Here is a 72089-nt window from a genome sequence, read left to right on the forward strand (position 1 = left end):
TATCATGCTTACACACATAAATCTGGGACTGAGTGTCCTTTTTAAACTTCTATCAAATTGGCCATTGTGAAAAAGAATTAGGAGCTCAGACCTGTACTCTTCAATGGCAGCTACTAATGACAAATCAGTCTCTGCTCCTCTCAAAACTGAGCCAGAAATCTTTGTTTTTAATTCTCACAATTCCTGAGCTTCAAATACATGAGTAAGCTCCACGTGAGCAGCTGCGACAGAGTGCATCCTGAGAGAGACACAGCCAGACTAAGTGCATGTTTCTGGGGATGTTTCTGAAGCGTGGTGCCAATTCAGTGTAGAAGGAGAAAAGAGATTTTCATTTTTTGCTTTTTTTTGTGGTTTCCAGTTTGTAAGGAATATAGTTGATTGTAGCAAGAATCAGGATATAAAAACCCTTGAGTAACTGATATTATTTGATATTAAGCATCTTCTGAAACATTTAACTGAAAAGGGTTAACTCATATTAGGAGAGTTCAAAGCTGTGTGGTGTGTTCTCCCTGCTCTATGTGGGAAGCTGAGAATATTTCCAGTGCCAGAGGCTAACACCTGTGCAGGATGTGTCTCCAGCCACAGCTACTGGAAGCCTGGGGTTTCAGAGTGGATCAGTGGGTTGGGGACACTGTGGACTATCTGTGAGGTGGATAAAAAGTCTAGAGAGATGAGCATGCTATAGACTAAGACCCCACGGGCAGTAAGGGAATGTGTAGCTACCAGGCAGAGCAAGAAGTCCAGTCAAGTAGTGCAGGAGTCTCCTTGGCTATTCCCTCACAAAACAGTTATTCCACTTTGGCTACTGTTGAGGGGAATGGCCTCTCAGAGAAAAGCAGCTACGGCCAAATTCATTCCACAATGGTTGGCTCTGCTGTATAGGGGTGGAGTAGAAAGTGCAAGAATGCAATAGTTGTTGGGGATTCAATTATAAGGGAAATAGGCAAATGTACTTTAGCAGTGAGAATAGAGGTGTAAACTATTTTCTAAACCAGAAACCTGAAGCTCGATGGGACTTGGGAGTCTTAATTCAGAATCTCTTAAGGTTAACATGCAGGTTCAGTTGACGGTTAGGAAGTCAAATGCAGTGTTAGCATTCATTACAAGAGGGCTAGAATACAAGAGCAGAGATTTACTGCTAAAGGCTATATGTGGCTCTGATCTCATTTAGAATATTGTGAGCAGTTTTGGGCCCTGTATCTAAGGAAGGATGTATTGGCATTGGAGGGGTTCCAGAAGAGGTTAATAAGAATGATCCTAGAAATGAAGGGCTTGTCATATGAGGAGCATTTGAGAACTCTGGGTCTGTACTCAATTGAGTTTAGAAAGATGAGGAGGAAGTGATTGAAACTTAAACAGTACCATGAGGCCTGGATGCAGTGGAAATGGAAAAGATATTTCCAATAGTAGGAGAGACTAGGACCTGAGGGCACAGCCTCAGAGTGAAGGGATGTCCTTTAGAATGGAGATGAGGAGAGATTGTTTCAGTCAGATTGTGTCTAATCTGTAGAACTCATTGCCACCGACAGCTTTGGAGGCCAAGTTATGAGCTGTCTAAGAAAGAAATAGATAGTTTCTTGATTAGTAACAGGATCAAAGTTTACAAGGAGAATGCAAGAGAAGGAGGCTGAGAAATAAATCAGGCATGATATGGCAGAGCAGACTCAATGGGTTGAGTGACCTACTTCTGGTCCTATGTTATATACTCTTATTGTTTCTGTGACCACAAATGAGATGGTATGTTGCCTTCCTAGTGTGAGGGAGTAAGATATCCTTCTGCAGAAGGAGAAAGGTGGTCATGATCATGTTATACAAACTGTAGGGGTGATATTGAGAATAGCATTAAACAGGAAGTTAGCAACAAAGAATCATCTGTTATTGTGAGTGATTTTAATCTGCATATAGATTGTGCAAATGAAATTTGTAACAATACCATAGAGGAGGAATTCCTGGACCATAAAAGGGATGGTTTTCTGGGCCAAGATAATGAGGAACCAATGAGAGGATAGGCCATCCCAGACTGGTATTGTATAATGAAAAAAGAATAATTGTCAATATAGTTGTGTGAGATCCTTTGGGGATGAATGACCATAATATGATTGATGAGGAACTGCATATGGAGAGAGATGCAGTTGTTTCTCAGCTAGGGAGAAATTTATTCATTAAAAGAGTGGCTAAAATGATCAAATGATCTGGGGGAAAGCAAGAACAGGCGATTGAGTTGAATGATTAGCCAGGACTATAATAAATGGCAGACCATGTTTGAAAGGCCACATGCCCTACTCCTGTTCTTGTTGTGCCTATTTCTATCGTTTAAGCTGGCAATATTGAAAGTGCCACATTTTGGGTGAGAGATAAAACCAACCTCTTGTCAACACTCTGAAGTGGAAATAATAGGCTACATCACACTCTTTCCAAGAAGTAGAGGATAGTTATTCTATGTATCCTTTCCAACATGAATATCTCAAACAATACCATTAAAATAAATTATCTGGTCATGATCACATTTCAATTTGTGAAACCTTGTGGTACGCAATTTGGCTGTTGTACTTCTTCCATTCCAACAGTGACCATACTACAGAAAAAGTACTAAATTGGTTGTAAAGTGTATTGAGAGATTGTAAAAGCCACTATGTAAATGCAATTTCATAATTTCAAAGCATTGGGAATTTTCCACCTCAATGCCAATTGGGACGCCACTCCACTGAGGTATTATCTTGGTCTTCTAGAAATAAGAGAAAATCAAACAGATTTTAACCATTGGTCTCACTTAACTGCTGTAAGCTCACTTCTCACACAGAAAAAAATCAGAGAAATATAATCTATTCCCCTTTTGGCATCCAGTAGCATTATTAATCAGTCCAATATCAGGTGAGGGAGGGAATTTTCTGTTCTCTTGAACGATGTGGGCAATGTGAGAAATCTGGAAAAATAAGGTGAAAATGAAGAAAATCCCTGAGCCATGACATGGAAAAAAGATGTTCAATTATCTTCCCAAGGTTTAAATGATGAGTTCTTTATTTCCACACATGTGCATCTAAATGTTAACCCAACAAATCTCATTTCTATGCAGCTTCCAATTCACCTCTCCTTCCTTGAGAAACTAGACAGAACCAACTCTGGACATGAAAGTCAGATTTGTTAACTGGCAACAACAGCTCACCACTCGAATTTCTGGGCCTCCAGAGAAGTCTACCTCAACCATAACATCAGATGGGCACCGTGACCCTTCACCCTTCATCCAAAAAACTTGGCATTGCCAAACTGCCAGTCTCACCATAGCAACATGCCTGCTCCCAACTCAACTCACATATCAGTTTACTCATTCAGGACTTCACCTTTGGGTTCAGGGACACCTCGGAGTTTCATAATGCTGCTAGGCTTTTTTTTGAGCACAGGGACACACAGGTGTGTCATGAATCTTCACAAGACACATCTTATTATTACGTATGCTTATTTCTTCACTTAATTTTTACTTGCTTCGAGATTGCCAGCCTCTGTGACCTGTATTGTGCTTTGGTACTTAGGGAAAGGCAGCAGCTTGTTATGGTTCAGGGCACTGGGACAAAGTGAGAACTGCAGATGCTGGAGAGTCAGAGTCAAAAAGACTGGCACTGGAAAAAGCACACCAGGTCAGGCAGCATTCGAGGAGCAGGAGAATCAACATTTTGGGCATAAGCCCTTTACCAGGAATGTCTGAAATATATGTCCCTGTTGAGTTGGTTGCCAGAGACAGAAATGGAGAGGTCCAGGAAGGGGAGGGAGGTATCAGAGATAGTCCATGCGAACTTGTGGTCAGGGTGGAAGAAGTTGATGAACTGTTCAACCTCCTCATGGGAGCACAAGGTGGCACTGATACAGTCATCAATGTAGAGGAGGAAAAGATGCGGTATAGTGTCAATGTAGCTGCGGAAGATGGACTGTTCCAAGTATCTTACAAAGAGGTAGGCATAGCTAGGGTCCATAGCTATCCCCCTTGTCTGTAGAAAGTGGAAGGATTCAAAGGAGAAGTTGTTAAGGGTGAGGACCAATTCCCCCAATAAAGTAAGAGTGTCTTTGGAGAGGGGCTGGTTGTGTCGGCAGAAGAGGGAGAAACAGAGGTCTTTATGGCCTTCGTCATGGGGGATGAAGGTGTATAGCAACTGGATGTTCATGGTGAAGATGAGGAGTCGGGGGACGGTGGGCAGAAAGTTGTGGAGAAGGTGGAGGGCGTGGGTGATGTCGCAGATGTGTGTGGGGATTTCATCGATCAAAGGGGACAGGATGAACTCAAGAAATGAGTAGTTGAGTTTGGTGGGGCAAGTGCATGCAGAGACAATTGGATGCTGCCTGACCTGCTGTGCATTTTCCAGCACATCATTTTTCAACTGCGGTTCAGAGTACTGAAAAATCAGGGGAGTGGAAATGTTACTGTTCAGTGCCATTCTATCTCAAGGTCACACCTACAGCATATCCTTCAATCAAATGGTACCAATCCTTCATTAAGTCAATGGGGATGACAGTGAATTAGGGGTACCACTCTAGTCAGTCTAAAAGCTAGTTCATTTCAGACCAGAGCTTACAAGGGCATCAGTCAGGGTACCATGTAAATGTTAGTCCAGCTGATGGTGTGGGCAGGGGTGGGAGAGGTAAGGAGGTGAAGACGTTAAGTCAGTTATTCCTGTAACACGGTAAAGTTAGCAAGTATGCTGACAATGAATGGAAAGGCATTTAGTGGTGACGAAAGAGCAGGAGAGATGGTGAAGTGTTCCCAATGAGCAATAGTAAATTTAGGAACAGGACTGGTTAGTACATGGGAAGATGAGGTGGGTGACAGGCCTTGATTGGCCATGTTGTATACAATAGTGAGACTTGTAACCCCTGAACTTTGAAGAGGTGCTTGTACATTGGCAGAGTGAGAGCATGCAGTAACTTTGTGAGGCAGCGAAAGAAGATGACGGCACGAATCACATTGGAATGCAAAGGACTATTAACCTTCTGACTGCACAACGGTGCACTGGAGTTTGCATGAGATGCTGCACCAACCCAGGCCACTATCTCAATCCAGGCTGACTGAGGCAGGTGAAAGCACTGTCCTCCTTTTCCTACCCCATTCACCAGCAGTTCCAGGTCTGTCTTGGCGATCCAAGGAACCAGTTTCCCATTCTAGGCCATTTCCTCCAAAATATTGGTACTGAATTGCAGTGTGAAGGGCCATTTCTGGTGTGCAGGATCTCAGTATGGGAGCTAAATTGAGCATCCGTGACATGATAGTCACAAAGTCCGAGAAATGGCAAGCATTTCCCCTCTCTTGTTGTATGATTCTGCAAGACCAGTGTCCAAAAGGCCAGTTGTACAATTCATGAAAACTCAACCCCATTTGTCTGTTAAAGTTGCCTCTACTTTGCCTCAAACATCTACTTTCAGTTCAGAGGAATCCACCCCCACTGCACGAGTGTGAATATTTCAATTACTCACACTTGTTGTTCGAATTGTTTTTCTCTGTGAGATCGCTTTGACAAGTGTTTGTGTTCTGGTCTCATGTTAGCTGGAAACAGCGTCGAGAATTTTTTAACTAATTGCACATAAGGGCCCTTCTAGCCAAAGGAGAGAGGAGACATTCAATATAATTATCTGAGTCACACTCAAACCAAGTGTGCAACAAAATATATTCAAAAAATATACGAACTTATTACACCACCCAATCCTCTGTCCACGTACATCGGAATAAACTTACGTACGGTAACTTTGTTTCACAGAAAAATGATGGGTGAGACCAAAATAGGTCACTCAGCTGTGTACAGACATAGTAAAGGTACCCTGTACATTCGAATAAATTATATATTCCTATTCTAATAATAAAATAATTGATCAACATAAAAGTCACAGCTTCTTTCTGGACAGAATCCTTATCAGTGCTCAGCTGTTTTAAATTGGAGTATCCCATTGAAACCAAATGGTATGCCAATTGAAAACAGCTGAGTACCAAATGGAATGAAGCTCCGTAACATTATTAATCCAGCAGTCAGAATAATCTGACACTTCCACAACCGTTCTGCCATTCATCATGTAAAATTAACTTGTTGGCTCAAAGTCCTAGCGAATCCAATGGGATTAACGTGCCATTTAGTGGACTCTTTGCATGAATCTTCTTTCAGATATCATCAGTGAGAAATAAAAAAGACATCAGAAACCTCTGCTCACATCCTGCAGAATGCCATACAATTATGAAATCCAAATGACAGGTGTCATTTTTAATCTTCTATTTAAAAAAAAAGCAAAAAAGCAATTTGTAAGAAGCATTATTCATTTGTCTGCCATTTCAGTAGAGGTTTAAAGCGTGGGAAAGTCAAGCGAGGTCATGAAAAGATATTGGCAAGTAAAATCAAAGAAAACACAACGATGTTTTATCGATACGTAAGGTTATTCAAGTTGAAAAATTAAATTGTGTGCAGAGGCAAGATATGAGCATGGTTCTTAATGAAGTGTTCACACATTTTTGAAATGAACACAGGCAAAGTCGTATAGTTAAGGCAGAGGAGTGTGAAGTATTGAATGGGATGAGAGAGAAAGTATTAAGGTGTTTAGCATCCTCGAAAGTGTAGAAATCACTAGGTTCAGATGAAATGTACATCTAAATCTGTTATGAGGAGCAAGGGAAGAAATACCAGGACTCTAAATATAATTTTCCTACATCAGTGGTGACACTATGGGATTCATGTTGTAAAATCATTTAAAATATGGATTATGAGGGATATCATGAGTTATTATGGGAGTCTCAAAATAAACTCAGCAGCAACTTAGCTATTATAAAGAAAAGTTATAAGTTTAAATCAGATCCCTCGTCATCCTTCTAATCTCCATTAAGTTCAGACCCAGATTCCTCAAACACTCCTCATATAACAAACCCTTAACTCCTGTGATCATTCTTCTTAACCTCCTCTGGATCCTCTCCAATGCCAACACATCCTTCCTGAGATAGAGGGCCCAAAACTACTCACATTATTCCAAATGCTGCTGACCAGAGCTTATGGAGCCTCAGCTGTATAATGCTGGCCTTGTATCCTAGCCCTCTTGTAATGAATGCAAGCATTGCATTTGCCAACTGAACCTGGATATCTGCCTTAAGAGAATCCTGAACTAGTTCCTTTGTGCTTCAGATTTCTGAAGTTTTTCCCCTACTTACAAAGTTGTCTACACCTCTATTCTTCCTACAAATTTGCATGTCCTCACACTTTCACAATTGTTATCTACCTGCCACTTCTTTGCCCACCCTCATAGCTTGTACATGTCCCTCTGCGGTCTCCCTACCTCCTCAACACGAGCTGACCTTCCACCTATCTTTGTGTCATCTGTAAACTTAGCAACACTATCCTCAGTTCCTTTGCTCAGATTGTTAATATATAATTGTAAATATTTGTGGCTCCAACATAGACCCCATTAATCACTGGCGGCCATCCTGAAAAAGACGCTTTTATCTCCACAATCTGCTTTCTGCCAGTCAGCCAATCCTTCATCCATGCCTGGCCCCTGACACCATGAGCTCTTATCTTAGTTAACACCCTCCTGTGCAGCACCTTGTCAAAGGCCTTCTGGTAGTGGCTCCCACCTGCATTACAGATTTTTCTATTCTTCTTGGCTCCAAAATTAAGGTAAGCCAACATTAGACTTGAATGATTGACATCTGAGGTGTTGAGGGAGGCTTTTACTATAATTTTTCTAAATTCCCTTGAAAGGAAAATTATGCAAGGTTGTAAACCTGACACTGATCATATAAGAAACCAGGACGAGTTCAGAAATTATAGATCAGTTCATTTAATGTTGAATTAATCATCTTGAGTTTTCTGATAAATATTATTTAAAGTATTTTGTTTTTAATTAACCTGTTTGGATATGTTCAGGCCTGTCACATTATGTCTGTGTCAGATGGGAATCAAACCTGGAACTTCTGGCCCAGAGGTAAGGATATTACCATTGTGTAACAAGAGCCCTCAGAATATTATTTTTAATCAACTTCTTCCGATGTGTTATGATACACTTCTGGATGGATAGAACTCGATAATGGACCTATTGGCCCAGGGGAAGGGAAAAACCTGCTGTACCACTGACCCACAAGCATTATTTTTATTTTAATATTAACTCAGTTTAAATTAATTGCTTAACACCAACATTAATATGCAGGCCTTACCCATTTATTTTGACACTTGTGAGCCCATGTAAACCTTGTCAACATTATAGCTTATCAACATTAACGATCCAAGATACGAAGGGATTATGTGGTGTAATACATGAGTAAAGCATCAGTGATAATATGCTGCAATGTCAATTTTTCTTCATCAATAATCAAATTATAAAAAATCAAAAACAAAAATGAGAATCACAAAATCATAAAACTTGCTTTTATTTGTACAACAGCCATAATCAACAACCCCAATTTTAACTATCTCACTTCCACCTCCATCAAGAGCGCACAAGGTAGCATTTTAAAACAAAATAGAAGCAATAGAATACACAGCCTAAAATTGGTAAACATAGGTAATCATCATTTAGCTTTGGACATAGCTTTCAATGATAGCTATGTTAATTCTTGACAAATGTTCTTTTTGTAGAAAGTTACAAACCTAGTCCAGTAACCTAATGCAGTTTTAGAGTTCCTTGAAATTAGAGTTCCAGGTAGACAGGGGTGAAGAAGGCATTTGCCACACTTGTCTTCATTGGTCAAAACATTTGAGTCGAGGAGTTTGGACGTCATGTTGCAGCTGCACAGAATTAAAATTCACACAACATCAGGTTGTAGTCCAACAGGTTTATTTAGAAGTACAAGCTTTCAAAGCGCTGCTTCTTCATCAGTTAATTACTCACACATTGTGGCTGTACAGGACATTGGTGAGTCGAGGTTAGAGTGGTGCTGGAAAAGCACAGCAGGTCAGGCAGCATCCGAGGAGCAGGAAAATCGACATTTCGGGCAAAGGTCCTTCATCAGGAATAGAGGCAGGGAGCCTGCAGAGTGGAAAGATAAATGAGACGGGAGTGGGGGTGGAGAGAAAGTAGCATAGAGTACAATAGGTGAATGGGGGTGGGGATGGAGGTGATAGGTCAGAGAGGAGGGTGGGGGAAGGTAGCAAAGAGTACAATGGGTGAATGGGGATAGGGATGAAGGTGATAGGTCAGAGAGGAGGGTGGAGCAGATAGGTGGGAAGGGAGATTGGCAGGTAGGACAGGTCATGGGGAAGGTGTTGAGCTGGAAAGTTGGAACTGGGGTAAGGTGGGGGAGGGGAAATGAGGAACCTGGTGAAGTCCACATTGATGCCCTGAGGTTGAAGTGTTCCGAGGCAGAAGATGAGGCGTTCTTCCTCTAGGTGTCGGGTGGTTAGGGAGCAGCAGTGGAGGAGGCCCAGTACCTGCATGTCCTCGGTGGAGTGTGAGGGGAGTTGAAATGTTGGGCTACAGGGCTGTGTGGTTGATTGATGTGGGTGTCCCGGAGATGTTCTCTAAAGTGCTCTGCGAGAAGGTGTCCAGTCTCCCCAATGTAGAGCAGACTGCATAGGAAACAACGGATGCAATAAATGATATTGGTGGATGTGCAGGTGAAACTTTGATGGATGTGGAAGGCTCTTTTGGGGCCTTGGATGGAGGTGAGTGAGGAAGTGTGGTCGCAGGTTTTGCAATTCCTTCGGTGGCAGGGGAGGGTGCCAGGAGGGGTGGGTGGGTGGTGGGGTGCGTGGACATGACCAGGTAGTCACGGAGGGAACGGTCTTTGCAGAAAGTGGAAATGGATGGGGAGGGAAATATATCCCTGGTGGTGCGGTCCGTTTGGAGGTAGCGGAAATGTCTTTGGGTGATGTGGTTTATGCGAAGGTTAGTAGGATGGAAGGTGAGCACCAGGGGGGTTCTGTCCTTGTTACGGTTGGAGGGGTGGGGTTTGAGGGCAGAGGTGCGGGATGTGGATGAGATGCGTCGAGGCCATTTTTAGAATATTGTGTACAATTCTGGTCACCCTTCTATTTGAAGGATGTTGTTAAACTTGCAGGGATGCAGAAAAGATTTACAAGGATGTTGCCAGGACTGGAGTGTTTAAATTATAGGGAGAGGCTGAATAGGCTGAAATACTTTCAGTGGAGCATCAGAGGCTGAGCGGTGACCTTGTAGAGGTTTATAAAGTCATGAGGTGCATGGATAGGGTTAATAGCCAAGTTCTTTTTGAGTTTGGGGAGTCCAAAACGCAAGACCATAGGTGTAGGCTGGGAAGGGAAAGATTTAAAACGGACTGGAGGGGTAGTTTTTTCACGTAGAGGGTGTGGCATGGATGGCACAAACTGCCAGAGGAAGTGTTGAAGGTAGGTACAGCATTTAAAAAACATTTGGATGGGTATGTGGATAGGAAAGGATTAGAGGGATATGGGCCAAGTGCTGGCAAATGGGACTAGGTCAGATTGGGATGCCTAGTCGGTGTGGACAAGTTGGACCAAAGGGCCTGTTTCCATGCTGTGTGACTCTATGACTCTATGAATGCTTTTACATTGCATTGATGGCTATTGAAAATTGCTGCACAATGAGTCTAACTTATTGAATGCTTCATCATTGGCAACAGCTTCTGGCTACACTTCATTCTCCTCAGCTTTCCCCTTGTAAACTGTTGCCTTTGTTACTGCTTCCATAATGGCATTGTCTTCCATTGGTGTGACACAATGTTCATCATCACCAACAATTACAGCAGTGCTAAAAGAATTATTCCTTTTCGAATCCTAATTTTAGAAAGAGTGTACCATCGGTGTCACACTTTATGATTGCATATAGTGTGTATCTATTGAAATTGTCATGATTAAGTTCAAACAATGCATGAAGCAATCACGTACTGTATCCTGCTTTACGATATCCTAGGCTTTTTTGCAGGATGTCCATTGTTTGAAGCAATGTTTTTTTAATGGACAAGTACCTTGCAATAAAACCATTCTAACTTTTTAATTATACTTTGGATAACTGGCTGAGTAATTGAAATTGAATTGGGTGGGGAAAAACAAATCACACGGTGTTTAGTCCTTGCACATTAAGATGGGCTGAGCAATTATCCATGAGCAATATAATCTTGAGTTTCTGGAATTGCATGTTAGCATCAAGGTGCTGAAGTAAAAATTATCAATTTCATTCCTGCTTTAAGGCCCCAAAGGAACCTTCCACATCCACCAAAGTTTTACCTGCACATTTATTGTATCCGCTGCTCCCGATGCGGTCTCCTCTACACCGGGGAGACTGGACGCCTCCTCGCAGAGCGCTTTAGGGAACATCTCTGGGACACCCGCACCAATCAACCACACAGCCCTCACACTCAACTCCCCATTCAACATTTCAACTCCCCCTCACACTCTACCGAGGACATGCAGGTACTGGGCTTCCTCCACTGCTGCTCCCTAACCACCCGACGCCTAGAGGAAGAACGCCTCATCTTCTGCCTCAGAACACTTCAACCTCAGGGCATCAATGTGGACTTCACCAGGTTCCTCATTTCCCCTCCCCCACCTTACCCCAGTTCCAACTTTCCAGCTCAACACCTTCCCCATGACCTGTCCTACCTGCCAATCTCCCTTCCCACCTATCCACTCCACCCTCCACTCTGACCTATCACCTTCATTCCCATCCCCATTCACCCATTGTACTCTTTGCTACCTTCCCCCACCCTCCTCTCTGACCTATCACCTCCATCCCCACCCCCATTCACCGATTGTACTCTATGCTACTTTCTCTCCACCCCCACTCCCATCTCATTTATCTTTCCACTCTGCAGGATCCCTGCCTCTATTCCCGATGAAGGACCTTTGCCCGAAATGACGATTTTCCTGCTCCTCGGATGCTGCCTGACGTGCTGCGCTTTTCCAGCACCGCTCTAATCCAGACTCGGGTTTCCAGCATCTGCTGTCCTCATTTTTACCTGGCAAATGATTGGTGTGGTTTAAGCACCTTGGCTTTTTGAACTTGTCAATGAGTAACAAGCCATGCTTTCTCAATCTGGACATGATAGTGGCAATAACACTGAAGCCAGATTTTTTAAAAATTGCTTAGCATCAACTGTAATTTGGCCTTTGCAGGCTAAGTTTTACCTGTTACACATTGTAGAAGAGGGCAGTTTCATCTGTGTTCAATATAGGTGTGGCATTATTCTCTTGAAGAAGTTCCCTACTGTCATGTTCTTTGTTAATTTTTTAAAAACATTCTTTTTCCAGCTACTCAATGTATTACCTCTGACACTGAGATCAGTTTAAATTTCTTCGCGTGTTCTTTCTTCATCTCGGGCCTTCAGTGCTTTGTACTTGGTTTCAATTTCTATTTTCACCATGGTTAGCCATGATTTTTGCAGCAGCAATCAAAACATATGCTTTCCAATTTATTTGACCAAGGGCAGTAATTGTTGTTGGGTCACCATAGTCTCACCAGACCATCAGGGCTGCTCTTTTATTACAGAGAAGCAACTCATGGCAATTTAATCGCAGGAGAGGGAAGAGGCTGAGAAGGACGGCCCTTCATAGTAACCTCAAATGGGTGATGGGAATTGAATCCATGCTGTTGGCATCATATTGCTCTGTAAACCAACGATACAGCCAACTAAGCTAAACCGATTTCCCAGGACAGTAATGCTGATAGGAATATATAAGATCCAGAGTCTATAATTAGGGATGAGTTTACAAATCAAATGAAGAAACATGAGTTAGTGCTATTTTCTAAAAGAACTAGTTTTCACTTGACTGACCATATGGAATATTTTAACAAAATATTACAAAGACTGGATAAATAATATACAGTTGGTATGCTTCATATTGATCTTCATAAAGCATTGTGGCAAATTAAAGACTAGAGTCATGGCAGAGAGAGAAATATTTATATTGGAAATGATAAACAGACTAGAACAAGAATGGATACAGAGTCCAAAACTAATAGTAAGTCAGTAAGGCTGGAGATAGTTACAAAAAAAATAATAAAAGTTTTAGCTGAAGCCTTTGCATCTGAGTTAAAATAGTATTCAGAATAAAACAGATGGACAAATAGTAAAAATAGAAATAAATAATTATCATATGAAAGTCATCACAGAGACATGGCTGCCAGATGTCATACAGCTGGAAGTGAATCTTGAAGGGCACGTGACAGTTAGGAAGGACAAAGAGTTTGAAAAAGATGAAAAGTGGCTCTGTCAATAAGTAATTGTATTAGTACAGTACAGCAAACATCACCTAACGTCAGGAATCCAAGGTGTAGAGGCAATATGGATGGAGATGAGAAATATCGCCGTAATCCTGCATTTCCCATGACTAATTCACCTAGCCTACCCATCCCTGGAAACTACAGGACAATTTTTAGCATGGCCAATTCACCTCAACTGCACACCTTTGGACTGTGGGAGAGAAACAGGGAGCATGTGCAAACTCCTCATATGCAGTTGCCCAAGCCTGGAATCAAATCTAGCCCCAGTAACTGGGCAGCAGCAGTGCTAACTGCTGAGCCAACATGCAGCCCAAAAATCAATCGCTCAACTTAGGACTTGAACCCATGATCCTGAGATTAAGAGTAATGTGTGCTACCAACTGAGCAACCTGGGCTGGGACTCACTCCTCAGATTCTCAGTCCCAGAGTCCAGGACCAAACACGTTTGTGAAGTCTCAAGAGAGAGCTGGAGAAGGGTTTGAGGTTCTTGATGGAGATGTGAGGAGGGAAGGGAGCACCGATGGTGAGAAGCTTTGGGGAGGGTGTGGGCCTAATGTGAGAAAGGAGTTCATCTCCACCACCCTAACATACCAAAGGTCCAAGGAGGATGACCAGCTAGATATCTTCTCCCTTTGAACTCCTCCTGGCAATAATAAACTCAATCCAGATGGAATACAACTCAGCTATTGATCACAAGGATGTCAATAATGGAATTATGGTGAGGGTGGGATTTCTTTCAAGGTCAGATAGTTTGGAGGGTTGCTGGGGAGTGGGAGATCTATTCAGAAAATGTTATCAGCTCTCTCAGCTGCAATCTCAGTGGTGATGGTGGATTGTACAATTCTACTCCAGGCTGCCCTGGGATTCAGACAGAGTTCAAATTAGCCTTCAGGTTTGTATAAAGGTGTATATTAAATTCAAGTGATAGTGTTGAATTTGTATTTCATTATTGTAATGTTGAATATAATATGGAATTATAATATTTTAATATAGGGTGATTTTCTTGAGGGTCTAGGTGATTTGGGCTAAGGTGCAATTTGGGACAGTGAGACTGATAACTTTGGCAGCATCCTGCTCCATTTTTCATGCTTTTGACAAGCAGGAGGTCAGGTTTCTCATTAGATAGTGGCATGTGATAATTAAGGGCGATTATTGATTGTAAAATGCTTTGTTAACGGCTCAAGTCACCTCATCAATACGCAGCTTTCTATCTCACCAAATGCATAAACAAGTTAGATATCCAGAAAACTTGAGATGAAAAGCAGAGCAAGTGTCTGCCTAATTTGGCTTACTGCTGGTTCTGAAGAATTCGTGGTGTCAGAATGCTGCAGGCAGGACTGAGGGTGGTAGAGTGTAAGCCTTGAAAAGTGGGTACAGTAGCGGAAATAGAATGTTAAAAACCTCACAACACCAGGTTATAGTCCAACAGGTTTAATTGGAAGCACACTAGCTTTCGGAGCGCTGCTCCTTGATCAGGTGGTTGTCCGGCGCTCCGAAAGCTAGTGTGCTTCCAATTAAACCTGTTGGACTATAACCTGGTGTTGTGTGATTTTCAACTTTGTGCACCCCAGTCCAACACCGGCATCTCCAAATCAGAAATAGAATGAGTGTGAGATTTAGGAGGGAAGATAGCGGAACTTACTCTGACAGAGTTGAGAAACACTTTGCTGGTCATCACTCCAAACTGCCACATTTCAGTGGAAATCTTGGGCCAGATTGGCAGTGTATGCTATTGTGGTCGACTTTGGCAGTCCTGCGGAAGAGGACATTTTGTCTGTGCACCAACCCATCAAGCAGGATCTCCAGGTCTCCGCCCGCAAAGGACAGTGATGATTTCCACCTGTCTGCTATAGCTGGGGCAAGTGTCAGGAACCATGCAGTGCAGATCCAGACTAACAGTGCGCAATGGCCTTTTAAAGATGGTATTGGCAGAAGGGATGCTGAATAATTTTGGAATATCCATTGAGTAACGAATTGTTCTGGCAATGACACATGGTAAGACAGGGCCAGAATTGAACTTTGGCGATGCCATAGAAGCAGGCTAGTAGTTAATCAAGCAAATTTAGTAAGGTATGGCTGGAAAACTCATTAGGCTTCATGGTGAAAAGCCCTCCAAGAAACCTGATGCAATGTGCACTTAGCTAAAAACATAAAATTCTGACTGTAAATTCCAATTTTGGAACAATGTAAAGGTAATGGGAATAATATTTAATGGATGCACTATTATGTTACTCCAGATGTGATGTTGTTTGCCTGGAGCTCAGATGCCCAGAAGAAACCTGATAGAGATTGTTGAAATTATGAAGAGATTTGTCAGGCAACTAAAGGTAAATTAAATCTTCTGGTTAGTGAAACTGCAACAAGGAACCAATTAAAAATAATCACAAAGAGAAGAAATTAGATAAAATGGTCCATGTCTCACAAGAACTTCCAAGTGTGGAATTTTCTACTACATATCAACATTGAAATCAAGTTCAAATCCTTTCTAAAAGAGAATTCCATAGTGGTGGAAAAGAGGAATTTTTAAAAAAGATATACAGTGGGATGTAGAGCAGAATTAGATAGCATAGGTTGTATGGTCGAAATTTTGATGCCTTAAACTGTCTGTTTCTGTATTGTCACATCGCACTTCTGAATGCTGTAGTGCGACTCGAAAAAGGTTCAGCTTCAGTCAGCAAAAGCATAGAGCAGAATTTTTGCAGATTATATTTTCTGCAAATATGTACTAGACACATTTGAATTTTGTTGAGCAGTTATTGACATCATTTTGAACAAATTCTAGGAAAATCCAAGTGGCGAATGGTTACTGCAGTGCAAAATCTATTGTCAATCATCAATATTCTTGAAACAAATTAAAGTTGGTGAGGTGAAAGTCTGCTTCTGATACCTTTCTAAACTTGCCAGCTCCTACCTTCAAATGGAAAAAAGTTCTATAATTTTAGTGTGACCTCTTTTTCAGTCTTCACATTTATACAATAATTTGCCAACTGTGTTCAAATGATAAAGTAGACAATATATTCAATATCAAGAAAATATTAAATTATTCAATATAGAATCATAGAGTCATAGAGATGTACAGCATGGAAACAGACTCTCCGGTCCAAACCGTCCATGCCGACCAGATATCCCAACCCAATCTAGTCCCTCCTGCTAGTACCTGGCCCTTATCCCTTCAAACCCTTCCTGTTCATATACCCATCCAAATGCCTCTTAAATGTTGCAATTGTACTAGCCTCCACCACATCCTCTGGCAGATCATTCCATACATGTACCACCCTCTGTGTGAAAACGTTGCCCCTTAGGTCTCTTTTATATCTTCCCCCTCTCACCCTAGACCTATGCCCTCTAGTTCTGGACTCCCCTACCTCAGGGAAACAACTTTGTCTATTTATCCTATCCATGCCCCTCATGATTTTATACACATCTATAAGGTCACCCCTCAGCCTCTGACACTCCAGGGAAAACAGCCCTAGCCTATTCAACCTCTCTCCATAGCTCAAATCCTCCAACCCTGGCAACATCCTTGTAAATCTTTTCTGAACCCTTTCAAGTTTCACAACATCTTTCAGATAGGAAGGAGACCAGAATTGCACACAATATTCCAACAGTGGCCTAACCAAAGTCCTGTACAGCCACAGCATGACCTCCCAACTCCTGTACTCAATACTATGACCAATACAGGAAAGCATACGAAATGCCTTCTTCACTATCCTATCTACCTGCAACTCCACTTTCAAGGAACTATGAACCTGCACTCTAAGGTCTCTTCATTCAGCCACACTCCCTAGGACCTTACCATAAAGTGTATAAGCCTTGCTAAGATTTGCTTTCCCAAAATGTAGCACCTCGCATTTATCTGAATTAAACTCCACCTGCCACTTCTCAGCCCATTGGCCCATCCTGTTGTAATCTGAGGTAACCCTCTTCGCTGTCCACTACACCTCCAATTTTGGTGTCATCCACAAATGTACTAACTGTATCTCTTATGCTCACATCCAAATCATTTATGTAAGTGACAAAAAGTAGAGGACCCAGCACTGATCCTTGTGGCACTCCACTGGTCACAGGACTCCAGTCTGAAAAACAACTCTCCACCACCACTGTCTGTCTTCTACCTTTGAGCCAGTTCTGTATTCCAAATGGCTAAATCTCCCTGTATTCTGTGAGACCTAAACTTGCTAATCAGTCTCCCATAGGGAACCTTGTTGAATGCCTTACTGAAGTCCATATAGATCACATCTACCACTTTGCCCTCATCAATCCACTTTGTTACTTCCCCAAAAAACTCAATCAAGTTTGTGAGACATTATTTCCCACGCATAAAACCACGTTGACTATCTCTAATCAGTCCTTGCCTTTCCAAATACATGTACATCCTGTCCCTCAGGATTCCCCCCAACAATTTGCCCACCACCGACGTCAGACTCACTGGTCTATACTTTCCTGGCTTGTCCTTACCACCCTTCTTAAACAGTGGCACCACATTAGCCAACCTTCAGTCTGCCAGCACCTCACCAGTGGCTATCAATGATACAAATATCTTAGCAAGAGGCCCAGCAATCACTTCTCTAGCTTCCCACAGAGTTCTAGGTTACACCTGATCAGGTCCTGGGGATTTATCCACCTTTACCCATATCAAGACATTCAGCACTTCCTCCTCTGTAATCTGGACATTTTGCAAGGTGTCACCATAATTTCCCTACAATCTATATCTTCCATATCCTTTTCCACAGTAAATACTGATGCAAAATACTCATTTAGTATCTCCCCCACTTTCTGCGGCTCCACACAAAGGCCGCCTTGCTGATCTTTGAGGGGCCTATTCTCTCCCTAGTTACACTTTTGTCCTTAATGTATTTGTAAAAACCCTTTGGATTCTCTTTAATTCTATTTGCCAAAGCTATCTCATGTCCCCTTTTTGCCCTCCTGATTTCCCTCTTAAGTATACTCCTACTTCCTTTGTACTCTCCTAAGGATTCACTCGATCTATCCTGTCTATACTTTACATAGGCTTCCTTCTTTTTCTTAACCAAACCCTCAATTTCTTTTGTCATCCAGCATTCCCAAACCTACCAGCCTTTCCTTTCACCCTAACAGGAATATTCTTTCTCTGGATTCTTGTTATCTCATTTCTGAAGGCTTCCCATTTTCCAGCCATTCCTTTACCTGCGAACATCTGTCCCCAATCAGTTTTTGAATGTTCTTGCCTGATACCGTCAAAATTGGCTTTTCTCCAATTTAGAACTTCAACTTTTAGATCTGATCCATCATTATTTTAAATCTAATAGAATTATGGTCGTTGGTCCCAAAGTGCTCCCCCACTGACACCTCAGTCACCTGCCCTGCCTTATTTCCCAAGAGTAGGTCAAGGTTTGCATGTTTTCTAGTTGGTACATCCACATACTGAATCAGAAAATTGTCTTGTACAGACTTAACAAATTCTTCTCCATCTAAACCCTTAACACCAGTCTATGTTTGGAAAGTTAAAATCCCCTACCATAACCATTCTATTTTTCTGACAGATAGCTGAGATCTCCGTACAAGTTTGTTTCTCAATTTCCCTCCGACTATTAGGGGGTCTATAATACAATCCCAATAAAGTTATCATCCCTTTCTTATTTCTCAGTTCCGCCCAAATAACGTCCCTGGATGTATTTCTGGGAATATCCTCCCTCAGCATCCCCCCATCCTCTCTTGCCCCCTTTTCTATCCTTGCTGTAGCATTTGTAACCTGGAACATTAAGCTGCCAGTCCTGCCCATCCCTGAGCCATGTTTCTGTAATTGCTATGATATCCCAGTCCCATGTTCCTAAGCATGCCCTGAGTTCATCTGCCTTCCCTGTTAGGCCCCTTGCATTGAAATAAATTAATTTATTATAGTGGTGCTGGAAAAGCACAGCAGTTCAGGCAGTATCCGAGAGCAGGAAAATCGATGTTTTGGACAAAAAGCCCTTCATCAGGAATAGAGGCAGAGTGCCTGCAGGATGGAGAGATAAATGAGAGGAGGATGGGGATGGGGAGAAAGTAGCCTAGAGTACAATATCTGAGACTTTCCCCCCTTCCTATAACTGCCATCCATTACATACTGTTGCTGTTGCAAATTCCTCATTGCTTCTAATTGTCTCTCTACTCGATCTGATAAGATTCGTAGTCAGCAGCATTATGGCAGATATAATCCGCAGTAACCCTTAAACTCTCTTTAAACTCCCACATCTGACAAGAAGTACATATCACTTTATTAAAGGCCATTTTTGCTTCTTCACAATCTACAGACCCAGAAAATAACACCATCTTATTCCTCTACAAACACTGCCCCAGGTTAAATTAATAGTTATGGTTTATATCTTAAGTTTAATCAAGAGACATATCTCTGAAAACATATAATCAAGAAAGAACCTACTCTACTCACTACTGCAGATTCTCTGTAGGCCACACTTAAAACAATGATTAACTTATCTGATTCTGTGCTGTGAACTTTGCCCAACAGTTCCTCCAAGATCAATTGTGAATGTCACTATTTGTTAACTTTCCCAGATGCACTCTGATGTCCAGCAACATATGAATTCAAACATCACAGGCAGTTTTAAGATTAAATGTTAATCTGAAACAATTAGCATTTTTTCTGTTTTGAAGAAGTGTCATATCAGATTCAACATTTAACTCTGTTTCTCTCTTCACAGATGCTGCCACACCAGCTGAATATCTCCAGCATTTTCTGTTTTCCTTTTGCATATCCAGCTTTTAATTTAGCATTTTTTTTTGTCTCTTGAACAAATGACATATGTAGGTTTCATGTTTCAAGAGGTGGGTGTTGAATATTTTCCCACAAGAATATTATGAACTATTTGTATGTTAGCTTTTGATAGTAATGTGGATTTGCTCAAGTTAAATGATGGAAACCACAGATAGTTTCCAAGTATGTATCCAAGTCCAACACTGACAGTGTTATCTAAATCAGGAACTACCTATTTTATACCATGATGAATGGAATGTCCCTTCATCTGGAAATTTCTCATTAATCTAGTTTGAACTGAAGAGGTTGCAGCAACAGATTTGATTATTTCTTCCACAAACTAACTCCCTTATAAATGCAAGTATCTGAAAACATTTCCTTTCCACCTATATGGCAGGAAAGTTGCAATCACAACCAAATTTGTAACATAAATCAGCAAAGTACTTAGATGTGAAGTAAAAGGGAGTAATCATTCAAGTAATAGAAGTTTAATCTTGGATTTAGGACAGCATGTTTTACTCTTTATTTTAGGTCAGATAGCCTTCTGAAATGTGACTTTCTTTTTACTTTCATATCATGATGTAACAAGAGGCTTGACATGTTCCACTCAGTGAACATGATTTTAACAGTTGCTCTGCAAGTTTACTCTTTGTAAAAATACCCTCCTTATTAATTTGTATTGGACTTTGCCTTACCTTGTTGTGTCAAGTCCAGATCACAAATACATGGTTATTATTTGATTCCACAGACTGATTATTGTAAAAGTATTATCTGGAAGTATAATCAATTTACCCAAATTAAGATACTCAAACTGTCAAAGGGAGCAATAGTTATCATTAAATAGTTATCATTAAATATCATTAAATATCATTAAATAGTTCTCATTGAAGAAGGGCTCATGCCCGAAATGTCAATTCTCCTGCTCCTTGGATGCTGCCTGACCTGTTGTGCTTTTCCAGCAACACATTTTCAGCTCTGATCTCCAGCATCTGCAGTCCTCACTTTCTCCTAGAAGATTAAACAGCAATAGGCTTATTAAGCAAGGCCAAATTCAAATCAACAATTGTAATTAATAATTCTTCAATGAATGTTTATTAATTAATACTTGAAGGCTCTTTTTTAGACTACCCAATTCTTTGGTTTTTCTCCTTAAAATCTACCTTTTTGTTCAATTTTTTTGGGAATGTATCCCACTGTCTCCTTACTTTGGTCCATTCTCAATATCAGTCTGATTGCAGTCAGGTAGAATGCTTTGAAACACCCAAAATATAAGCAAATTGTTGATGTTTAACAATGCATCAATATATGCAGAACTTGTAACATGGAAACAGGCCATTCTGCCTGATCATATTATAATCCATGCTACTGTCCAAGCAAGCGCACAATTGTAATCACAACTGCTCAACCATTTCTATAGATTTTTAACGCTTTATTCTTTCACCCAATTGTCGAATCGACTCTTGAATTGACATAGTCACTGGAACTAAATTTCACAGCTTCCAGACAATGGGAATTTTGACCACTTCCAACCTTCGGCCAGCCCACAGTTTAAAAATAGGCATTGATGGAACACAAAGCAAAGGGAGACAAATGCAGCCAACAGTGTTTTTGCTGCATCTATTTGCTCATCGATTTTATACTGAGGCCCTAAAACCTAAGTCAGGTCCTTCATTTCCATCTTCATGTGAACATTTGGAGGTTACCTGCTTCAATTATGGCAAAAGGCAAACTTGCAGAGGATTTCAGAGGCAATAGATTGCAAACCAAGGTCGAACCCTCTCATTTTACTTTTTCACCAAAGGAGCAGATAAACAAGTTTGAATTCCTCCCACATAGACTGGTGACACTTTCTATTAAATGATACACATATCCCGATTGAAATTCTTTATCTTCATTGTTCGTTGTTCATTTTTCCTTCACTATAATTATCAGTTTTAACACAAGAGCTGTACTGCTCTTTGCAATCTGTGTCAGAGTGATAAGATAGGGAAGTGGGTACAAGGAGAAGGTGAAATCAGCAAGAGACAACTTTACAAAATGTCGCCTGCCTCGTAGTAGTATCTACACTCAGCATGCTGCTGTCAAGACAGTGACAGGTCTCTCGACCAGGATATCAGGTGATATATGAAGGCATCAGGAAGAGGGAATGTTTTGAAAAAAGAAACAAGCTGTTACAGCTTAAAGATAAAAGGAAGACAAAATCAGATGCAGTTTAAATTTCTTAGAGTGTTTGTTTTGTGACAGTAAACCCAAACTGTAATGTAGTTGTTATTTTGCTTGCTTAGCGGTAGTGAAATTTGTAGAATCCTGAAGTTCTCAGTGAGTGGTTATTTTCCCAAGTTGTTTTTATCACTAGTTGCTTCCTTTGAGTCTGGTAAGCCAGACGGAGAGAGAAAGTGAACAAGCCTTCAAGGTTATGCTGTTATATAACTTTGCTCCCCCAATCTCTCTACTCTGCCAAGTGAGCTTCTGAAAAATGGGCCATTAGTATATTTTTGAGACCAGGCCCATCCCAAGCTGAGCACTTCCCAGGCAACATTTTGTCTCCCAATTTGCAAATTATGCAAGTGTGTATTGAACAGGAGTTGTGAAGTTCTTGATGTGGAATTAGTTGTGTGGTTTCCCTGCCTTGGACTGAAATGATAAATTAGTGCAGCTTATTTAATATATTCCACATAGACATTTTGGGCTTGCCTCAATCTGTGATCATTTTAGATCCGTATTTAACTTCTTCAAAAATTGCTTTGGTTCATGATGTTCTCAAGTACAAAAATCAGAAGGTGAAAGTTGAATATCAGTAATCCAGGTTCATCAATATTATAACAAAAAGACAACCTATCTCTACATCAATAAAATTATCTGGGTCCTGTAAATATATGGCTTACACAAAAAACTGAAGGCTGGCTGCGACTGTGAATCTCTGCAGCAGTCAGAAGCCTGTGAAGACGCTGTTTAACAGACGCAGGAGGCGGTCACGTGACATTCCGTTTCACGCTCGGAAGAGTGCAAGGCGGTCACGTGACATTCCGTTTCGCGCCCGGAAGAGTGCGAGGCGGTCACGTGATGATCCGTTTCACGGGCAAAAGAAGCTCACGTGGGGTCGGACATCCGGGAATGCGAGGAGGTGGAGAATGGAGTCAGACCAACAGCCAATGAGAAGATAATTCTACCTCAGTGTGTGTATGACGTTTTTTATTGTATAAAAGGCTGGGGCAGGGACAGAACGAGGTCTTACTTTTTGAACTGGCCCACGTGGTAGTTGGTCAGGGAAGAAGGGTTAGACCCAGAGCTCTGAATGCTTTGTCCACTTACTGTTTAAAATAAATCAAGAGTGTGAGACTGAATATCTTCTCCTAGTGCTTCACTTAAAAGAACACGCAGGACTAGGCTCACACATAGAAGAAAGTAAATTGGTAGATTGAGCCAGGGTCTTACAGTCCTTAACCAGCCTCAGGCCATCTACTGTCAGGACCCACATTCATGGCTTGAAGTGCTTCAATGCATTTCTGACCAGTATTGCAGATTTTACCCACTGTGGATTTCTGTTCATGAAAATCAGGCTTTGACAGACACCTCCAAACCTGTAACTTCTACCACCTAGAAGAATAATCCCAACTGTGGCTAGGAATACCTCCACCCACACTTCCCTTCCAAGCCACACAGCATCCTAATAGCTTCACTGTTACTTGGGCTAAAATCCTGGAACTCCCTCCCTCACAGCACTATGGCCACAGAACAAGAATTGTAGTGCGTCAGGAAGACAACTCAGCACCTTGTCAAGGGCAGTTAATGCCAGCAAAGTCCATATCAGTCTCAAATTGATATTCAACCAGAAATAACTCTACAGAGACCAATATCCAATCACCAAGTCACCCTTCATTTACAGTCCTTGACACTGATCCAGCTCTCTCAAAGCCAGACGTCAGAATGAACAGAACCAAAGACACTCATATATCTCAGTCAGCCAGGGGTCACGGATCGGACCAGATTAACAGCCCAGTCAGGGAATTCATATTCTATGATGTCCACCTGGCTGACCTCATTAGAATCACTACACAATCAACTCACATTTTTCTACACCAAGTAAATCTGAAAAATAATGTTTGTGATGTCTTGTAAGTACAATGTGATTTTTAAAAAAAGAAGTTCCTGAGAAAAAGTAAGTTTTCTACTTATGTAATATGGCATCATAGCCTCAGGTTGTCCCAAAATGTTTTGCCAACTGCAATTTACTATTAATGTGGAGTCATTTATTTTTAGGCAAGCATGTTCCCAAATTTCCGCTCAGAGTTCAATTTTAATCCTTTGATACTACTGCGTAGAACTTAGTCTGTTCCTTTAAAAAAACAAGTTGCAATTTGTGTGCCTTTGTGAAGCAATTAGAAGCTCATTGCTTTCAGCAAATCCTCAGGTCAATTAGAGGTCAGCTGGTCTTTCCTTTTAATATATTTTATTTTTAAAACTTGTGACTGTTGAAGTCAATTAGAAGGTACATTCTGTTCGTGATTTTTTTCTGTTCATTAGAAATGATTGGATTGCCTTTCCTTTTGTTTTAAAGGTGTGACAAAGAAATTTGTATGTGTGATACCTGATGTGTGGTGGACATATTTTAACCTTTTTTAGTCTCAAATCTCCATCCATCTGCCAGTAATTGAAGCTTAAAAATCTGAAGATTCTAATTTGGAAAGACAACCTCAACCAATTAAAAGCACTTGATGCTTTTATAGACTTTCAGTTCCTCACAAGATAGGATTGGATGAAGAAGGCTTTTTTGATCTTTTCATCAACCCTAACATATTCTCATTAGAGAAATCCAGCTCTTTTTTTTAATAAATGAGTCAAATAGGTTGGCTTCAAACACAATTCCTGATAACCTGCTTCATTACATGTTATTCGTCAATGATAAGAAATACCTTGTTTGTGCTAAATGTTATCACATAGCCCGACTCCAGATTTTCACTATCAAGTCAACCTCAAGGATTGTTTTTCTAACGTATTAAATTCTTCATCCACCTTCAGAAACCCCTCTCAAAGTTTTTTTTTTCAAAGTTAAAGAGTTCTAGCTTATTAATCAGACGCCTTATGATCTATCCACAATAGCCACGGTATGCATCTTAAGATGATTCATACAAACAAAAACAGAAAATTTGAAAATATGCAGCAAGTCAGGCAATGTCTGAAGAGACAGAAACAGAGTTAATGGTTTATATTTCTGACTTTTCATCAGAACTGGGAAGTGAAAACAGGGACGATAGGAAAAAAGAACAGAAAGAAAGTTTTGTGTTTGGATGGATCGCAATAGAGATTAAATGATAAAGGGCTTGTGGAGCAAGGTCAAAAGACAATGGTGATGAGACAAAAACAAACGATGTGCTTCCAGGAGGGTTTTGAACACTGCCATCCACATTCAAAAACAGTAAAAATCCAGTAAAGCCAAAACATAGGGGGAAGTAAAGGAAAGTTAAGACAGAGTTTGCAATTTGAAATTACTAAAGTTAATATTGAATCCAGAAGGCTGTCAGTGTTTAATCAAAAGATGATGTGTTTCTTTGAGCATTTGTTGAGTTTCCCTGGTACAATGCAGGAGCTTGATGACAGAGGAGTCAGAGTGGAAATAAAGTGGAGCATTAAAACGGCAGGCAACAGACAGCTAGGGGTCATGTTTATATATTGAAAGGGGGAGGATTCTTGTTCACTGGACTGATTCCTGGGATGGCAGTGCTGATGTAGGAAGAGAGACTGGATCAGTTAAGATTATGTTCACCAGAGTTTAGATGAATGATGGAGGATCTTATAGAAAATGATACAGTTCTAACAGGACAAGACAGGTAAATAGAAAGGGTGTTCCTGATGACTAAATTACAAGACCAGGGGTCACAGTCTAAGGATTCGTGGTAAGCTGTTTAGGACTGAGAGTAAGAGAAATTTCTTCACCAAGGTGAGCCAATGAAAATCTTTGCCACAGAAAGCAGTAGAGTCCAAACATTGAATGTTTTTTTTTAGCAGGCATTAGGTCTAGTCCTTAACGATAAAGGGACCAAAGTATTGGTGGAAAGTGGGAGTAGACTGAGTTGGATGATCTACCATTGAAAGGTGGACATGGCTAAAAGGGCCAAATGGCCTATGCATGCTCTTGCATTCTCTGTTTCTCTAAATGGTATTTTTATTTGGTATCCCTGATGTAGTGTGAACTTATATTGTCAGCAGTGAGCACTACATCATCTTTTCAAAGAAATACATGCAAAGCACACTTCTGGTGTGCTGGTCAAGGAACTTAGCAGCAAAGACACTTGAGAAACAATTGCAGGCATTTAACAAAATAGTTCATGGCTCAAAGCAAAGATATATCCCAGTGAGAAAGACAGATTTTAGGAAGGGGATAAACCAAAAACTAGAAGTTACGGATGTCATCAAATTGAAAAAAAAATAAAACTTACAATGTAGCAAAGATTAGTGGTAAGCCAGAGAATTGGAAAAGTTTACAAATCCAACAAAAGACAATCCAAAATTACCTGAAGACAGAAATTAACCATTTAAGCTTGTTAGTACTATCAAGATAGAGAGTAAGAGTTTCTTTAAATATATAAAAAGGAAAAGGGAAGCCAAAGTGAACATAAGGTCCTGAAAGAATGAGGCTGGAAAAATAATAATAGGAAGTTTTGCTCAAACCATACAAGGTATTAATTAGTCAGATCTCATTTAGAATACTGGGAACAGAATACTGGCTTCTTATCTAAGGAAAGATATATTGGCATTACAGACTGTTCAAAGAAGGTTCACTAGGTTAATACCAGATATGGAAAGACTGTCTTATGATGAGAGGTTGAGTGGCTTGGGACTGTACTCATTGGAATTTAGAATAATGAGAGATGGCTAATTCTTAAGGGAATTCACAGAGTAACTGTGGAAAGGTTTCTTCACTACAAACATTGATTTTCCTTATGTTCCAAAATATCTTTGTTGTTTAATCTCTCCTGTCCTTTAACAGAATCTTCCCATTTTGTTCCAATTACCCCTTATTTTGACAACACATTTCTATTATTTTAAACTGAAAATAAACTGTCCCCATCAAACATTGCCAGGACAGCAACAGCACAAGAGTGGATTTTCCTCTTATGGGAAAATCTGGAGCAAGGAGGACATGAACTCAGAATAAGGGTTCAGACATTTATGACAGAGCTGAAAAGGAATTTCTTCACTCATAGAATAGTGAATCAATGGAATTCTTTACCACGGAGGGCTGTCAAGGCTGAGTTTTCAAATATATTCAAAGCTGAGATAGACAGCTTTTTAATCAGTAAGGGAAGCAAGGTTATGGGAAAAAGCCAGGAAAGTGGAGTCGAGGATTATTAGATTCTCTACAGTGTGGAAACAGGCCCTTCGGCCCAACAAGTCCACACTGCCCCTCCGAAGAGAAACCCACCCAAACCCCTACCCTATATTTACGTGTGACTAACACACCTAACACTCTGGGCAATTTAACATGGCCAATTCACCTGACCTGCGCATCTTTGGATTGTGGGAGGAAACTGGAGCAAACCCACGCAGACACGGGGAGAATGTGCAAACTCCACACAGACAGGTGGGAATCGAACCCAGGTGTTGTGAGGCAGCAATGCTAAATTCTGAGCCACCATGCCACCCACTAGGATCAGCAACGATCTCATTCAATGGCAGAGTAGACTCTACTTCTACTTCTTCTGACCTTATGTTTGGATGATTGAATTGCAGACCAGGGTGTCATGGAGGAAACGCTGAACAAGGAGAGGCTGTGCTAAATGACAGCATCACACTGGAGATTGCAGAATTTGGTGGAAGATGATGCACAGAATATTAAGGTTAATGGGGTACATATAACATATTAGCCAAGTTTGGCATTTTTAAAATGAAAATATTCATCATCAATTTGCTACCTCACCAGGTGCACACATTTTGTTGTCACTCTTACCCTCCCCCACAAGAGAGCACGAGACACAACAGCGCAGTGAATCGTACTGCGCTCCCAACTGGTGCACCAGACGGCCAGCAGGCTGCTCATGTCAGCTCTACAGAGCAACTACAGCATGTCAGATTGTACAAGACTAGCTCTCTGGTGTACAAGACATTTGTCAATGTCTCATTGCTCTGTGATGTCTGTCCCTGGGAATTCGTCAGTGTAAAATTCTGGCCAACAATTATAATCAAAAAGAAATTGACAAAAACAAGGGTGGTTGACGGGGTTGCACAAATCTAACCCAGCTTTTACAAAAAAGAAAAATTCTAATACATAATGTGCATCCAACAATGTGCAGGATGGCTGACCTTAAGACACAGAATTGTGCAGACTTGACAATTCAGATTGGCGGAGGAATCTATAGGGGAAAGAAATGAGAATGATAGCAGGGTCTGATGAATTCAGAGTGTATTTGATCCTTTTTTTAACAATGAATGAAATTTGCTGTGAATAGCTTGCAAGCAGCTGAAGCCTCTGGCATCACCTAAGCCGACACTCAGATCACACCTTCATTTAATGAGCTTCTCCAAAGTTTATACATCTTGCTTTTCCTCAGGGAGTTAAGTGGGGCTTCAGTCATTCACGGCTGGGGCTGCAAGGAAAGGGGTGGCATAGCAAATTTTTGATTAAAAAGCCAAAGTAATTATGCGCAGATAACTGAAATGAGCTTTCAGTTGCTCAACATCAAGGCTTGGCCTTATCTTAAACAGGGCCTTGGCACAGTGATGCAAAATGGTCATGCAAAATTAATTTTTAATGTGTTCAATTTATATTAAAAATTCCTGCAAGTGTGCAAAAATATTATGTTTTAAAATATTTTTCAACTGGAATTGCCTGAAGGTGTTGCTGAGGAAAAAAAAGCCTTCAAACTGAAGAGAGTGAAAGGTTTTTATTAGACATCATGCAGGCATTCAGATGAAACTCAGGTCATTTTTTAACTGTCTGATATAATATTCTATAATATGCTGCAATAGGAATAATGAATCACTGAAGGGTTCATAGAATTTCCACAGAATTGTTACCAAGACTTTGTGGATTGATCCAGCTGTGATTAATAATTATTTGAATTTGCACAACAATTTGAATGAGACACTTTACCCAATGTGTTCCATATTTTGCTAAACAAATTGGTTGATTTATGAGCCTGTGACCATGACAAAGATACAGGAGATGCCAGGAACAGTGCTAAATGCCAAAAATTGCATGAACCTTTACTCGCCCCAGGTCAAGAATAGGGTAAACAGCCGATATAATTGTGTGGACTCTTGGCCTATAATCAAACTGAACATTTTTAAACAGATCAACTTCATAAGAGAATACAAACTGTACTCAATCAATTACGAGAACTCATTACAACTGACACTTTAGTGTCCTTTGATATATTATGGTATTAAATTTAGATTTGCTTTTGAGAGTGAACTTGACTAATATACTGCATTTAAAGATGTCCTGGCTTAAAACCTGCTTTGCTGTATTGTAATGTATTTATCCTATTGAGTAAACCCTGTTGCACTAATTGACCTCTGTTCGAAAGTAAGTTTCGCACACATAATTCCAGCTATATTACTCTGTTTCAACTCATTTAAACCCTAACCTCCAAATTGTGTTATCGAAGAATTATTATACCTTCTGACCACCCATGTAAATAAAACAAATTTGTTTGCAATTGGCTGAAAAAGTACCATCCTCTAAATTGTTGATGCAGCTCAAATGTCACGTGTGATAAAAACAAACAGTAAATGTGTAAACTGTGAGATATGACATTTATCTCATTTGTGACCTCAGTGTGATAAGGCATTTACATCTTTATCATTCAGAGGTTTGCAGTTCAGGTCACCCAAAGGTTACATACGACAAATCCCTCAATGCTTATCCTTGAATTTGTCACCTAAGTGATTGACTTTGACATTTTTTTTATTTCAAAAATATACTTTATTCATAAAATATTTTGATGATCTGTACAATTGGTCATGCCATACATACGTAAACATTCCATTTCTTTGCATACAGAGATCGCAATTAATCCTTTGTATATACAGGTCTGTATATTTACCATCCATATATTTAGCTGAGGCGTCAGCGGAGCCCATTTACTGCATGGGCCCCCTGTTCTTCTTTGGCAGGCAGATGTTACACAGTGGTCTTTCCCCACTGTGCCTTGGCGGCAGCTGCCCCAAGCTTCAGTGCGTCCCTCAAAACATAGTCCTGGACCTTGGAATGTGCCAGTCCGCAACACTCAGTCAGGGTCAGCTCCATCAACTGGAAGATCAACAGGTTTCGGACAGACCAAAGAGCGTCTTTGACTGAGTTGATGATCCTGTAGGCACAGTTGATGTTCGTCTCGGTGTGCGTCCCGGGGAACAGACCGTAGAGCACGGAGTCCTGCGTCACGGCGCTGCTCGGGACAAACCTTAACAAACACCACCGCATTCTTCTCCAGACTTCCTTTGTGTAGGCACATTCCAGAAGGAGGTGTGTGACAGTCTCGTCCCCTCCACAGCTGCTTCGAGGGCAGCGTGCAGGGTGGCAGAGCGTCCGTACATGCATAAAGGATCTCACAGGCAGAGCCCTTCTCACCACCAGCCAAGCCATGTCTTGGTGCTTGTTGGAAAGTTCTGGCGATGAGGCATTCCGCCAAATGGCTTTGACAGTCTGCTCAGGGAACCGCTCAATAGGATCCGCCCTCTCCTTTTCCCAAAGGGTCTCAAGGACACTACGTGCTGACCACTTCCTGATGGATTGGTGGTCAAAGGTGTTTTTCTTCATAAATTTCTCCACGAAGGACAGGTGATACGGAACAGTCCAAGTTCTTGGAGGGTTCCGTGGCAGCGAGGCCAGGCCCATCCTTCGCAACACCGGGGACAGGTAGAACCTCAGTACATAGTGACACTTGGTGTTTGCGTACCGGAGATCCACGCACAGCTTGGTGCAGCCACACACAAAGGTGGCCATTAGGGTGAGGGTGGCATTGGGTGTGTTTTTTCCCCCGTTGCCCAGATCTTTATACATCCTCAGACCCTGGCCATCTTTGATCTCCATATAAAATGGAAGATGGCCCGGATGACTGTGACGGCACAGGTCCTGGGAATAGGCCAGACCTGTGCCACGTATAACAACACTGACAGTGCCTCACACCTGATGACCAGGTTTTTTCCCACGATGGAGAGCGACCATAGCTTCCATCTGCCCAGTTTCTGCCTCACTTTCCTGCTACGCTCCTGCCAAGACTTGGCGCACGCCCCAGCCCCACCGAACCAAATACCCAGCACCCTCAGGTGGTCAGTCCTGATGGTGAAGGGGATGGAGGATTGGTCAGCCCAGTTCCTGAAGAGTATGGCCTCGCTTTTGCCTCGGTTGACCTTGGCCCCTGAGACCCGTTCGAACTGGTCACGTATGCACATGAGTCTGTGCACTGACAGCGGATCGGAGCAGAAAACGGGGATGTCATCCATGTACAGGGAGGCCTTAACCTGTAGGCCCCTGCTGCCAGGAATAGTCACCCCTCTCAGGCTCACATCCTTCCTGATGGACTCGGCAAATGGCTCTATGCAGCACACAAACAAGGCAGGAGAGAAAGGGCAGCCCTGCCTGACTCCAGATCTGACGGGGAAGCTATCTGATTCCCACCCATTGATTGAGACTTCACTGACAATGTTGGTGTAGAGCAGTCTGATCCAATTACGGATTCCCTCCCCAAAGCCCATTTTGGAGAGAACATCTCTCATATATGTATGTGATATCCTGTCAAAGGCTTTCTCCTGGCTCAGGTTGATGAGGCAGGTGTCCAACCCCAATGCAAGGCCTATCAATACTGTAGAATTGGAAGCAGAGTCATAAATGTCAACATGTTGCTCATTTCCATGTTCATTTTAGTTAGATTGAGGGGAAAACATGCAAAATTAAATATTTCCACATGATTCAGATCTAAGGGACAGCTTTTCACACAGAGGGTGGTGCAAGTCTGGAATGAGCTGCCAGTGGAAGTGGCGGAGGTTAGTACAATTAAAACATTTAAAAGGTATCTGGATGGGTATTTATGAATAGGAAGGGTATAGTCCAAATGCTGGCATTTGGGACTAGATTAATTTAGAATATCTGATCGGCATGGACAAGTTGGACGAAAGGGTTTGCTTCCATGCTGTATATCTCTATGAATCCGTAACGTTATGATTCATTGAACTGAGTGAATTCCTAACAATGATTTGGTTTCTTTGAGAGGCACTCCCACGCCTCAGTTTATTAGGGGACTTCAGTTATATTGCCAACCTAACTAATGGGTTATCATGCCAGTTTTGTAACAGGGAGCTCCCTGAACTATCTTGTGTTAATACATAATTGATCCGTTATAATGCTGTTACTATACAATCTGCTCCATTGGTTATATTGATGTGAGACTTCATTGAGCAACAAATGATAAATAACATCAACATGTACATCAATTATAAAAAGAAATCTCTCATTTTGAACTTTTTTCGAGGTGTAAGATGTAATTATTTCATTTCACTCCTCAAACTTTTAATCAGAATTGGTTTCAAGATATTTGATATCACTACTATTTGGACCATATGTTCATGCCTTATCGAAAGAAAGATGTCAGTCATTGCAGGCAGTATGTATAGTTGTAAGATGCACATAGAATGTGTGGTTCTGTGTATTGGCAGTGACATTATGATTTATTGCATTCTGTGAAACACCATTACAAACAAAGAAAAACTATTTATATTTTCAGCAGTCTGCTTCAATAGGAATCAGATTGTACTTAGTTAGAGAGCTGAGGTCATCATTCACTCCCATTTTACCCCCACCTTTCCCTTAGTGGATAGACCTGCCTTGTCTGTTCCTGCTTTTATCAAGCAGACATCTACATCTGTGAGTAAAGCTCCATTTCCTCAGTTAAAAAGCTGCATCTGATTGTACTAATAAAGCACAACTTCCTCAGTTCAAAACCTGTGTCAGATTGGCCCAATTATTTGAATGAGTCACAGCAACAGGCAACACAACAGTAGGTCTTTGGAGACTTTTGAACTGAGATTTCTTCAAAGGTGAACCACACACTGTTATTAGGTGATTGTCAAAAAATTACGAAATCGCTGATTTCCTAAGTTAAACTATGTTGTAGTGACAGAGAAAAACACAGGACTGAGGAAATGCATGCGGTAGAGAGAAAAAAGGAAGAGAAGGAGACAGGCAGGGGGTGGATAACAAAATATAATGGAGAAAGGATATGGAAAACAGAACCAAACTTAATTCTGAATGCATTTTGGTAAGGTGTTTCAGATGTGAACCTGCCAGGAACGCTGTACTAATTTCTTATTACATACTTGATTTATATATCAAGTTTGAGTATTTATGTTTTCTACAATGTGAGTATCTCAGACTTTGGGAAATTAAAATAGAAAGAACTTATTTAAGTGAATAAATGTGAGGTTGATTTTGAAAACTGGCAAATCCCTTCTAAATCCCTTCCTAACAGCATTGTGTGTCTACCAGATGGATTGCAACAGTTCAAGAAGACAGCTCACTGCCATCTTCTCATGGCCAACTAGGGTCAGGCAGTAAAATGCAGGCCCAGGCAGAGATGCCCAACTCCCACAAGTGTTTTTTTTAAACTGTGAATTCCTATTGTAATTAAACCTCAGAAATATTATGCTGGAGAGGGAGTTGTTCTGTCATGCAGCATCAATACCAGGTTTCTACCAGAAATGCCTATTCCAATTCATTTTAATTTTCTTTCTCATATGTCCCTTAGTAAAGATATAGAATGGTGGTTAGCTTATTTGGCTAGATAGCTGGTTTGCAATATGATGCCAGTAGCGCGGGCTCAATTCCCATGCTGGCTAAAGTTACCATCTCAACCTCTCCCATCACCTGGGTTATGGTGATCCTCAGCTTAAACCACCACCAGTTGTCTCTCTCTAATGAGAGAGCAGCCCTATGGTCTGATAAGACTATGATGTCTTTACTTTTTTTATAATAAGGGCATCCATATTGATAAATGTAACAGTACCCTAAATTACGAGAGGCTCATGGTTTATTCTTTAAAAAAAAACAGGAGTGTGACGGCACATTCCCTACATGCCTGGATAAGTGCAGCTCCAACAACGCTCAAGAAGCTTGAACGTGTGGCGCTGGAGTAACACGTTCCTCACTCGCAAGGACACCCCAGGCTGGGCTGGAGCCATGTCTGGCTTGTCCTAGCACCTTTCTTTTAATGCTATGTTTTGAGATGGCAGTGGAATAGGGATTCTGAACCCAGGGCTCATCTGGTCTTGTCGGCTTTCTTTCTCTTTGTTTTATATTTTTGTTCCGTTTCTTTTTATTTCTTTTTTTCTTCATTTTCTTTTCTTTTAAGCCTGGAAAATGGCGGGTGAAGGAAGAAGCCTCCAGTGGCAGCTCAGCCTGGGTGCCTGAAGGAGGAGAAAGACCCACTGTGGTGATCTCCTTGTTGGCAGCCTCAGTGTGGCAGTCTTTTCCCAGCATGGAGATCTCATCTCTGTGTGGAGGTCTCTTTTGTCTTCAGCTTCCAGGTATACCAGCAGCCCGGCAGGCAGTCTCACGCAAGAGTGGCAGCCTCGGCCTGGCATGGAAGGCTTCTTCAGGGAAGGCTTCCAGACTGGTATCCAGTGACACGGTGTGGTGTTCTCATCCCAGCTGTGTCTTCATGGCATTCCATCATTCCTAAATCAGCTTACCTGAGCCCAGGAGCCATGAACTGATCAGTCATTAACTTTGTCTTAGTTTTTTTTATTATTTTGTACAATTTCTGTCAGTCATGCAGGTGCCATGGTGGGGGGATGTATTTTTCATGTAAAAGTGCACGGGACAATAAATACCCATCTACTCTGTTCCTTCCAGGATATAACAACCACAAATATTCATTCATTCCTTCCAACACTAACACTAAATAGCAGCAAGAAGTACCTTCTACAAGATTCACTGCTGAAACTCACAAATTACAGCACTTTCCAAACTCATAGTTAAAAATCACACAACACCAGGTTATAGTCCAATAGGTTTAATTGGAAGCACTAGCTTTCTGAGCGCTGCTCCTTCATCAGGTGGTTGTGGAATACACAGTTGTAAGACTCATTCCAAACTCCTGCCCACTTCATCTAAAAGGATAAGGCAGCAATTGGAAATGCCATTACCTCTAAGTTCCCCTCCAAGCCACCCACCATCCTGATTTGGAAATAAAATGCCATTCCTTCAGTATCGCTGGGTCAAAATCCTGAAACTCCCATCCTGATTTCATTGGAGGGGTGCTCAATGCCTAATGGATTGCAGAAGTTCAAGGAGGCAGCTCATCACTACCTTCTCCAGGGTAACTAGGCCCAGTGGAAATAAGGAAATATCATGAATGATTTTTTTTTAAAAACAGTAAATTCCAGTAGGGATTAATTCCTGAAATTATTATGCTAACGATAAAGCCTTTTGTTCTACGATGCCTGTATCAGTACCGGGTTTTCACCAGAAAAAAAACCTATTTCAATGCCATTTCTATGATTTTTTTTCCATATATTAGTGAGTTTTGAGAAGATTTGTAGCTCAGGTTGAGGTTCTAGATGTAGGTTTGTTTGCAGATTGTACCTCAACCTGAGCTACAAATCTTCTCAAACCTCGCTAACACCTGTGGGCGCAATATGCTAAACTGGCCTGAAAATGGGAAACAAATGCCATCCAAAAGAGTGCCACCCACGAACAGCTGTACTTCCTGCACGAATGCCTAAGAAAACAGGTACTACCTAATGAAAATTAATCTTCTAGCTCAGCGAGCAAACCTACATCGAGTTTCCATATATTCTTTAAAAATCAAACACTCATACTCATGTGCACACCTTCTCACAGGCATATACTCTGTCACTCTTGCACACATACTCTATCAAACACTCACACACACACGCTCTCTCTCTCCTACTCTCCCATACACACAATCTCTCTCTCTCTCTCTCTCTTACTCTCCCCCCCTCCCCCCCCACCACATACACATAAGTCTCTGGGTTGAATTTGCATTTGCAGATTTATTTTGCAGATACATTCTATTTTGTTCAAAAAGCATACAATCTTCAGGCAGTCAATCCATGTGACATTTTATAAATCCCTAATTTGGAAATAAAACCAGTCTGACTCGAGTTTGGAATACAGATAGACACTAACCTCATACCTTTAATGCATTGTCTGAGTTGAGATGTCACTTTTTGTTTATAGCACATTAAGTTATCTCGGGAATGTGACTTGAAAGAAGTCCTGGATTTATATATTAAAGAATCAAAACCTGTGAACCAATTTAAATAATTACAGACTTAACAGAAATCTAGGTTTGTTCAATACATTGCATCAATCGTATGACACTTTAATCTTTACTATAATTTCTGTGTCCTATGATCCTGCCCCCATTAGCTACCTGATGAATGAGCAGTGTTCTGAAAGCTTATAATTCTAAATAAACCTGTTGGACTATAATCTAGTGTTGCATGATTTTTAACTTTGCCCAACCAGTTCACCTTGGTGGCACCTCCACATCATATATTCCTTAGTAAGGGCTTTCAAATTCTGAATAAAGCACTAACTTAATGGATTGGAAGCTTGCAATTTAACTTCAGAAAATTAGTTATAAGTGTGTCTATGCCAGAACATATAACATATATGTTGTTGTACTGAGGTTTAAGGGTGTGAAAACGTTATGGCCTTCCTTAAGCATTACACACTATGATGACGTCCCCCAGGCTTGGTGGCAGAACAGCCTAGGATCTCAAAGTATTAAGACTCATTGTATGGATCTTTCTCATGGTCCCTGTAACATTCTGGAATCAGTTTTTTCATAAGTCAGAGGACAATGCAGGTTGATGGAAAGTAGCCATTTGTTGGTACAGGAAAGGTTAATATGCTGGATCTTCAAAATTTAAAACCATGTATGGGATCGCACTTGTCACTGCAAGCATTCGTAAGTTGGACGTTTGTAAATTGGGGACCCACTACATATTGATGTGACTTTTTACATAATTATTATCATGCAATAAATGACATTTTATTTAGGTGAAAAACTTGTTCTCATTAGACTATCAAGTAATTTTCCTCCACCCACTCAACCAAGCAGGTCCTGTAGATTCCTACCAGGAAGGAGGATTGTGGCAGCAAATCTACCAGGTAGATTCTACAGCATGTTGAGCAGTGGTGAAGATTTATTTTGTAATGGCTGCCACTCAACTACTTCATATTTTGCTGAATGATATTTTTTGAACCATAATCAATTATGCCTCTCTGACACATTACAGGATAGAAAAATAGCAATTAATTGTTCCTATTACTGCCTTCCTAATTTATTAACCATCTTGACCGTGCTAATCATAAACAACATAAAATGGTTAAAAGGATTTTTTAAACAACAATATACACATTCAATTTAATTTGATGCAATTTAAAATTGTTCCCACTGAAACTGCCATTTTATAACATTTCTTTTGTTCAATTGTTACCTTGTTTGCAAGGACAAGATACAATATCTGACAGGAGAAAAAGTGCATCCCCTAATGGCCATATTATTGATACATTTTACTAGATTTGTTGTAATAGTTTCTAAACAATTCTTCTATTATTCATTCCTTGTGTTGTATAATAGAATTTCTAGTTTGATCATTTGAAACCAATTTCATAAAGTAAGCATTATATGTGTTAGTATTTTACCTAAGCACATATTTCATCCACTTATAACTGATTCAAAGAGTCTATTTGAGCCTTCAAAGATCCATGTTACTGCGGATCTATGAAGCGAGTCTGATTGGATGAGATGTGCTGGATCAGGCTCTTCAAATATTTGTGTTTTGACAGCACTTCTCACTGTAAAGTGTTTTACTTTTACACCCCAATGGCAGACAAATATGTTTCTCAGTTGGTGAAAACTGCAAAGTCTCTTTTGCAATTACCTGCTGGTCAACTTAAGGTCAATCTCATAAAAGTGAACCAACCTGATTTCTGTAGTCTGCCTCAGAAATGAGTCCAACAGTAAATACATTTTTGCAGTTGTAGTGTAGATAATTTGTGTGTCATTACTAGAAGGTGATGGTTACAAAATGCAGAGACTATAAAACAAACATTTCAATATAGTTGGATTAAAAGACTAGGAAACAGTTACTACCACTTAGAAAATAAAATCTATATAGCCAGCTACTGCAGTCTTCAATCAAATCTATGTTGAAGTGACCATAAGACTATTGTTAAAGCCAGAATGACTTGATCTGTGTAGGCCCCAGAAGCATTTTGCTCTTTTCTAAAGGCCAATTTCTTTAGCTATTGATCGTGAAAGTGATATCACACTGGAAGGTGTATTGATACGGTGTTAGTTTACATAGCAGTCTTGAGGACCATCACTGGCTAATCAAAGCCACTGTCTGAACATTGCTGTGAACACAGTCCAAACAAAATCAATAAAGACGATTAAATGACATGTACAAGATGTATCAATATTAAATATATTCCATTTCCCGGACACAAACGCAACACAAGGTGGATGGAGAATATTGGATCTGCTCACGTTATGATTCGTGCCAGGGTAGGTTAGTGTGAAAAAAGAAAACACCATTTAATATGGCATTATTTCAGTTTTATAGTTCTAATATAAATGCTTAAGGATTCAAGAAATATTTATATAATTCTGTAATGTATTGATTAAAGATTCTAACAGACTTCCACATTGAATAATTAACTCTTTTTTTAAAAAAAGCTGAACAGCTTCAACCCTTACTGGTAGGGTTAACGTATTTAACTTTGCCTGGCTTTGTGCCAATACTTATAAAACTTGCCTTGAGAAAGACCACCAAGACTGGTGGTTAAAAAATTACCACTAAATCATATAAATCTGCCAAGGTTAACACTTTAATTATGTGCTGGAGCTATTTGTGTGTTATTTAATATGAGTTCATGTCAAATGTGCACCTTGAAGTAAAGAAAGTTAATCTGATAAACCTTTCGGATCACTATTCCACAGTAAACCTTCCTGTCTGCCACAATCCACATTGATAACCAGCCAATCCCATATCTGATTTGTATCACTACACCCTTGGTAGCCAGTCATTCAGCTGCCCTAGTGCTGAGTTTTAGGTTTCCCTCTCCACCTCTTTCTACTCCTTTTAAGACATTCCTGAGAACTATATCTTTGACCAATTGTTATGTCATCCAACCTAAAGCCTCTTATTTGACTCAGTATTAAATTCTGATTGACAACATTTCTGTGTGCAAAGTTAAAAATCACACAACACCAGGTTACAGTCCAACAAATTTAACTGGAAGCACCAGCTTTTGGAGCGCTGCTCCTTCATTAGGTGGTTATGGAGTTACTCCGAAAGCTAGTGCTTCTAATTAAACCTGTTGGACTGTGACCTGGTATTGTGTGATTTTTAACTTTGTACACCCCAGACCAACACCGGCATCTCCAAATCAACATTCCTGTGAAGTGCCTTGGAATTTTTAACCATGTTGGCAATAGGTCACATATCTCAATGAATTAAGAACTGTACTGAAGGGTTAAAAGAGCTCATCCTGTTCCTATGTTCAGAAATATAAATGATAACTTTTGACATTTTTGCTTCATTGATGGGAGAACGAAAAACCTTGAGTCACCATTAACATACTGTGCCTGTATAAGAGCATCGCATCTTGACCCAACAATTATTGTCCATTTCTAGTTGCCCTTGAGACCTGTCTATTGTTCTTCCTACCAATCCGCTCCACCCTCCACTCCAACCGATCACCATCATCCACCTTCATTTACCTATCACACACTAATTTACCTTCTCCCAGCCCCACACCCCTCACATTTATGTCTCAGCCCCCTTGCCCCCCCACCGACATTAATAATGAAGAAGTTATGCACAAAACGTCAACTCCTTGTTTGTTGCCTGACCAGTTGTGCTTTTCCAGCGCCACACTTCTACAGTCCTCCTTGAGAAGGTAGTGTTGAGTTACCTTGAAATATTGTAGTCCATTAGCTGTAGGTATACCAATAATGCCTTTGGAGAGGTTTTTGCAGGATTTCAACGCTGTGACATTGCAGGAATGACGACATATTTACTTTGCTGGGGTTCCACAGACTTATTTGGCAATAACTCTCAGAATTCTAAACTTCTTAGCATTCAAAATCTTCATTTTTATTCATCATTGACAGCCTTATCCTGCACCTTCTGTTTCCAAAACTTATGCTCCAAAAAAATTAAAATTGTATGGAAAAGAGGGACTTGCCCTCATGATCATAGTATGCTTGTGCTTGGTGCAGTTGGACCTGATAACTTCATTCAGTCCTTTGCTGATATTTATTATGCACTCACTTCAGAAGAAAGGGGAAGAGGCAAAAATTGCATGAGAAAATGGGTGACAAATGTTCGACCCAATCTTTGTTCCCAGGTTTGAAGCATGAAGATGGGAAATTGCCTAGCTCCACAAACACAATCTGATGGAAAATAAAATGTCCTGGACAGTCAAATTTATATTCTGGAGTGACAAGGTTCTTTGGGAGGTGTACTAAGTGACCCTGAAGTGACAGTAAGGGGTGCCAGCTGTGGAAGCAAACTGGACGCAGGACTGTCTCTATACATCAGCACGATAGGGCAGTTTATTGAAAATGCAATAACAGCAAAGGTACCATTTCAACCACTACACCTCAGTTACTTTCCAGCTGTACATACTTCCTATGCCCTTTCTGTGTTAATCCTGTGCAATATCATAGATTCTATGCCACCAAATGCCCTTCTACCTATCCCTAGGTGTCCTCATATCCCCTATTCGACTCTGTCTACCCCACAGCCCTTCGTTTCATCTATTTCAACCAATGGCCTGTACTCACTACCATGGCCTTTGTAGCCCCTCAGCCAACTTAGTACCAACTATTGGCAACCATTGCTCCCCCCCTTCCACCCCTGCCCCCATCCTCCACCAACCACCACTCTTTTTTCCCTTCTCCCCTCTGTCCTTAATTCCAGCTCATCTTGCATCCATCTTGGAAAATGCTCAGGAGTCCCGCTGACAGAGTAACATGTTCACGTGTGATGCCACCAGTTAAAAATATACTTTCATCATAAAAAAAATTGAAATTCCATCAACTAAGCTATAATGAAAATTAGCCTTTGAACTGACAGTTATTTAACAACTTAGACAGTTTTGTTTTAGTAGCATAATAATTTCGTATGGGTTTTTGCACTCTTTCAGTACATCCATGTCTTCTGTTGCACTCCAGTTGGTATTAGACACCAATTTCCCTTCCAAAAGGGTATCTGATCTCCAAGGGTGACCAGCAACACACATAAGGTGTCCTGGGAACATATTCAGAGAGGCACCTCACCTCTCTAAAAGAGTACCTTTGCTCTTTAAGAAAATTCACTAAAATAGATCTACTCTGATCTGCTGGACATACTCTGTGTTATAGACAATGAGGATGCCAAAACCTAATTGAAATTGAAATATTTCTGGGAACTGTGCATGCATAAAGCCCAGGTCTCCATGAAACTGCCTCCATGAAAATCAGAAATGATGGAAACAAAGATTTCTGGAGGAAGAAACTATAGTTATGAAAAACTCAGAGAAATCTTCATTGAACAGAGCTTAGCATCTTTACTCCTGAATAAATGTGCGACAATGCCAACAGAATGAGACCTAGGTCAGCAGGTTGGTCAGATATCAAATCAAATTCAATGTACCAACAGATCAATGAGTTATCTACTTAAGTAGTACTACTAAATGTGAGGTGACACACAAAGACAAGCACACAGAATACAAAATAACTGCAGTCATCATAAAAGCTATCCTCACTCAAAGGAGAGAGCAACCTTCAGAAACCTATTTTTGAACTGAGTCAATATTTGAAATTCTTCAGTCATAAAATATAAATCCTTAACAGGTATCATAGCAGCTCAGTCAAATGAAACTCCATCCAAAACTCTTCTACAAATGTGTCCAAGCATTGATTTTTAAGTCACAAGATGACTTCTCAGCCTTGACTGAGATGTTAGGGGAGATGATGAGCAGAAGGCAGGTGCTCTTTACAGAAAAGGAGATAGCATGAGTCATGCAAATCATAATTGCATGCTGTTTTGCAGTTCAGTAATAAAGTGGATTGGAAGACACTAGGAACTATGCCACTTGCTCATTTTTCTGGTGTGTAACACAGGGAGACTGACAGTAACAAATTACTGCTAACAATTTTATCTAACAAAGCATCTTAAGATGATTTACAATAGCTTCGATACTGGAACATGAACAAAAATAGAGGTTAAGGCTGGTGACAAAAGACATAGTCAAAGAGTCTAGATTAGAGTGGTGCTGGAAAAGCACAGCCGGAGATCTGTTTTGAGGAGGTTTTGGATGGTAATGAGTGATATAACAAGGTGGAGGGTTTACCAGAAAGCTCCAGAGTGGAGGGAGTGATGGGTGGATTTTGTATCCCTCTTGGTAGTTTGGAACTAACGAGAGGTCTTATGTGTAGTGGACCATAATTGTCAGAGGAAAGAAAGAAGGGTGAACTTTATACATAATACACACACAATTATAAACATGCATGTGTGTTGCTGTAGAAGATGTGAATGTTGGAATTTCATGAAGTGCTCAAGACTTTTTCTAAGGGTTCATATACTCGTGAGTAAATTTCCTAATGATAAATCCATCCTAGCCCAACAATTTTAATGAAGATATTTACATATTCATTTTAATTAAATCTAAAAATTTCAAAGGCTATATATTTCGTTTTACATGATACATAAGGATAAATGTCCCACCATCACTGTAGAACACCATACCAAAACTATTGATGATAACCCGATGACTAGTATTGACAGCAGGAAGGTTACAGGAATATTGCTTTAATTAAGTTCACTAAGTGAGAAATTCCAAGAGGTACCTATGTTTCCAGTGCAAAATTTTCATTTATTCGAGTTTACATCATGTTCCCTAAATGAGTAAAGCAAGTTCCTATGCCATCTGATCCCAGAGTCTAAGTCTAGTTCGCACACACTACTTGTCTGAACTTGGTGATAAGCAGAGTACAGTGATCACTTTAGAGGTCAATTTTAAAAAAAAACAATAAAATCTGTAACTGATTTTGAAAGGCTCAGAAAAACAGGAGTGCTTATGAAGAAAAAGTTCTGATTCACCAGTCTATTGTAATTACTTTTCACATTCCATCCCTCTGACCCCCAAATTCTTTTCAGAGCCATCCTACAAGCTATGAACTGCAGAAGGGGTTGGGTTAATAGCTGCAGCTCATCAGCAACATTCAAGTGAGGACTAGAGCCAAATTTATCCAGGCCTCATGTGCTTTGGGCTAGCTCTGAGATCACTTGGCCTGATGATGCTGAATCAAAATAACTTTAAAAATCACACAACACCAGGTTATAGTCCAACAGGTATATTTGGAAGCAATAGCTTTTGGAGCACTGCTTCTTCATCAAATAACTTGAACTTATGTTGTACATTTAATAGAATAGAACAGCCCAAGGAACTATCAGCCACATTATAAAACAAAGCATGGCTCCAAGCCACGTAGGGAGATATTAAGCAAGATGACCAAAAGGTTGGTCAATGGATAGGTTTAAAAGAGCATCTGAAAGGAAAAAAGCAATGTCCAGAGGCAGAAAAGTGTAGAGGTAGGGTTTCCAGAGGTGGCGAACAAACAACTGAATGCAAACATCAAAGGCAGTACGATTAAAAGTAAGGTACTCAAGAAGCTAGAATTAGAAAAGAACATTGAATCTCTCCCACATTGTCTTAAAAATGGTACAATTTTTTAAAAAATAGCCATTTAGTTGATTTTATTCAAATTGACCATTAATTTATTTTGTATTTCAGCAGGAGGCAAACTAAAAACCTTTTTTGCTTCAAACTTAACAATGATATAGCCAATAAATGAGTGCAGCACAGATTTTCTCATTAGTGTTCAAACAGGTCATTGTTTGCGTTAAAATAATGTCGATTAGAAAACCCAGGCTCGTCTCTTTAAAGGAGCTTAAGCTGCTCTTTATGAAAAAAAAAGACCAGTCAATAAAGCTACAACATAATAATCAATTGCCATTTGTGATGGCAGGGCTGACAGTGGGTGCAGATCACTGCAGATTACTGTCATTGTGTGCTGTCGTGCAGTACAGGCAGGCAGCACAGTAGAAGACAAATGATACTGTATTCAGAGGAACTAGAAAGCATTTAGTCGTACCTGTTCCCACTGTAACTGAACATGAAGTAATGTCAATACGAGCGTCTCCTGGATGCACATGACAGGATTATGAGGAGAAAGGGCTAAATTAATCAAAAAAGGCTCCTCTGACACCCTTCATTACTGGGAGGCTATTTCATGATGAAGAATATTGTACTTCTAACCATCGTTTCTCTTTTAGGACTTGTGTCAAAGAGTATATATATGTATATTTTGTTTGGAATGGGGCACAACAAATTAATCCAATCAAATTAATCTGTCACGAACAACAGCATTAACTGGGTGAAATAATTTGGCTAATGTCCAAATAGTAAACTTCCAAATGTTGAATATTTGACTATTCTTAATCAGACAAAACTCGGCATGTAACAATAAAATTGAAAGTATCTCCCTTGGCTCCAATAATTAATTTTCTGCCCAGGTCCTGCTGTTTGAGATGCAATTCCTATCTTACATGATCATGACCAATATGTCAACAATGAAATTGCATAGTTTTATCAAAATAAAATCAATAGTCAGCAGAAAGAGAATGGAATGTGTAATAAACTACCAAGTACAGAAGTCAAATTCTCTGACTGGCATGGGTTACAAATGTATGACACAGTACACATGCTGGCACATGACAGTCAATAAAATGTAATCAGAGGTGTAATGAAGCTTCAGAGCTTTCAAATTAATTCAATTCTGAGGGGCTATGGAGCTGAAAATTTAAGTTTCAAAGCCCATCATGGTCTACTTCTGCTTTTTAACTACCCCTGACTTTATATATTGCTGGGTGAATTTCCTTTCCCTCGAGAACTTTAAGAGTAACCTTGTCAATCCCAGCCACAAGCTAGCTTCATTATTCTATGGACTAGCTTCACCAAAACTCCAAGACATAGCTGCTCAATAGGAACAAAGCCAATGAGAAATGAAATTCTCCATTTTATAATATGTTGACAATACTGTGTTCAGTCATTCATCTGGCAGTGGTGGAGCAATACTGCTGGCTACGCTATCTTCCCACTTTGATTATGAAGAGTAAAATGTGTTCAGAAATTCTTGACTTAAGCAGTTAAATTTCCCATTTTCTATTAGAATTACAAATATCAAGAGGATAATCATTTTCAATAACTTTTGCATTTTCTGAGGATTTAATGGGTAAAACGTAGAGCCGTACAAAATGTGACACTGAACTAATTGAAACTGGAACATCTAAGTTTTTCGTTTGTGATTTTGAGATTGATGTCCTTCTCAGGATAGCAGAGTTAGTCAGCCACAACGTGCATTTCCTGCCCATTCTGGGTCAAAGGTTGGCACTTGCCCAGGTTTTAGCTTTTAATCATTATCACTCTTCCCTGTGTTCAGCCTTCATTTCCCGGAGATGATGCAATGTTGCAATTGAACAGCATGTAAGTGAGGAATAGATGATAGCTGAGGATTGATCCTTGAGAATTCCAGAGCTAACCATTGCTGGGGTAGGAAGAGATATAATTGTAAGATGTTACCTAGTTATGACTCTATTGGTAAGAGTGGAACAAATTGAAACAAGGTCCATGTAACTGAACATCTACGTCAGTCAGGCTGTTGTAATAAATACTTTTATTTCTTTTTAGAACTCTATAATATTGTAGTTAACTAGATAAAAAGCTGGAGCCCATCATGAGGCTTACTTGAGTAAAAAAATAAAGGAATTTGATTGCCTACTAACCTTGTGAAAACAATACTAGATTAGATTACGTTACAGTGTGGAAACAGGCCCTTCAGCCCAACAAGTCCACACCGACCCGCCGAAGCGCAACCCACCCATACCCCTAACCTAACACTACAGGAAATTTAGCATGGCCAATTCACCTGACCTGTACATCTTTGGACTGTGGGAGGAAACCGGAGCACCCGGAGGATACCCACGCAGACACGGGGAGAACGTGCAAACTCCACACAGTCAGTCGCCTGAGGCGGGAATTGAACCCAGGTCTCTGGCGCTGTGAGGCAACAGTGCTAACCACTGTGCCATCGTGCTGCCCACAGAAAAGTACCCCAGAAGGATGTGCACTCAACCCTTTACTGTACAACATGTACACTCATGGTTGTGTGGCCAAATTTCAGCTGAACTCCATCAATGCCAGATAACAAACAATGCTGAGATAGAAAAGAGGAAAGTGATAGAGTGCTTGGTGACATGGTGGTAAGATAACAATCTCTCCCTCTATGTCAGCAAAACTGAAAGAGCTGCTCATTGACTTCAGGAACTAAGGAAGAGGGCATGCCCCTATCTACATCAATGGAGCTGAGGTGGTGATGATAGCGAGTGTTGAATTCCTATGAATGAAGATCACCAACGATCTGTCATGGACCACTCATGTTGATGCGATGAACAAGAAGGCACAACAACACTGCTTCTTCCTCGAGAGGCTAAGGAAATTCAGTATGTCCATAAGGAACATCACTAACTTATACAGATAGAAGCATTCTATCTGGATGCATTGTAGTAACTGCTCTGCCCAGGACCATAAGAAACTGCAGAAAATTGTAAACACAGCCCAAACCATCATGCAAGCCGATCTTCCATCCATTGACTCAATCCACACTTCTTGATGCCACGCGAAAGTAGCCATCAAAGACCCCTCCCACTGCGATTACAATAATCTCTTCCAACCTCTTCCATGAGGCAGAAGGTACAAAAGCTTAAATACACATACTAACAGATTCAAGAACAGCTTCTTCCTCACTGTTATTCGACTTATGAATGAACCTCAAATTTCAAATCTAGTGCTGATCTTACTTTTTGTGCATCTACTTCACAACAGCAACTTTGTATTCCTTGCTCTATTCAATTACCCTATGATTTCTGTATATTATGATCTGCCTGTACTGCATACAAAACAAAACATTTCACTGTACTTAGGTACATGTGACAATAATAAATCGAATCAGAAATCAATAATAAAAACAAGACACCAAACACACAAAGAAATGTAAAAAGTAAGTTTAGATTAGATTCCCTACAGTATGGAAACAGGCCTTTTGGCCCAACATGTCCACACTGACCCCCTGGAGAGTAACCTATTCAGACCCATTTCCTTACCCTATATTTACTCCTGACTTGGCAATTTAGCATGGCCAATTCCCCTGACCTGCACATCTTTAGATTGTGGGAGGAAATCAGAGCACCCGGACGAAACCCACACAGACACGGGGAGGATATGCAAACTCCACACAGCCAGTTGCCCAAGGTAAAAATAAAAACTGGGTCCCTGGCACTGTGAGGCAGCAGTGCTAATCACTGAGCCACTGTGCCGCCCCAAAAGGAAACAAATGTCTGCTACAGGCAAAAATAATAAATGCGAGGATTAGAGTTAGGGTTAGGATTAGGTTTAGGTTTAAGGTTAGGGTGGGATTTAAAAGTGCTTAGAGTTTTGAGGTGTTCAATTTTTCAACTGTGGCCACAAATGTTTAGTTGTTGACCCATGTCCTCAGTAATGGAAATGCCTGAAGGTATCTTAGAGTTCCTGGTGAATCTTTCAAATCATGAGATCATGAGAAGTAGGAACAGGAGTAGGCTACTTTGCCCCTCAAGCCTACTCCACCATTCAATAAGATCATGTTTATCCAACATTCCTCACATCCATTTCCCTGCCCTTTTCCTGTAACCCTTGATTCCCCTACTGGTCAGAAATCTATCTCAGCCTTATAGGACTGCCCCCATAGCTCTTTATGGCAAGGAGCTCCAAAGACTCTCAATCTTTTGCTGGAAGAAATTCCTCCTTAGCTCGGTCTTAAATTAGCACTGTCTTTTCTGGGTACTATGCCCTCTGGTTCTAGAATCTCCCATGACAGAAACATCCTCTCAGTGTTTAACCTGTCAAACCCCTTAAGAATCCTAAATGTTTCAACAAGCTATCCTTTCATTCTTCTAAACAGGTCAGTGAGCAGAGTTCCAACCTGTTTAGCTTGCCTAGCCTTTGCTCCTAAGATAGTCCCATAATACTAGTTGATTCCACAACTTGCATTTTAGCACAGAATATTGTTTTCAACATGCTGAAGGAAACAGGAAAGAGGGAGAGAAAAAGAAAGAGAAGTTGAGATGACAATAACAACAGTGAGGAATTGTAGGAATTGACTTGGAGGGTGTGGGACATTTGTGGCTGAAATGTCTGCCAGCAGCTAGGACATAAAAACCAGAACAGAACAAATTTAGCTTAACAAAAATGAAGAAGCAATTACTCCACAATATTTTTCTGTACCATATTGTACTGCTGCAAAGTTTTACTTTTCAGAACCTCCACTTCACACCAAACAATATATTCTGTCACAGGCCATGTATACATAACGTGAAGCTTTTAATTTGATCAGATTTTGCAGCAAACTTGGCCCCACCTCCCCCTCACTTATGTTTGATTTTAGGATTACTTGGGGCTTTAAAGCAGAGATTGGGATCAGGCTGGTGTAAGCAGCTGATAAAATCTCTTCCTGATTTCAGACAAAATTCAAGCTCTTTGTATGTAATAGGCAGGCAATGTATTACTGGTTACTTTTTTTCGCCACTTCATTGTCTACTGATTACATAGGTGTCTCACACACCATTTCCAGACGGAAAGGGTGAGAAAGTAACCTTTTGCCAAATGTTTGCTAATGCCACTCTGAACAAACTGCTTGTGTCTAGCCAATGTTTGGCACCTCCCAGATAGCCTTGCATGAATGTAAGAATTCACTATATAGGAAAGCACACTTGAGAACCGGTGTCTAACTATTCCCCAGTGATCAAGACAGACTGCTGTAACAAAATTTCTCCCAGCATAATAACTGACCTGGTATAAATCCAATAATTTGTATTAAAATCAGCTCATATTAACCATACGGAAAGGAATCTCTTTAAAATCTAATGCATAAATAAAGCTTCATGTTTCATGCTTCTTAAAACTAAATTCCTTTCTTTCCTTGTTTACTCCACCCTGATGTCTGTTGCAATGAATCAATTTTTTGCATTGTTTAGTCCATAATAAGCCACTACCTAATACTTCCCGTTTAAAAATGTTCCTAATTCTATTCTTGTGAATCACAATTCCCACAACATGATATAAATGCAGCCAGAGATAAATCCAAAATGGAAATGTTTGTATATTTTTATCAAGTCACATTATCACGCTACTATTACATTTAATTTGAATTATGTGGTATTCATAGCACAGAAACAGACCATTCAGCCCCAAAGATTCATACTGGTGTTAATGCTTCACATAAGGCAGCTGTGACTAGGCTGACCCCTGTAAAGTACTAAAAGAGAGCAGCCTATTGGGGATGCTGCCCTTCAGATAAACTGTTAAACAGAGACTTTGTTTTACCCTTTAATGTACATTGCCTCTCAGAACTTTTTTAAAGATGATCAGGTGAGTTATGCTTAGTCATAGATCATAGAGATGTACAGCACGGATACAGACCCTTCGGTCCAACTCGTCCATGCCGACCAGATATCCCAACTCAATCTAGTCCCATCTGCCAGCACCTTGCCCATATCCCTTCAAATCCTTCCTATAAAAAAAATCCAGATGCCTCTTAAATGTTGCAATTGTACCAGCCTCCACCACTTCTTCTGGCAGCTCATTCCATACATGTACCACCCTCTGCATGCAAAAGTTGCCTCTTAGGTCTCTTTTATATCTTTCCCCTCTCACCCTAAACCTATGCCCTCTAGTTCTGGACTCCCTCACCCCAGGGAAAAGACTTTGTCTATTTATCCTATCTATGTCCCTCATGATTTTATTCACCTCTATAAGGTCACCCCTCATCCTCTGACGCTTCAGGTAAAACAGCCCTTGGTCTTCAATAAAAATCACATACTGATTAGCTAGCCATTTTTACATGGAATGCGTGTGTAAATTCACAGCCACATTTTCTGCATTTCAACAGTGGCCACATGTCAAAGGTTTTTAATTGATAGTAAAATATTTTGACACCTCCTGAATTGTGAAAGCTGCTACATAAACATATGTTTATATTTTACTGTAAAATTCTTTCTACATTCTGACAAATACATAAAAGAGAAATAATTGAAAGATTAAATTGATAGAGTTAGATCACTAAGATTAGAAAAAATTGGCCCTGCAGGATGACATGGCTCACCTGGGTAGAATAGTTTGTTTCTCCTTTTATAAAGATAATGAAACTCTGAGCAAAAGCATCAAAAAGTGAAACATTAGACTGAATGGACAATTGTTGATTGGATCCTCTTTGTTACAAGGTGCCAGAATGTAAGGTCTAAATTTCCCATACATAAGACTCGTGAATCTGAATTGTCAAACTGAAAAAGAAATATGAAAAAGAAGAAAATAAAATAACATCAACTTGGTAGTTTGAGAATCACTGGTTATCTTCCATTCTCCATCCAATACTGTTTCTTTTCTTTCTTTAAAGGTTGCAGTTCCTCCTCAATCCACTATCTAACTCCTTTCTCTGTCAAAACAATATTCTTTCTTCATTGAATTAATTTCTATCAAAGATGGTTTTCAATTAGTTCAAACTTGGGGGCATTTGCATGATCAATTTCCTACTGTACTTATGTTGCAGTTACTGTAGCAATACAGGTTAAATCCAGAGTATAGATCTATCAAAGTTGTGAGGTGGAGGAAAGTTAACAATCACAGGACTCAGATGGACAAAGTTAACAATCATATAATACCAGGCTATAGTCCAAAAGATTTATTTGGAAGTAAAAGCTTTCAGAGCACTGCTCCTTTGAAGGAGCTGATGAAGGAGCAGAGCTCTGAAAGCTTGTACTTTCAAATAAACCTGTTGAACTATAGCCTGGTGTTGTGCGATTTTTAACTCTGTCGAAGTTGTCAGTCATTGTTCACTGGTAGCACACTGAATAAGAAGGTTGCAGATTTAAGCTGACACTAGGCTGATACTAATAAAGGAGCACCGTTTGGATGGAATGTCAAGTCAAGCTTTCTCAACTGGATATAAAATATTCCACAACCACAAAGATCGGTACTGGGTCCACTGCTTTTCATTATTCATACTAATAATTTAGATGTGAACACAAGAGTTAGTAAGCAGTTAGTTAGTAATAAGTTAATAAGTGTGCAGATGATACCAAAATTGGAGGTGTAGTGGACAGCGAAGAAAGTTACCTCAGAGTACAATATGATCTTGATCAGATGAGCCAATGGGCTGAGGAGTAGCTGATGGAGTTTAATGTAGATAAATGCGACGTGCTGCATTTTGGAAAGGCAAATCAGGGCATGACGTGCATACCTAATGGCAAGGTGCTTGGGGAATTTTGCTGAACCTTGGAGTGCAGGTTCATAGTTCCTTGAAAGTGGGGTCCCAGGTAGATAGGATAGTGAAGCTTTTCTTTATTGGTCAGAGCATTGCGTATAGGAGTTGGGAGGTCATGTTGCATGTACAGACCATTGGTTCGGCCAATATTTTGGAATATTGTGTGCAATTCTGGTCTCCTTCTACAGGAAGGATATTGTGAAACAAGAAAGGGTTCAAAAAAGATTTACAAGGATGTTGTCAGAGTTGGAGGGTTTGAGTTGTAGGGAGAGGCTGAATAGGATGGGGCTGTTTTCTCTGGAGTGTCGGTGGCTGAGGGGTGACCTTGGACAGATTTATAAAATCATGATAGGCATGGATAGCGTAAATAGAAAAGATCTGTTCCCTGGATTGGGAGAGTCCAGAACTAGAGGGTATAGGTTTAGAGTGAGAGGAGAATGATTTAAAAGGAACCTAAGGGGCAATGTTTTCACACAGAGGGTGGTGCGTGTATGGAATGAGCTGCCAGAGGAAGTGGTGGAGGCTAGTACAATTGCAACATTTAAAAGGTATCTGGATGGGTACATGAATAGGAAGGGTGTAGAGGGATATGGGCCAAATGTTGGCAAATGGGACTAGATTAATTTAGGATCAGCATCGACAAATTGGACTGAAGTTCTGTTTCAATGCTGTACATCTCTATGGCTTTATGACTTAATAACAATGGTACTATCACTGATATCCTACTTAACATTTTAAAAATTCTTTTATAGAATATCAGCATTTTTTGTCCATCCCAAATTGACCTCAAGAACTTTGTAGTTGTTGTGCCAAGTCTTATGGCACATCAATTTATCTTTAAGACATATCCTCTTCCCTTATTTTCACTGTACCATAGCAAGTCAGTTGAGGGTATATTGATCTCAGATGCCACCTGGAAACTGTAAATTACTTGAAACTTGACATGTTATGAAAAGCATATCCTTCTCCTGCAACTAATTAACATAATAAAGATACTTGGAGAGAAGCAAACCCCACATACATGGTGAGCTTGAGATGTTCCAGTCCATATGGGGCAAGTCCACCAAGACAGCAGTCTGGGGCGGCGCTCCAGAATTTTGACTGATTGACTGTGAAGGAACAGTGATAAAGTTCCAAGTCAGGATGGTATGCGACTTGGAGGGAACCTGCAGCTGGGAGTGCCTTTACCTGTCCAAATGGTAGAGATTGTGGGTTTTGAAGGTGTTGTCAAAACAACATTGGTGATTTGCAGCTTTGGAACTTGTAGATTGCACGCATTTCTGCCACTGTACAATACTGATGGCAGGAGTAAAATTGAAGGTGATGGATAGTGAAGGTAGTGGAATTTCCCTTTTATATGAAATAACAGTTCTTTTGGAACTGAAAGCAACATTGGCTGACAGAAAGGCATGCTGGGAAAACTGGCCAACTGAACAGCATGTTGGGAGTTGAATCAGGCCAGACAGACAGGTATGCAAACTGGTTATCTTTGATTGATTATATTGAATAGGTGGTAATGAGACAGTGGAACTGAGATGTTAAGCCAGGAAGCTTGCAACAGTCACTGACAAATTGAATCAAACCAATCAGATATGTGAGCCATTCACCTGATTAACTATTGAATAGGTTGCTGATGAGACAATGCTGCAAGGTTTCAGGTGGAACAATAGATTTGCGTTTCAGTAGAACTGTTTTTGAGACAGCTCGGCTCCTAGGGTCAGCTCAATCAATCGGGCAAATTACAATATCCAATACTGTCTTTTGTAACTCCCTTCCTGGGATAGAAACTCAATTCAAGTTATGCTAATTACTTTGTCACATCAAGCTACTGCTAAACCACTGTACTTGGAAATTACCTGGATAACTAATTAAACAAAGCCACTCAAACCAGAGGGGCCGCACACACACCCCAGAGAACATCAGGATCAAGAAGCAGGAAGCTTGGGAGCAAGATTCCTGATGAAGGGCTTTTGCCCGAAACGTCGATTTCGAAGCTCCTTGGATGCTGCCTGACCTGCTGTGCTCTTCCAGCACTACTAATCCAGAATCTGGTTTCCAGCATCTGCAGTCATTGTTTATACCTAGCAAGATTGACAGCCTTGACGCCAGTTTGACCAGTTGTAGTCAGCTTTTAATATATTGCAATCCCAAAGCTGATTTTAAACTAAAGTGGGCACAGACATTTAAGAACAGTATGGTTACTCAGGATAAAGCTAAAAATCACACACCTGGCTGTAGTCTAACAGGTTTTTTTTGTAAGCACTAGCTTTTGGAGCACTGCTCCTTCATCAGGTGGTTGTGGTCCTGATGAAGGAGTAGCGCTCCAAAAGCTAGTGCTTACAAATCAATCTGTTGGATTATAATCTGGTGTTGTGTGATTTTTAACTTTGTCCATCCCAGTCCAAGACTGGCACTTCCAAGTCATGGTTACTCGAGATATTAGAGGAAAAGATGGATTTTGTAAAGTTGTGTATATGTAGTGTTTTCAGTGATAATAAACCATATCTCAGGTAAACCACATCACATATTAGTGTGAAATGAATCCCATAAAACACCAAACCCTGTATATTATTGGTCCCCATTGCAGAAGAGGAGTAATCAATTTTTCTGACAATTACACAATAGGCTCCCTAGCAACTGGGCTGCATTGTCTTTAATTCTGTTGAGCTTCTTGAGTATTGTTGGAGCTACTCTCATCCAGGTAAGTGAAGAGTATTCCATCATACTCTGACTTGTGTTATGTTAATGACGAATACCCTTGCTAACATTTATAGGTGCACCATCGAGAGCATTTTATCTGGATATATCACTATATGGTATGGCAAATGTACCATTCAAGATCGGAGATGGTTACAGAGAGTGGTGAACTCGGCCCGGACAATCACAGAGGCCAATCTCCCATCTATAGAATCCATCTACCAGGCTTGCTTTCAAGGAAAGGCTGCCAGCATTCTCAAAGATCCATCCCATCCTGGCAATGTTTTTCTACAACTTCTACCATTGAGGAGAAGGTACAGAAGCCTGAACACATGCACCAGCCGGTTTCAAAACAGTTTCTACCCTACTGCTGTTAAAATACTGAATGGACTCACGAACTCTTAACATTCGCCTGTACCTGTGTTTTTGTTTTTGCTGCTGTTTACCTATTGTTTACTTATCTATGCTACTTAACTCTGTAACTTCCGGTATTGCTCGCGCGACAAAGCTTTTCACTGTGCCTCGGTACACATGATAATAAATTCAATTCACTTCATCTACTCATAACCCTATTATCACCTATCTAGCTTCTCATCTTCCTGGTTTACTATCAACAATCCATTCGTCTGCCTAATTTCTTTTCTGTCACCCAAGTCTGTCTCCACCTATTCACTTATATTTTTTCTTCCCCCATTCCTTGTCACCAACACAAATGGCACTTTGTCTGAGCTGCTGTCAGTTCAGCAGAAGGGTCACCGGACTCGAAAGTTAATTCTTCTTTTCTCTTAGGCAAAAGTGAGGACTGCAGATGCTGGAAACCAGAATTTAGTTCAGAGTGGTGCTGGAAAAGCACGCAGGTCAGGCAGCATCTGAAGAGCAGGAAAATCGAAGTTTTGGGCAAAAGCACTTCATTTGCCCAAAACGTCGATTTTCCTCCTCCTTGGATGCTGCCTAATCTGCTGTGCTTTTCCAGCACCACTCTAATCTAAACTCTTCTTTTCTCTTCACAGATGCTGCCAGACCCTCTGGATTTTTTGATTGCACTTTTGAAGTACTTTTTTGAACTCATGGGATGTGGATGTCGCTGGCCAGCCAGTATTTATTGTCCATCCCTCATTCCCTTGAGAAGGAAACTAGGAACAAGCAATAAATGCTTGCCACATAGTGTCCCATGAAGGAATAAGAAAAAACTACTTCAGAAGTAGCTTGGGGCAGCATGGTGGCTCAGTGGTTAGCAGTGCTGCCTTACAGCACCAGGGTTCCAGGTTTGATTCCAGCCTTGATGACTCTCTGTGTGGGTTTCCTTCCGATGCTCTGGTTTCCTCCCACAATCTGAAGTTGTGTAGGTCAGGTGAATTGGTCATGCTAAATTGCCCATAATTTTAGGTGCATTAGTCAGAGGGAAGTGGGTCTGGGTGGGTTACTCTTTGAAGGGTTGGTGTGGACTTGTTGGGCCAAAGGGCCTGTTCCACACTGTAGGTTATCTAATCTAAAGTGCAATTGTAGTTTAAAACCAGGAACCAATTTTCTTATAGCAAGGTCCCTAAACTATACTGGGAGAACAAAAATTGAATGATCGTTAGCTGTAACATCCTTTGGGGTCTCCCAAGGTCATAAAACAGACATACAGATGCAAGATTATCCCTTGCAATGAGCCAATTATTTTTCCTATATTGGGTTAGTTTAAAAAAATTATTCTTGTCTATCAGATTCTTCATGTTATTTCAGGCCCCAGAATTAACAATTTTTCAATCAGTTTGGCCACATAACCTTGTGAGATTCTTGCCAAATACACCAGAATTATTTGACTTTGCTGTTCATCTGCAGTAACAAATAAATTCACACAAAAGCTATATCAATTATGCCAGTGATAACAATAGGGGTAAGGCAAATAGAATACTATTATGCGATTAATAAAATATTAATCAATTATGCATGTTTTCAATGACTAATTAATGAAAAGTCATTGCTTTCCAGCTACGAACATGCCATTAATGCTGTTCATTTCCTTATACACTTGTCTTTTCCTGTAATTTCCTTAATAACTTTGAATTGCTACCCATTATTTAGAAAAATAAGATCACTCTTTGATTTAACATAGTCAAGTCCTACTCACAGGATGTGATTGTATTAAGAAAAGGAATTACAGATTTTCAAATGAGGCTTGAAAAGTATTGAGCTGTGGAGTCCATTTTCTGTGTACTACTCTGTCTGTAACAGCTTGTTAAGTCCAGGATTGTCTTGGAAACTTACCCTTGGGCATTTAATGCAAAACAAATTCTGCACTAAGTTTGGTGTCTCATTGTTATTTTTAACATACTTGAGACAAAGATAATTGTTTCCAATATCTATGAGTATTGTGTGAAATGCTTCTGTTGCAGCATTGTCATTTTGCAGCAATATCCAGGAATTAAATCTGACATTGAATGATATTCAAGACATTTGCAGCCTGTACCCGTGTCTGGTTGGAAGCTTTGTACTTTCCTTCTTCTAAGCCAACATTTTATCAGTATCTTTCTCTGTCCCTTAGCAATGATCTGCCTCTGCAGCATATTTTCCCAAGACGCCAATAAAATGCCCGCCATTTCTCCTTGAAGTTGGTTTCCATTCTTTTGGGAAAATGGTCTGGAATCTCACCAACATACTGACCTTTTATTGTCAATTTTAAATCATGACAACTCATTGATTGTGCTTGTGATAATGCTCTTATGTTGTTATAACTTCTTTGGTTCCATGTTGCTTCCTTCTTTGGGAGTGATCTATTCCAGCTTCAGTGTTAAATACTTTCTCAACTTAGTATTTTAATTGTTTCCTTAATTAGTTTGGATATCTAATTGTACTGAAAATAACAGAAACATTTTTTAAAAACTCAAGTAGAGATAAAGACATAAACCAATTAAAAATAGAACATTGTAATGTGTGGAGTGATGGAATAGTGTGAAAAGAGTTAGTAAAGAAACATTTGGAAGCAATAAAATGAACAAATCAGAGAAGAATTCAGGAAGAAGAACATTTGGGAGAATTAATGAAATTCAGAATTGGATTACAATTAAAGACAATGTTTAAAATAAAATCTTTAATGGTATGCAGTATTGTTGACCAGTCTAATGTTTGCTTCCCTTCCAAATTGGAGGTTTGGCTGAATTTTGGCCTCAATAATGGTTTAGTACCTAAAACGATTAATACAATCTGCCTCTGTATCCAAATTAGAATTAATATTATCACAATACTTGTATACTGGAATCTGTCCTGTGCATCTGCATGATGTGGGGACTTAAAGTCTAGCTGTAAATCTGCCATATCCATCAGGAAGAGTTCACCCTGCCCCTTCATGACCCCCACTGTCCGGATATCTGGACATTGTTCTAATCTATGTTTACTGTGCTGCAGCTGTAATTGGATTTCTCTCCTATCTGTTGTGGCCTTTATTCCTCCATTGTAGCCTGTTCTAGTTCATGCATGTATAGTTATTTGACATCCTGATTTCTGTGACCTATTATTTGATTTGATTTATTGTAGCCACATGTACCTAAGTACAGTGAAATGCTTTGTTTTGCAAACAGCACAGGCAGATCATAGCAAATAAGGACATAGAGTTCCAAGTGTGCTGAGACAGAGTGAGGCATACAGTGTTGCGGTTGTACAGAAGGTGCACAAAGGAAGATCAACATTAGCAAGATCAAGCTGGAAAATCTCAGCAGGTCTGGCAGTTTCTGTAAGGAGAGAAAAGAGCTGACGTTTCGAGTCTAACTGACCCTTTGTCCAGCTTTGACAAAGGGTCAGTTAGACTTGAAATCTCAGCTCTTTTCTCTCCTTACAGATGCTGCCAGACCTGCTGAGATTTTTCAGCATTTTCTCTTTTGGTTTCAGATTCCAGCATCTGCAGTAATTTGCTTTTATCAGCAAGATCAACATTACTTGAAATTAGACATGTCCATTCAGCTGTCTAATAACAGCAGGGAAGCAACTGTTCTTGAACCTGTTGGTGTGTGTGTTCAAGCTTCTATATCTTTTGCCTGACAGAAGAGGTTAGAAGAGAGCATTACTGGGGTGGAAGGGATCTTAGATGATGTGGGCTGCCTTTCTGTGGCAACATGAAGTATAAATGGAGTCCATGGATGGGAGGTTGGCTTCTGTGATGGTCTGGGCTGTGCACACAACTCTGTAGTTTTTTTTACGGTCCTGGGCAGACCAGTTGCTATACCAGGCTGTTATGCACACAGATAGTATGCTTTCTATGGTGCAATACATTTTCTGAAAGTGACCAAGTCTTATACAGATAAAACTTTCTTTTTAAATAGCTAGGCACTGCTTGTGCCTATATAATATCCTTTCTGCATAGCACTGATAATGACTGGCAGTACCTCATCTCTGGCCTACTCACTGTACTGGTTTCTCTCATGTTTATTCAGAATTTTTTTAATCTTAAGAACTGAATTAATTCACTGATCTCTCATGATAAAGTTGATCTTATTAGGATTAATCAGAATTTCTTCGGATTTCCATTTCACTCAATATCTGAATAGCTTTCTATAGAGAAAATCTGACAAAGACTCCTCAGTAATTCCAACAACAAGTCTGTTTCTTATAAATTCTGACATTAAATCTCCACTAATCCATTGAGATCATAAACAAAATTATCAATTTCTGATCTGAGGAAGGGTCACTGAACCCAAACTGTTAACTGATTGCTCTCTGCAGGTGCTGCCAAACCTGCTGAACTTTTTCAGTAATTTCTGTTTTTGTTTCTGAATTCCAGCATACACACTTCTTTTGTTTTTTACTAATGAAATTATTGGTGAATTCCCTAGGATGCTGAATTCTTTTCTTAGATCCTGTTCTTTCAAGAATGTTAGTTGTTCTGAGGTTTTAATAATTGTCAAAAGCTTTCAGAACTTCATTGAAAGCATCTTCTTCTTTTGCAACTTGGTGAGGTATAAGATCATCAGAAATAGTCTGCAGCAATCAGTTGTGAGAAAAAAACAAACTAGTTTGCTTCCATATTAATAGGGAGTGTAGATACAGATGTACCACTTACTGTTATCCCATCTGAGAGAAGCTGATAAGTGTCATGAACGCGTAAACTAATCACTGTTTCAAACAACTGGGGCATCAGAAGAAATTTTCGTGGTTTTATTTACAATATTATCTTTTGACGAGGGGATGGCAAAGACTTGTTGCAGTGGATGACTGCAATTGTTAACATTGCTTCACACATGACAGCAGTGACCATACTTCCATAGTGTTACTTCGGATGTACAGTGAATCAGACATCTGGTGTCACGTAAAGGGCCATATAAGTGCAACTCTTTCACTCACTTCTTTCAAAATAAACTCAAAAGCGCAGTTCTGAAGGAGAGTCACTGGACCCAAGTCCTCAACATTGCAATCCATCAGTCTGGAATTCTGCTCCAGCCCCTGTTTGCTGCCTCACTCTCTCTCTCTCTCTCTGTCTCCCTCAAAACATGAGACTTCTCCATGCTTCCAAGCAATCCTCTGCAGGTATCTTTTCACCTGTTTCAATTCCCTTCCTGACTTGTCACAAAAGTAGATACATCCTCCTCACAAGTCCTCCACTTTTCTTCCCTGTTTCTTTTCATTTCGCTTGCCTTATGGTATTGCAATTTGGTCCCTCAGCTTGCCAAAGATGCTGTGCCTTGCAGGAAGGAACTGTATAGTTCTGCTGCCCTGAATGTTTCCATACTACTGTCACCTGCCCTTGTGACATAGTGGTAGCATCCCTACTTGTGAGACAGAAAGACCTCTGTTTAAGTTCCTGCTGCTCCAGGGGAATACCTGAATAGGTTGGTGGTCAAAGGTAGCTACTAACTGAGGTTGGCACATGAAGTAAAATCTCTGTTTTTCTTACTGCCACAATAAAGGCTAGAATCACTGTGGAATCTCTTGCCTAGGCCATTCATAAAGTCATGGAGTTATACAGTATGGTTGTGAGTAGCTAATAATTGAAGAATATTTAAAATAAGATTGAAATTTAAAAATAAATTGAGAAAAGACCTTTTTCTTTTCCTCAAACTGGATTTAAAAGAAAAAAAGTTTACTTCTTTTAATTAAAAGTATGTAAGAAGTTTTGTTGCCTACAGCTGCACCTAATTAAAGATTGCAAAGATGAAGGCTTCTCACAGCTGGGTGTCATTATACACAAAGTCATATTTCGCTTCTTCCAGCTGAAAGGCAAAATTTTCCGGAGGTTTCAGCAGATAGCAGTGATCTTTTTGCAGGGTATAAACATTCCAAGAAATAGCTCTTTTATAAACTAATTAATGATTGTAACCCAAGGTGAAGGTGTGCATTTGCACCACACTCTAACAAACTAGAATCTCTCTTCCTTCAGGTGGATTCTGTTAATTGATCATCGGAGACAAAGTGGATATCTTCCTTCAGAAAAATCTGGAAGGTGTTTGTTTTTATTTTATTATACTTTATTGCTATAAATCTAGAGTTAAAGGAGATAGGTCAAGCTGTGAACCTAATGGCACTTACAAGCCAATCAATGAATCTGTAATTAGCTGATTAGTTTTGAATGAAGAATCTTTTTGCAATTAGCTTGTATGCCTGGGAATACAAATTGAATATTGTACCATTTCTCTGGGTGCAAAATGGGCACAATGGGGTTAATTTGAGGCACCAGTATCTCATACCTGAGGACATCTGGCAGACTCCAACTCAATATTGGGTAGGCCTCTTCTTCAGGCATTACTCGTGGCTGTTAAACTAGATTTTTGTACTCTTGCAAATGTAAATGTACCTTCTGTTCATTTTGATATTTCAGAATGACATTGAAGCCAGGCCTGCTGTACCTGGCAGGTTCTCAGCAATATCCAATCAGCTTCTGGAGTGGCGTCACTGTTTCTCACATGGAGATTTATCTTTCAGATATTGCTGGTGAGGCAAGGTACTCAATATCTGATTCGTCAAATAGGTGAGTTTCCTGTAGAGTCTCAGTTCCATTGAGTTTTGAGAAGATTTGTAGCTCAGGTTGAGGTACTGGATGTAGGTTTGCTCGCTGAGCTGGAAGGTTCCTTTTCAGACATTTCATCACCATTCTAGGTATCATCAGGGAGCATCCAGACAAAGCACTGCTGATGGTTCCTACTTTCTATTGATATGTTTGGGTTTCTTTGGGTTGGTGATGTCATTTCCTATTCTTTTTCTCAGTGGGTGGTAAATGGGAATCTCACCTCTATCCAAGGCCCTAAAGGAGCCTTCCACATCCATCAAAGTTTTACCTGCACATCCACTAATATCATTTATTGTATCCGTTGCTCCCGATGTGGTCTCCTCTACATTGGGGAGACTGGGCGCCTCCTAGCAGAGTGCTTTAGGGAACATCTCCGAGACACCCGCACCAATCAACCAAATCGCCCCATGGCCCAACATTTCAACTCCCTCTCCCACTCTGCCGAGGACATGGAGGTCCTGGGCCTCCTTCACCGCCACTCCCTCACCACCAGACGCCTGGAGGAAGAACGCCTCATCTTCCGCCTCGGAACACTTCAACCCCAGGGCATCAATGTGGACTTCAACAGCTTCCTCATTTCCCCTTCCCCCAACTCATCCTAGTTTCAAACTTCCAGCTCAGCACTGTCTCCTTGACTTGTCCGGACTTGTCCGACCTGCCTATCTCCTTTTCCACCTATCCACTCCACCCTCTCCTCCTTGACCTATCACCTTCATCTCCTCCCCCACTCACCCATTGTACTCTGTGCTACTCTCTCCCCACCCCCACCCTATCTCTCCACGCTTCAGGCTCACTGCCTTTATTCCTGATGAAGGGCTTTTGCCCGAAACGTCGATTTCGCTGCTCGTTGGATGCTGCCTAAACTGCTGTGCTCTTCCAGCACCACTAATCCAGTGTTTGGTTTTCAGCATCTGCAGTCATTGTTTTTACCTTGTTGATTTTAACCCTTCTGCGAATCCTCTTGCAAGGATGCCTGCCTTGAAGAAGGTTTCCTCCTCTCTCTACAAGAATCTCAGGGAGTCCCTCTCCCTCTGCAACTCCCAGGTCATTTCCTCTGCCCTGAAGCTCTTCAACCATGTTGTGAAACAAACTCGGTACCACAGCCACATTTGCTTCCTCAGTGCATGCCTCTGTAACCAACTCATCCCACATGGACTCCAGACCACCTTTAAACCAGCAGAGTTCGGACCCGAACAGGGCAAACAGTACAGACTACAGATTCAAAAACACCAGCAACAGTTCTCCTTCAGGATCCTCCGCTCCACGCTTGCAGCAATGCGCCGGCACCTAACCTCTCTCCAGTCAGCCCTGCCTCAGCTGAGGGCCACACTCTCTCAGAATTGCAAAGGGCCCACTCTGTACTACATCCTCAGGAGAATTCATACTCTCAACAAACAGTATTTCAATTCCATCTCAAACATCAAAAACTGTAAGTACAACAAACTTTTATCCACCCACCTCCATAACCAGCGCTCCTCAAACATTCCAGAAGATTCCCCTGGCCTCGGAAATGCCATTAGCCTTGCGGCTGATGCAGCTACCAACCCCACGCTGAGTGATGATGTCACTTCCGCCCCCATCATGGCCACTCCCACAGCCACTTCCGGCCCTCACATCATCGCTGATGCCACACGCTCAGTGACTTCCGCCACCCCTACTGCCATGATCACCACCACGTCCGCCCCCACCAGCGCCACTCACCTGCATTCTGCTGACACGCTCCCCACAGACCCCACTGTCACTATCCCCACCCCCCAGAACCCTGAGGGGAACATTACCCCAGCTCATGCCTCCACCCCATTCCCCCCACCATCACACCCTCTCCAGGTACTGACTCCGAACCCACTCCCAGCTCCACACCCACACCAGAACCGAGCTCCCAGCCCTGCCGAGTTTTCATCATCCCTCCAGACCTCCCACTCACTGAGGACGAATGATCAGTCCTCAGCAAAGGACTCACCTTCATCCCCCTCCGTCCACGCATCAATGAATTTAATACACGCCGTGACATCGAACAATTCTTCCATCGCCTCCGCCTCCGAGCTTACTTTCACAATCAGGACTTGCGCCCACCTTCCGAGGACCCCTTCACCCACCTCCAACACACTGCATCCACCTGGATACCTCGCGCTGGCCTATTACCTGCCCTCGACCTCTTCATTTCCAACTGCCGGCGGGACATTAACCGTCTCAACCTGTCGACCCCCCTCCCCCATTCCAACCTCTCACCCTCACAACGTACAGCCCTCCAATCCCTCTGCTCCAATCCCAACCTCACCATTAAGCCAGCGGATAAAGGGGGCGCAGTGGTAGTCTGGCGTACTGACCTCTACACTGCTGAAGCCAAACGCCAACTCGAGGACACCTCTTCCTACTGCTCCCTCGACCATGACCTCACCCCCCATCACCAAACCATCATCTCCCAGACCGTACAGAACCTCATCACCTCAGGAGATCTCCCACCCACAGCTTCCAACCTCATAGTCCGGGAACCCCGCACTGCCCGGTTCTACCTCCTTCCCAAGATCCACAAGCCTGACCACCCTGGCCGACCCATTGTCTCAGCATGCTCCTGCCCCACTGAACTCACCTCTACCTACCTTGACACTGTCCTATCCCCCCGAGTCTAGGGACTCCCCACAAACGTTCGAGACATCACCCACGCCCTCCACCTCCTCCAAGACTTCCATTTCCCCGGCCCCCAACGCCTCATCTTCACTATGGATATCCAATCCCTCTACACCTCCATCCACCATGACCAGGGCCTCCAAGCCCTCCGTTTTTGCCTCTCCAGACGTCCCCAGCAGTACCCTTCCACTGACACTCTCATTCGTTTGGCCGAACTGGTCCTCACCCTTAACAATTTCTCCTTTGAATCCTCCCACTTCCTCCAGACCAAAGGCGTAGCCATGGGCACACGTATGGGCCCCAGCTATGCCTGTCTCTTTGTTGGCTATGTAGAATAGTTGATCTTCCGTAATTACACCGGCACCACTCCCCACCTCTTCCTCCGCTACATTGATGACTGCATTGGCGCCACCTCGTGCTCCCGCGAGGAGGTTGAGCAATTCATCAACTTCACCAACACATTCCACCCTGATCTTAAATTTACCTGGACCATCTCTGACACCTCATTCCCCTTCCTGGACCTCTCCATTTCCATTAGTGACGACCGACTTGACACTGACATTTTTTACAAACCCACCGACTCCCACAGCTACCTGGATTACACCTCTTCCCACCCTATCTCTTGCAAAAATGCCATCCCGTATTCCCAATTTCTCCGCCTCCGCCGTATCTGCTCCCAGGAGGACCAGTTCCACCATAGAACACACCAGATGGCCTCCTTCTTTAGAGACTGCAATTTCCCTTCCTATGTAGTTAAAGATGCCCTTCAACGCATCTCGTCCACATCCCACACCTCCGCCTCAGACCCCACCCCTCCAACCGTAACAATGACAGAACGCCCCTGGTGCTCACCTTCTACCCTACAAACCTTTGCATAAACCAAATCATCCACCGACATTTCCGCCACCTCCAAAAAGACCCCACCACCAGGGATATATTTCCCTCCCCACCCCTTTCTGCCTTCCACAAAGACCATTCCCCTCCGTGACTACCTGGTCAGGTCCACGTCCCCCTACGACCCACCCTCCCATTCTGGCACTTTACCCTGCCACCGCAGGATCTGTAAAACCTGTGCCCACATCTCCTCCCTCACCTCTATCCAAGGCCCTAAAGGAGCCTTCCACATCCATCGAAGGTTTACCTGCACATCCACTAATATTATTTATTGTATCCGTTGCTCCCAATGTGGTCTCCCCTACATTGGGGAGACTGGGCGCCTCCTAGCAAGAGCGCTTTAGGGAACATCTCCGAGACACCCGCACCAATCAACCAAACCGCCCCATGGCCCAACATTTCAACTTCCCCTCCCACTTGCCGAGGACATGGAGGTCCTGGGCCTCCTTCACCGCCGCTCCCTCACCACCAGACGCCTGGAGGAAGAACGCCTCATCTTCCGCCTCGGAACACTTCAACCCCAGGGCATCAATGTGGACTTCAACAGCTTCCTTATTTCCCCTTCCCCCAACTCATCCTAGTTTCAAACTTCCAGCTCAGCACTGTCTCCTTGACTTGTCCGGACTTGTCCGACCTGCCTATATCCTTTTCCACCTATCCACTCCACCCTCTCCTCCTTAACCTATCACCTTCATCTCCTCCCCCACTCACCCATTGTACTCTGTGCTACTCTCTCCCCACCCCCACCCTCCTCTAGTTTATCTCTCCACGCTTCAGGCTCACTGCCTTTATTCCTGATGAAGGGCTTTTGCTTGAAACGTCGATTTCGCTGCTCGTTGGATGCTGCCTGAACTGCTGTGCTCTTCCAGCACCACTAATCCAGTATCTGAGTCAATGAATTAGTTGATAAAGTTCCAACTGGAATGCCATGCTTCTCGGAATTCTCGTGTATGTCTCTGTTTGGCTTGTCCTAGGATGGATGTGTTGCCCCAGTCGAGGTGGTGTCCATCTTTATCTTTATGTAAGGATACTAGTGAGAGAGGGTCATGTTGTTTTGTGGATAGTTGATGACATTAGTTTTGCTTGTGTCTGTATAGGGTCTTTCAAATTCATTAGTTGCTGTTTTAATGTGTTGGTGCGCTACCATAATGCCAAGTGGTCTGAGTCAGACACCTTAGCATTATGGTAGCCCACAAAGCCACCAACATACTAAAAGGGCAGCTAATGAACTCGAAAGACCCTATACAGACAACATGCAAAACTACTGTCATTTAAAATACCATGCAAGAACTGTACCAAACACTATATTAGACAAACAAGCAGAAAACTAGCCACCAGGATACATAAACATCAGCTAGCCACTGGGACAATACATCCATCCTATGTCAAGACAAACAGAGACACACATGAGACTTCCTAGAAGCATGGCATTCCAACTGAAACTCTATCAGAAACACACTGACTTGGACCCCATTTACCACCCCCTGAGAAAAAAGAACAGGAAAAGACATCACCACAGGAAATGACACCACCAATCCAAAGAACCCCAAACATATAAATAGAAAGCAGGAACCACCAACAATGCTTTGTCCAGAGGGTCACTTACGTTATCACCTAGTATGGTGATGAAACGTCTGAAAATGAACCTTCCAATTCAGCGAGCAAACCTACATCCAGAGTCTCAGTTCCATTGGGTGCTCATTCAAGTATTCTTGGTTTGGTCCCAGGCTCAATTTCAATTGGCCTCAACCCTTTCCTTTAGCATATGCCTTGAGGTCGCATTGTCACCTTCATGGATGAAACTAAGTGCCAATGGATATATTACTGTTGTTATTGCTTCACAACAGATCTTACTGTGAGAAAGATCTTAAATTTATATCAATGTATTTCTGTTATGATCAATCACAAGCACAGGTAGGGATGGGTTATAAATGCTGGCACGGCTAATGGCATAATCCCATGAATGAATTAAAAATAAAAAACCCGAACGGTCAATTTGCTTCCTGACAGAAAGTATTGCTCAGGACAGTCTTGTACTGATGAAAAATTGCCAGGTAAATATCTGAGATGCTATCAAAATTGCTTCCTACCATTGCAAATCAAGTATATTGGTTCAACATAACTTGGCTGTGTGCAAAAATGTGATAACTGAAATTTCAAAGTGAAGTTGCTCCGGCTGGTAATTTTAGTGAGAAAAGACAAAATGAAAAGTTGTAGAGTAAAATCATATAGAGGTTTGAATGACGTGGAGTTTGATGAGATTTGTGGCAGAGTTGAACAAGAAGTCCAACAAAGTTGATTTCAACATCAGGAGCATCTCACTCCATGTTTTATGCTTTTCACAAATGGCCTGAGTTTCTCACTGGGTAGCAGTGAGTTGTCAATTAAGGGGGATTATTGCTTGGGAAGCAATTTTGTTCAGGCCTACCTCATCTGATTAATATTTAGCTTATTTTACAAAACCTAACAAACCCATTGGCTAACCCTCTGCAACTTAGAAACAGCACTGACCCATGCTGTGACCTTAAGACAGGATGCCAAGGTCTGGTGGTGTGGCCTCCTCTCCTTTTTGCCATCCCCAGACCAGGATCTCTTCTGGAGAATCGTGATGCTTTCTTCCTCTTCTCTGACATATTCTGAAACCATCTGTGACCAAGCAGGGTAGCTTCCGATGCCAGTGTGTGTCCAGGTGTACATTGGCATCTCAGAGCTGGTGCGGGCACAAGAAATGAGGATCTTTTGCTAAATATTCATTGCATGGTGAGTTGTTCCATGGACGGTGTGTGGCAAAATGAGGCTGGAATCAGACGTGCTAAACACGCCTCATATCAAACCTCTGTTGCCACAAGCATGTTTCCAAACTACTCCCACGTCTGAGAGGTTCTGTGGCTGGAAAGAAGAGTCTTGCAAAATCATCTTGGTATTCTCAGCCTATAAAAGAAACTTGAATCTGGAAAGAAGGTTTATGTTGCACTTCCCTAATTAAAAGCAGCAATCTGAAGCTGTCTCAAATAAAAATAATCCTTTAAAACCATCAAAGTCTACTATATTTAGGATATTATATTTACTCTATTCAGCCCCTCCCAGCTCTCACTGTTTGAAAATTAATCTCTGTGCCCCACTTTTGTTCTCATAACTCCAGAGTTTACAACATGTCAAGAAAAACTACATCTCCCTTACAAAACTGTGAATCAGTTTCTGCCACTTCTGCTTCCTATGGTGAAGCATTCCGTCTTTACTTTGCCAGACAAGTTTCTATCTTTACTTGAGAAGGCAAATACATCATGGGCAGAAGAAAGCAACCGACTTTTCCAATTACAGATGGAACAAACATCCTTCAGGATGTCTTCATTCTAACTTTAGATTTACAACACAATCCAGCAATAAGGGGGTAACAATTTCACATACAACCTGGAGACAGTGCACCAACTATGTTCGGGACCTCAGGAGGGCAGGAAAGGTGAATGGCATAGTACTTTCTGGTGCCATGCCCCACATTCTAACATGTCTGCTTTGTCCTTCACAGCTTCCTCTGGATGAAACCTTTTACAGATGTAGCTATTCTCCTCACTGTAGGTGCTTTCCATTCCCACTGAATAAGGTAGCACCCATTATTAGCCTCGTCCTATTGCACTCTCATACTCACGTCTCACTGCCAGTCCCCACAAGTATCCCTTCCTCCTCTCCACACACCCATTGTACCCACTTAAGCTCTCAGTTGTTAGAGTTGAGTCCAGACCCATCAGCGACTTGCAGGATCACCGAGGGCAGAATACAGCAGAAAGACACTTTGGAGAGTGTGCAGAGAAGGTTTACGAGCATGTTGCCTGGTATGGAAGGTGCTAACTATGAAGAAAGGTTGAGTAGGTTAGGTTTATTTTCATTAGAAAAAAGGAGATTGAGGGGGGACCTGATTGAGGTTTATAAAATCGTAACGGGTATAGACAGGATGGATAGAGACAAGCTTTTTCCCAGGGTGAAGGACTCAATAATGAGAGGTCATGCTTTCAAGGTGAGAGGTGGAAAGTTTACACGTGGCAAGTACTTCACACAGAGGGTGGTGGGCGGTTGGAACGCATTGCCAGCAGAGGTGACAGAGGCAGGGACAGTAGATTCATTTAAAATGCGTCTGGATAAATGCATGAGTAGGTGGGGAGTAGAGGGAAACAGATGCTTAGGAATTGACCAACAGGTTTAGACAGTACATTTGGATTGGCTCAGGCTTGGAGGGCCAAAGGGCCTGTTCCTGGGTTGTAAATTTTCTTTGTTCAATGAAACTGACAAGCTGGGAAGTCTTTGATCAGTTACACTGAAGGGATCCAGCCAGGCTAATTTAGAGGCTACTGTTCTCTTTTCTCTGTTCTCTCTCTCTCTTTCCTTGCAGGAGAGAGCACACAACTCGCAAGAGGTGGAGACTCAAGGATGTCAGTTGGACTCTCAGTGATTGAGTCAGAAAGTGTGGCCTGGAAAAAGCACAGCAGGCCAAGCAGCATCTGAGGAGCAGGCGAGTCAATGTTTCGGGCATCAAGATGAAAGGCTTATGCCTGAAAAATCAACTCTCCTGCTCCTTGGATGCTGCCTGACCTGCTGCGCTTTTTCCAGGCCACACTTTGGCTCTGACTCTCCAACATCTACAGTCATCACTTTCTCCTCAGTGATAGGCACCTTATCTGACAAAACATACCTAACTGCTCCTGTGAGAAGGATACCTGTTTCAGCAGGGCCTAGTGATCAGAGATGTCACAAAGTCTGGTCCTCCGCCTGTGTTTCCGTCCATCCTGCATGCAACTGAGGAGATAGCAGCTGGTGAATGTGCTGTTATTGGTGTTAATCGCAGTGTGGTTGCTTCTGCTGCTGACAAAGAGACTTTGGAGTGCAGGTTCATAGCTCCTTGAAAATGGAATCGCAGGTAGATAGGAGAGTGAAGAAGGTGTTTGGTATGCTTTCTTTTATTGGTCAGAGTATTGAGTACAGGAGTTGGGAAGGTCATATTGCAGCTGTACAGGACATTGATTAGGCCACAGTTGGAATATTGCATGCAATTCTGGTCTCCTTCCTATCGGAAAGATATTGTGAAACTTGATAGGGTTCAGAAAGGATTTATAAGGATGTTGCTAGAGTTGGAGGATTTGAGCTGTGGAGGAGGCTGAACAGGCTGGGGCTGTTTTCCCTGGAGCATCGGAGACTGAGGGGTGACAATACAGAGGTTTACAAAATTATGAGGGGCATGGATAGGGTAAATAGGCAAAGTCTTTTCCCCTGGGGTCAGGGAGTCCAGAACTAGAGGGCATAGGTTTAGGGTGAGAGAGGAAAGATATAAAAGAGACCTAAGGGGCAACTTTTTCAGAGGGTGGTACGTGTATGGAATGAGCTGTCAGAGGAAGTGGTGGAGGCTGGAACAATTGCAACATTGAAGAGGCATTAGGATGGGTAAATGAATAGGAAGGGTTTGGAGGGATATAGGCCGGGTGCTGGCAGTTGGGACTAGATTAGGTTCAGATATCTGGTCGGCATGGACCGAAGGGTCTGTGTCCATGCTGTACATCTCTATGACTCTACTGTTGCCCCTCAGAGATAGTAAGTGCAGCAACACAAGCTGCTTGCAGGTAAGCACACCTTAAGGTCAATGATGTGCTGGCCAAGCTGAAGTGATTTCAAAAGCTGTCAAGTGATAAAAACACTGTCTCAGAGAGGTACTTCGAAGAGTTGCCTCTCAATTAGCCTGGCTGAATCCCTTCAGTGTAACTGATCAAAGACTTCCAAGCTTGTCAGTTTCATTGAAGAAGGTCTTTCTGTTGTATTCTGCCCTCAGTAAGCCTGCAAGTTGCTGATGAATCTGGACTCAACTCTAACAACTTAGTTTAAAATAATATTACTGGGCTATTTAAATACCTTAATTGCTTACCCAAGAGTTAGAATCCTACTTGCTTTTATTCCCACCCTGATGAGTGGCATGATTTTGGGATCAAGGATTTAACTCTCCACATGCATCCAAACAATTCTGCCCGTAGTTTAAGTAAAACTTTATTTAACCACAATCAAGTGTTACAGCACAGAATACAAACCAGAAGTCTTTAAGACATGACATGATGACATCCAATGTTCCAAGGTAAAAGTTTCAGCAACAACTTCAGTCGCACTCTGTCGACTGGAGTCAGTGTTGTTAGTTGGTTAGGTGTGTATATAGTGGACAGCAAAATCAGAGAGTGGAAACACACAGCACATCAGGCAGCATCTGAGGAGCAGGAGAATCAATGTTTCGGGGCATAAGCCCTTCATCAGGAATGAGGATTGTGGGCCAGGGTGGCTGAGAGATAAATGGGAGGGGTGTGGGCGGGGGAGAATGTAGCCAAAAATGTGATAGGTAGATGAAGATGTCAGGGGGGTTTGGGAGGGTTGGGACAAGGTGGTAGTTCAGAAAGGAGGATGGAGCGGACAGGTGAAAAGGAAGATGGACAGCTCAAGAGGGTGGTGCCGAGTTGGAGGCTTGGACAGGGATAAGGTGGGGGGTGGGAAAATGAGGAAACTGGTGTAATCCACATTGATCCCATATGGTTACAGGGTCCCAAGGCAGAAGATGAGGCATTCTACCTCCAGGCATCAGGTAGTTAGGAGTTGGTGATGGAGCAGGCCCAGGACCTGCAAGACTTTGGTGGAGTGTGAGGGTGAGTTAAAGTGTTCAGCCACAGAGAGGTGGAGTTGGTTGGTGTGGGTGTCAGACATGTCCAGGTGAATTTAAGGTCGGGGTGGAAGATGCCTGTGAATTTGATGAACTGTTCAACTTTCTAATGGAAGCACGAAGTAGCGTTGATACAGTCATCGATGTAGTGAGGGAAAAGATGGAGAATGGTCCTGGTGTAGCTGCAGAAGACAGACTATTCAACGTACCCGATGAAGAGGCAGGCAAGACTGGGGCTGATGTGGGTGCCCATAGCCATGGAGGAAGTTGGAGGATTGAAAGGAGAAGTTGTTAAGGGTGAGGACCCAGTTCAGCTAGGCAGATGAGGGGTTCAGTGGAAGGGTACTGGTTGGGTCAGCGTGAGAGAAAAAAATGGAAGGATTTGAGCGCTTTCATCATAGCGGATGGATGTGTACAGAAACTAGATATCCATGGTGAAGATAAGGGGGCTGGGAAAACAAACGTTGGAGGAGGTGATGGGTGTGGGTGATATCCTGAACGTGGATGGGCAGTTCTCAGACTAAAGGGGACAGGACGGTATCATAACACAGCTACCTGCACTACACCTCCTCCCACCCTGCCTTGAACCACACGAGATCAATGTGGATTTCAACAGTTTCCACATTTCCCCTGTAAAAATGCTATGCCTTTTTCACAATTCTTCCGCCTCCATCGCATCTGCTCCCAGGAGGACCAATTCCATCATAGAACATCCCAGATGACCTTCTTTTTCAAAGACTGCAATTTCCTCTCCCACATAGTCAAGATGCCCTTCAGTGCATCTCCTCCACTTTCCACACCCCTGTCCTTGAACCCTACTCCTTCAATTGCAACAATGTCAGAACCGCCCTGGTCCTCACCTTCTACCCT

The sequence above is a fragment of the Chiloscyllium punctatum genome, chromosome 10, assembly GCF_047496795.1.
Source record: "Chiloscyllium punctatum isolate Juve2018m chromosome 10, sChiPun1.3, whole genome shotgun sequence".
Taxonomy (NCBI): domain Eukaryota; kingdom Metazoa; phylum Chordata; class Chondrichthyes; order Orectolobiformes; family Hemiscylliidae; genus Chiloscyllium; species Chiloscyllium punctatum.